General features: G+C 33.3%; 7 protein-coding genes and 1 long non-coding RNA gene across 11 annotated transcripts in view; 6 read left to right on the forward strand and 2 right to left on the reverse strand.

Moving 5' to 3' along the window:
- LOC108839767 (probable DNA primase large subunit) overlaps nt 1-2,932 on the forward strand; it is a 3,279-nt gene extending 347 nt beyond the window's left edge. The window contains exons 2-18 of one of the 2 annotated variants that reach the window (XM_018612543.2): nt 1-2; nt 86-189; nt 269-350; nt 430-489; nt 561-618; nt 840-859; nt 961-1,044; nt 1,150-1,214; nt 1,303-1,351; nt 1,431-1,478; nt 1,557-1,646; nt 1,745-1,804; nt 1,939-1,998; nt 2,114-2,188; nt 2,298-2,383; nt 2,477-2,570; nt 2,681-2,932. The exon at nt 1-2 is cut by the window's left edge and continues 60 nt beyond it. In XM_018612543.2, the coding sequence (XP_018468045.2) occupies nt 1-2; nt 86-189; nt 269-350; nt 430-489; nt 561-618; nt 840-859; nt 961-1,044; nt 1,150-1,214; nt 1,303-1,351; nt 1,431-1,478; nt 1,557-1,646; nt 1,745-1,804; nt 1,939-1,998; nt 2,114-2,188; nt 2,298-2,383; nt 2,477-2,570; nt 2,681-2,809 (1,166 nt within the window). In that variant the 3' untranslated portion in view covers nt 2,810-2,932. Of the gene's footprint in view, nt 8-85; nt 190-268; nt 351-429; nt 490-560; nt 619-839; nt 860-960; nt 1,045-1,149; nt 1,215-1,302; nt 1,352-1,430; nt 1,479-1,556; nt 1,647-1,744; nt 1,805-1,938; nt 1,999-2,113; nt 2,189-2,297; nt 2,384-2,476; nt 2,571-2,680 lie in introns of both variants that reach the window. The other variant, XM_018612544.2, reaches the window with a different exon arrangement.
- A 1,628-nt stretch (nt 2,933-4,560) lies between these two features.
- On the forward strand, nt 4,561-9,099 carry LOC108842719 (calmodulin-binding transcription activator 4). Its single transcript, XM_018615717.2, has 13 exons — nt 4,561-4,766; nt 4,870-4,995; nt 5,069-5,184; nt 5,289-5,377; nt 5,454-5,508; nt 5,594-6,218; nt 6,330-6,418; nt 6,531-6,615; nt 6,693-6,916; nt 7,026-7,651; nt 7,724-8,291; nt 8,362-8,658; nt 8,771-9,099. Exons 1-13 carry the CDS (start codon nt 4,757-4,759, stop codon nt 8,909-8,911), a joined length of 3,051 nt encoding a protein of 1,016 aa, XP_018471219.1. The 5' UTR covers nt 4,561-4,756; the 3' UTR covers nt 8,912-9,099.
- A 4,352-nt stretch (nt 9,100-13,451) lies between these two features.
- LOC108832678 (aldehyde oxidase GLOX1-like) lies at nt 13,452-15,678 on the forward strand. The gene is made up of 2 exons (XM_018606138.2): nt 13,452-13,927; nt 14,292-15,678. The coding sequence occupies exons 1-2, from the start codon at nt 13,481-13,483 to the stop codon at nt 15,621-15,623; spliced, it is 1,779 nt and encodes a 592-aa protein (XP_018461640.1). The 5' UTR covers nt 13,452-13,480; the 3' UTR covers nt 15,624-15,678.
- A 2,380-nt stretch (nt 15,679-18,058) lies between these two features.
- Nucleotides 18,059-19,069, forward strand: LOC108832687 (uncharacterized). The gene has a single exon (XM_018606145.1). It carries the CDS (start codon nt 18,059-18,061, stop codon nt 19,067-19,069), a length of 1,011 nt encoding a protein of 336 aa, XP_018461647.1.
- Nucleotides 19,070-32,426: 13,357 nt separating this feature from the next.
- Nucleotides 32,427-40,691, reverse strand: LOC108842027 (DExH-box ATP-dependent RNA helicase DExH12). 3 transcript variants are annotated; one of them, XM_018614827.2, is made up of 5 exons: nt 40,525-40,691; nt 37,497-40,428; nt 36,252-36,641; nt 32,920-36,140; nt 32,427-32,657 (listed from the first exon to the last, which is right to left on the reverse strand). In XM_018614827.2, the coding sequence occupies exons 2-4, from the start codon at nt 40,416-40,418 to the stop codon at nt 32,937-32,939; spliced, it is 6,516 nt and encodes a 2,171-aa protein (XP_018470329.2). In that variant the 5' UTR covers nt 40,419-40,428; nt 40,525-40,691; the 3' UTR covers nt 32,427-32,657; nt 32,920-32,936. The 3 variants fall into 3 exon arrangements, with proteins under 3 accessions (XP_018470329.2, XP_018470328.2, XP_018470327.2); XM_018614826.2 differs by having other exon boundaries at nt 32,427-32,702; nt 40,520-40,691; XM_018614825.2 differs by having other exon boundaries at nt 40,520-40,690.
- Nucleotides 40,692-41,603: 912 nt separating this feature from the next.
- On the forward strand, nt 41,604-42,836 carry LOC130501771 (uncharacterized). Its single transcript, XR_008939872.1, has 2 exons — nt 41,604-42,048; nt 42,175-42,836. It is a non-coding gene; the product is annotated as an uncharacterized LOC130501771 (long non-coding RNA).
- A 3,825-nt stretch (nt 42,837-46,661) lies between these two features.
- Nucleotides 46,662-48,135, reverse strand: LOC130501764 (uncharacterized). The gene is made up of 2 exons (XM_056996593.1): nt 47,979-48,135; nt 46,662-47,354 (listed from the first exon to the last, which is right to left on the reverse strand). Exon 2 carries the CDS (start codon nt 47,333-47,335, stop codon nt 46,814-46,816), a length of 522 nt encoding a protein of 173 aa, XP_056852573.1. The 5' UTR covers nt 47,336-47,354; nt 47,979-48,135; the 3' UTR covers nt 46,662-46,813.
- Nucleotides 48,136-57,588: 9,453 nt separating this feature from the next.
- Nucleotides 57,589-58,284, forward strand: LOC130498535 (putative lipid-binding protein AIR1). The gene has a single exon (XM_056991979.1). It carries the CDS (start codon nt 57,657-57,659, stop codon nt 57,984-57,986), a length of 330 nt encoding a protein of 109 aa, XP_056847959.1. The 5' UTR covers nt 57,589-57,656; the 3' UTR covers nt 57,987-58,284.
- The last annotated feature ends 2,775 nt before the right edge of the window (nt 58,285-61,059 follow it).

Here is a 61,059-nt window from a genome sequence, read left to right on the forward strand (position 1 = left end):
TCGTAAGGTTCACCATGAAAACTCAATTGCTTCTAGATTGTTTTTTTTAATATCAATCCAATTCGTTTTTTTTTTGGGATTAAAGGTGGACACTTTGTGGAAAGAACATATGAGAGATCCGGATGGGTCTGTGATGTTGAACAAGGACATCATCTCACATTTCGTGTTACGTCTCGTTTATTGCAGATCGTAAGCTCTGTTCTTGTCTCATTGTTTGATTTTTTTTTTGGTTTCCAAAGTTGATTCCTTTGTTTTGTTTTTTTAAAAGGGATGAATTGAAGAAATGGTTTCTTAGTATGGAGACTGCTCTTTTCCGACATAGGTTCCGGCTCCAGAACTTTGAAGCTCAGGTACTCTGTTCCTTCTTTTTGGTTGGTTAGGTTTAGGATGTATCTAGTAATAAAAGCTATTTTATGTTCTTGTTCACAGAGAGCAATTGTGGGAGAGTTTGGATTACCGTATAAGGCAGTTACAGGAGCAGAACTCGAGGTAACTTTTGATGATTGTGGAGTATTTGCTTATTCAGAATCCAAATCATTCATCTTTGACTATTTTGGTAGGGTTTGAAGGAGAGGCTGGGGCAAGTGGTACGTTCACTGGGTCAAATTTCACCTACCGGTAATAATCACATTACTTCTCCTTTTTCACATCAAGTTTCATCTAGTGATGTTATCCTTTAGTATCAGCATAACATAGTAGAGGCGTGCCTGGTGTCAATAACTAGTCATGTATGAACTTAGTTGCGTTTAGATATGAATTTTTTACCTTCTTCTCTGAGCTATTTAGCTGTAACACTTGTAATTTTTCTAACGGAATGTTTATCGTCTTAACCTTTGCAGTTGAAGCAGTGTACTACAAGGTACGCCTGCCTCTTCTTTTTGTTACAATGTTCATATACCAAAAGCTGCGGATTTCACTAATCTGACCCACTATTCATGTGCTTGTTTGTTATGAAAAAAGGTTCCTTTTGAAGAGGTTCCTGACCTTGTAGCTAGCCGGAGAGTACTTATACAGAAAGGGTATGCCTTTGTTGCTGGCAGTCAAGTAAGTCTTTGGTTTCTGTTTACAGTTTCAAAATATAACTTCTCCTCAGTTGATAGTAGTTTCTCCTTTTATCACTCACTTGAATATCTCCATTTCTTCTATCAGTTGGTTTCTCTTGTTGTCACACAATTTCGATCTCATATATCAAAGGCCCTCATTCTGACAAACAGGTTATATGAATACCTCAAAGTTCCTCTTGTACCTGCCATGCTTTAGCTCGGACTTGCTTAAACAGGACTGTGTTTTTCTTGTTTGCAGAAAATGGACTACTACCATCCGAGAGCGAGAGAAAGACAGACTAACTCCAGTAAGCAATTGGACTTGAAATTGACTGCTTTATTCACTGTCTCTTGTTTCCTTAACTTCATTACTGTTAAATAACTCAGGTAGTAGAAGCGCTGTCTACAAGCTACTTGGGTCCTGATTATTCTCAGGTGAGGATCCTCTTTTTGAAGCTTGTTATGTATATTCATAGATATGAAATCACTGAAACTGTCACTTTTCCTCCACAGTCAACTGAGTACGCTGAGATATCACTTAAGGATATTGATCAAGTTGCCAAGAGTTGCTTCCCACTTTGTATGAGGCATCTTTTTGAAAAAGTAAGTTTGCGTCATGTCTTTCAAATCTTCCATTCATCATTGTTTACATATCATATACTCCCAATGCAACTGTAACATGCGAACGTTTACACACACAGGTTCGAGAAGATCATCATCTAAAACATGGAGGAAGAATGCAACTGGGTCTATTTTTGAAGGTATCTCTTTAATCCCTCTCCCTTTTTCTCATATATTCACTTAATGAGCTGAGGCTAGTAAATATGCACCGTTGAGTTGAGGCTCATAATTTTTCTCATATATTCACATAATGAAGTTGTCTGTTGATGTGTAGGGTGTGGGTCTGAAGCTGGATGACGCCCTAGCATTTTGGAGAGCAGAATTCACCAAAAAGGTAACTTGATTCCCAAATGGTTTTTGTCTTCTAAGTTTTTCAAATCTGTGTAGACTTTTATCTGCAGAAGCTTAGTACTACTGAGTTCTTTATCTGTTTCCTTACTTTTTGGTAGGTTGGCTCTGAGAGATTCGATAAAGAGTATGCGTACGCCATTCGCCATAACTACGGGAAGGAAGGCAAGAGAACGGTAAGCTGCTTACGGTTTCATAGAATTTTTTTTTTATGTCAGCGTAAGCTGCAGTGATGAGCTTCATCATATAAGCTTCTGATACCAAATTTTCACATTGCAAATACAGGATTATACCCCTTATGCTTGTCAGAAAATCATTTCATCAGCTCCTGGTGCTGGGGATCATCATGGCTGTCCTTATCGGCATTTCAGGTCAGTTTGCTTTGTAAAAACCTGCTTTCTTTCTGTCAAAGAATTGGGAAAAGCATGATACGTATCTCATGGATTCTGGTGGTAAAATGACAGTGAGGATAACCTGAGAGCAGCGCTTGGTAGAATGGGATTGAGTTCTCGTGCAATGGAAGATGTGATGGATAAAGTGCGGAACAAACATTATCAGGTGATTAATCTTCAACTTATATCTCTCACTAAACCTTGAATCTTTTCTACTGAGCAAAAACTAACTTGGTCTTTTTTATATGCATGTGGGGACTCTGCAAATACTAAAAGCTTGCTTGCACATTCACCTTTGAAGCTGTTTATGGTACATCGTGTGATGCTGGTATCAACCATCCGAATCAATACTTCGAGGAGAGTCAGAAGATTTTGAAATCCAAGACGCCTCCTGCTCCGGTTTAAATAGTGTTTTAATAAATTATGAAATAGTACGATGAGGAATTGTGTTTGAATTAGAATCTGAGTTTTCAGAAATGGAGGAAATTTCAACTCCCAAAAACCATGGCATGCATAAACCTTTCAGCTTTTGCGTACTTCAAAGTCACAAGAATTAGATTAGTACCAATACTCAAACCAAATATGGTCCTCTCATCTCTCACGCAATGTCTTCCTCGCCAGTATTATACCATTGGATTGGGACGACTTAGTCTTATCTTATCAGCTCAGTGGCACCATTAAAGTCTTTGCGTGAGCAACATGTCCTAGAATACTTTTTTTTTTAAAAACATGTCCTAGAATATTAAAATAAGCCACTGACAAAAAAAAAAGAAGCCAAGTTCCCAACTTCAAATCATCTTCCAGTGATGTCAAAAAAAAATTATCTTGCAGTAAACATTTTCATATAATTTATAGACTTCAACTGTTGTGTTGTCAAAATTAAGATTTGAAAGTATTTTGATCATGATATTCTTTGTTTGTTGTCTTCTTAATCAAAATCTTTTGTTTTTGTTATTTTGTTTTTATAGAGTGAGTATCCTAGGGCTGGGAATCATTATTCGTTACTCTCTTTAAACTCGTTACTCGACCCGTATCCGCCTTGAAAATTCAAGTATTCAGTGTTGTCAAGGCAAGTAACAAATCGATAATTTTCATTACTTGTAAGGTCAAGTCAAGTATCATTATTATTTTTATTACTTGACTCGTTCGCCCCGTTATTTGTTCCATTACTTGCTATTTGTTACATGATCTATTAAGTATTTTTTTTTGTATTTGTCTTTTCTTTTATTTACATTTAGGATTGAACATAAATACTCATTACTCTTTTTATACTTGTTACTTATTTTTTATCCATCTTGAGTTTAAAATATTTGTCGTCATTTAGTCAAATATTACATAATAATAAATATTAAAAATTAGTTATATGACTTGTTATCACTTGTTACTTATTTAGAGAAGACATTTTTTATTTGTCTTCTCTATAATATGAACAGATACTTTGTTTAAAGCAATTCACATGTTATTTTAAACAGAATAGGCAAAATATACTTTCATACCATTAGATATATATTTCTAATAGAGTATTATTTAGTAAATAGTTTTAAAATATTTCGAAAAGCTCGTAAATAGTTTATAAGTATTCGAAATATCAAGTACTCGTTTCTAACAAATTAAATACAAGTCGAAAATTTTATTATTCGTATAAGACAAGTTAAGTCGCAAATACATGAAAAATTGCAAGTATTCGTCTTGTGGCCAGGCCTAGAGTATCCTACTAAAAACTGCAGTTATATCAAATCTGTTGATAGAAAAAAAGATCAAAAATAAATTTTGAATAGCACCACAATTTTGGATATTTGCTCTATGTCCACCGGACAAGTGTATCATCCATAGTTTAGTAACGTCGGCCAAAGGATAAAATATTAATGAGAAGAAGTATACCCTGAAAATTTGTCAATGGCAAGTTGAATTATTTTGTCGTCGTGCTCTCCAGTCACTCACTCTAAATTAACTAAACTAAAGTCAAGGGAGATGGCGTTTACGTAATTCCGTCCATAGCTGCGAGGAGGACAGCTTGACAGGGAACAAATGAACAATTAATGAATCTAACTATTACCAACCAATAGTCTCGCTTCGATAGCATGGGCATCGCCACAGAGGATCACGCACGCATTTAACATCCACCTTCGTGGCGATCTGTCGGAAGCGTCCTCTGCTGTTCCCAATAGAAACTTTGGTCAGTCCTTAGTCAATTTTTAACACCTTACTTCTTTTATCGTTAAAGACTCTTTACCGACTCCTCCCTCTCTCTCTTAGTTGCGATCCTTATCTCAAATCAATCATTGCGAACATCCTAGGAACCAAGACCAAACTGATCCTCAAGTTTATGTAGTAGATTTTGATTGATCAACTATGCAATCCGGTGAGTTTCTCAACACAGATTTGACTAAAGGCTGAACCTTTCTTGTGTTTTGTGTCTCCCAATGACTAAAAGGCTAAACCTTTCGTTTGTTTGTGTGTTTCAGAATACGAGATTAGTACTCTCTACCAAGAAGCTCAGACTCGTTGGTTGAAACCCCCTGAAGTGCACTTCATTTTACACAATCATGAACGATATCAGCTAACACATACGCCACCTCAAAATCCCACCAGTAAGTTTGACTTTGCTTTATTGGTTTTGAGATGATACGTTTTTTGATACAAGGCTTGCTGCAACTGTTTCAGGTGGATCTTTGTTTCTTTTCAATAGAAGAGTTCTTAAGTTCTTCCGTAAAGATGGTCATCAGTGGCGGAGAAAGAAGGATGGTAGAGCTATCGCAGAAGCTCACGAACGACTTAAGGTTGCTTTAGTGATACTTATCTTTCTTTTTTTGCAACTTTTGGATATGTTCTTTAATGTTGTTTAATGACTCTTTTGATGTGTGTGTGTGTGTGTTGTGAACAGGTGGGTAACGTAGAGGCTTTGAGTTGTTATTATGTTCATGGGGAGCATGACCCTTCTTTTCAGAGACGTATCTACTGGATGCTAGATCCGTGAGTGATGTCTCTACTCATACTTACTAATTTGTGATGTACTTAAATTTTTTCTTACATGAACTCTTTATATCAGGGAGTACGACCATATTGTCCTTGTTCATTACAGGGATATAAGTGACGGAAAAGAGGTGACTTTCTCCTATAAGCTGTACTTATTTTACCACAAGTTCGGTTTCATTGTGTGACGTTATTGGTTGGCTTTAACTTTTTCAGGGAAGACAAACTAGTGGAACTGTGTTGCAGTTCTCACAGAATGCTTCGGCTCTCTTTTCAAGTCCAAGCTCCATTGGGACTCAGTACAATCACTACATGGGTGACTCTACTGATGTACTTCAGCAGCATTCATCTACTTCTCCCGGCGTTGCAGAGGTTAACTCTGAAGTTGTCTTTAACAGTAACGGAGTTGAGACCCCGGAGGGCAGTGGAAGTTCTTATGAGCTTGAAACTAGGCAGGCTATAAAGAGGCTGGAGGAACAACTGAGTCTCGGTGATGATGTTGTTAGTGATGTGGATCCACTCTACGCTCAAAACGAAAGTTTAGATAGTCTCCAGTTTCTTGGTCAACCAGGGACTGTGTATCAGAGACCAGAGAATAACAAACTAGAAAGATCTTATGGAGGGTACGTTGGAGCCCAATATGGTGTAGATCCACTCTACAGTCAAAACGAAAGTTTGGATAGTCTCTTATCTTTGGACTGTACTGAGGACATCAATCACCTAGCTCAACCAGCAACTGGACATCAGAGACCAGAGAATAACAGACTAGAGAGATCTTACGGAGGGTATATTGGAGCCGACTATCATCCTAACAATCTCACCCTCGTAAAGAATGATTCAGGTACGCCAAAGTTACAAAGCATTCAGACTGTATAGCTTCACCATGCTCTTGTACTCTTGTCATGCTTTTTTCCTTGTTATTAGGAAGAGTAACAAGCCATTCTTCTTACAGGTGGTAATGGAGGGAGTGGCGATCAAGAGTCTGAATCTTGGAAAGATGTGCTGGAGGCATGTGAAGCTTCTATAGCTCTCAACTCTGAGGTATTATTAAATTAAATCTGGGATCAAGCAAGGAAGACTATCTTGTATAGGTTAACAAATTAAGTAAAAAGTTTATAATCTAGGAGTTTATCTGCTGTTTTGTTGAAATAAGGGAAGCACACCAAGTTCGGTGAAAGGATTACTACCTGGAATGCAGGAAGATTCTAACTGGAGTTTCACCAACCAGGCTGACCAAGGTATGTCATCTGCTTTGCTAAAGAATACTGTTAGGATCCAACGTCGTTCACTTCTAATAGCTGTGTTAAAATTTCAGGTGCATTGTTGCTGCCTCAAGAACTTGGTTCTTTCGAACATCCTGCTTGTTATCCTGAGCTAGGAGCTCCTGAGAATAATGCCGAGTACAGCAGAATGATGGATGATGAAGGGATAATCAGGATACCTCTCCAGGAAGAAATGAGACAGACAGTTTCACATAAGCAGGAGTTTACTATCCAGGACGTTTCACCAGAGTGGGGTTACGCCAATGAAACAACAAAGGTAATACTCTTTTTAATATTTAGTTGAGATTCTGTTATAGGATGTTGTTTGCTTGCCTGGTTAGGATAAATGGTAGGTGATTAATTGGATTTTCATCTTGACAATGCAGGTGATAGTCATTGGATCATTTCTCTGTGATCCAACATGGTCTTGCATGTTTGGAAGCGTTGAAGTTCCTTTTGAGATCATCAAGGAAGGTGTTATACGGTGTGAAGCGCCTCCATGTGGCCCTGGGAAAGTGAATTTATTTATTACTTCTGGAGATGGACTCTCTTGTAGTCAAACAAGAGAATTCGAGTATCGTGATAAGCCTGACACATCTTGCTCTAGGTGCAATCCACATGAGCTTTTGTTACTTGTAAAATTTGTGCAAACTCTTCTATCAGATGAACCGGGCGTTGGTAAGTCGAAGAAACTGAAAGCTGGTGATGATGAGGAATGGAGCCATATCATTGACACGATTCTTGAGGGCAGTGCAACACCAACAAGTACGGTTGATTGGCTTCTACAAAAGCTGCTTAAAGATAAACTGGACGCGTGGGTGTCTTCGAGATCCCAAGATGATTATGATCATACTTCTTGTTCTTTGTCAAAGCAAGAACAAGGCATTATTCATACGGTTGCAGGCCTTGGCTTTGACTGGGCACTCCATCCAATTCTTGGTCTTGGAGTCAGTGTGGACTTTCGTGATAGTAATGGATGGAGCGCTCTTCATTGGTCTGCACGATATGGAAGGTAAGCAGCAGCCTATAAAGATTGCTTTCATCTGAATCTAATAACCGTTTACTGTTGTCTTTGGTGTGGCAGAGAAAAAATGGTGGCTGCACTTATCGCATCAGGGGCATCAGCTGGAGCGGTGACTGATCCCAATGCGCAAGATCCAGCTGGTAAAACCGCAGCTTCCATAGCTGCCTCTAACGGCCACAAGGGTCTCGCAGGTTATTTATCCGAGGTGGCGCTAACAAACCATCTCTCCTCGCTCACGCTCGAGGAAACAGAACACTCTCTAGGCTCTGCTCAAGTGGAAGCAGAGATGATGGTGAATTCCATCTCAGGAAGAAGTCCTCCAGGTAACGGTGATGATCCACATTCAAGGGCTGCATTGAGAAACGTTGCTCAAGCAGCTGCGAGAATCCAGGCGGCGTTCCGTGCACATTCTTTCAGGAAGCGGCAGGAGAGAGAAGCAGCTATGGCTGCTTGCTATCAAGAGTACGGGATCTACGCAGATATCGAAGGGATCGCAGCCATGTCGAAGCTAGCGTTTGGAAATGCGAAGAACTACAACTCGGCAGCTTTGTCTATCCAGAAGAAGTACCGTGGCTATAAAGGTCGAAAAGAGTTTCTTGCCAAGCGCCAGAAAGTTGTGAAGATACAGGTATGATTGTAGACTTGTAGTTGTGTCTCCTTGCAGCTGTTTATTATCTTTTTTTTTTTATTCGTGGCAGGCTTATGTTCGAGGTTATCAAGTAAGGAAGCATTACAAGGTAATCTGCTGGGCAGTAGGGATACTAGATAAGGTTGTACTGAGGTGGAGAAGAAAAGGTGTTGGCCTTAAAGGGTTTAGGCAAGATGTAGAGAGTAGAGAGGAGGAGAGTGAAGATGAAGACATTCTCAAAGTGTTCCGCAAGGAGAAAGTAGACGGAGCAGTGAACGAGGCATTCTCTCGTGTTCTGTCGATGACTAATTCTCCGGACGCTCGCCAGCAGTACCAGCGGGTGCTCAAGAGATACTGTCAGACAAAGGTGAGTACAACTAGTTTGCAGTTACATAACTTAGGAGGAAGATATAGTTAACTAATAAGTCAGTGTGGGAATGATGAATGCGTTGCTGAATGAATCTTTTAAATTTTTGAAGGCTGAGCTTGGGAAAACAGAGACATTAGGAACAGATGGTGGTGATGAGGATGATGATGATGCGTTGTTGGACATAGCTGATATGCAATACGAGAACTTGCGTACAGAATTTAGAGGTTTTAATAGTAATAATAGTCTGTAGATTTATGAAGTTTCAAGGGTGAAAGTGGTTTGGTAGAGTGTTGCTTTGAAGAAGAAGAAAACCTGTTATTAGTTGTGAGTGTTTGTAAATGATCTCTCTCCTCTCTCTATTGTGGCTAACTTAAAAAAGCTTAAATGGATTTTTCCTGTAAAAGAAAAAAACAAAGAAGACAAATCATAAGTTTTATATAGGCAAGTCTGAGATAGAGGTGACATGTGCGTATCTCCAAGCCGTCTTTGAGTGAAAAAACAAACAGAGCACATGATATTCCGTCTTGTCTCATTTCTCCCTGATGGAACAATGCGGACGCTAAGCAACCTAATAACCTATGCTTCTCTTCTTCCCGAAGTTTCCTATTTTTCAACAGAGGTATATCAATTAGTGTCCAAAGCACTGATTATGGATCTTACTCTGCTACAAGTTTCAAGCCGCTTGACTTCGTATGTAAATGTTGAGTAGGTATCACCAGCTTTTCTTCATACAGATAAGCTACATTTCTGCACTGAGGGTCTCCAGGGATTCCAGTCATAGCATAACTGGTTGGTAAGAAATTTGTCTTTTTTATTTAAAACCTTTTTTTTTGTCTTTTTGGTAATCTACAGTGCCAGCCCAACATCATATCATGCCTAAAAGCAGAGATTTTTTGGTCCTATGAATATGTATGCAAGATCCTTTAAAAAAAATAGGAGTATGTTGGGTTGGCCAAATGCCAACTAATCCCCTAAGAGAGACAGTACTGACCACTAATCGGACATCAAAATTTCTAAGACCTAATATATATCTCCATTTTCGTCTGGCCAAGAAAAAACAAATTAGTTTTGACATGATTCAAACTAAGGATTGATAGATTTATGCCTTACCCCAAATCTCCTTCTTATTACCAGGCTACTACTGCTTAGTTAAGTTTGCAAGATTTAACTCCAAGCTCTTAGGCACCCTTTTTTTTTTCTTAACAAGCTCTCAGACACCCTTAGGGCAACTTCAACGTCAGACGTTATAACGCCATTTTAGTGTCAAATATTGACTTTTCATCTCCAACAAGACGGCATATGCAACGCTATTATAGTGTTTTGGTGATTTTTCAAACAGTGCCGCACTAAATATAGTGTGGTATTATAGCGACGGGATAACTTTTTTTTTTCTTTTATTGTTTAAATAACTTAACTAATTATATTTACTTTTAAAAAATAGCAAATAAAATTCACTGATATGTAATTATGATATTAAATTTATTTTTAATAAATCTTAATGTGATTTCTAAATTTTAGTTAATATAAATTGTTCATTGATAAAACATTTAAAATAAGATTAAAATACATAAAATTTATTTTAAATACATAAAATTACCAAATAAACACCAACCAAACATAAAAAGCGCACACAAGAAAATAGATTTGCAGAATTAAAAAAAATACATAAATTTGCAAAAACAAACAGGAAAACATTAGATTAACTAACATAATAATCTAATAACCCGGAAATTATTATCAGCTCCATCAAGATAATTATAATATGGGGTATAATCTTTTTGATCATTTGGTGACATTTGATTTTCACCTTGAACTTGTTCTCTATGAGATGGTTTGTATGTTTTTAGTTATTTTAATTTCGTTTGTAGGTTTTTTTTTAATTTCATATGTATTTCTAAAGTATTATTCAATAATTCTAATTATTGTTTTAAAATTTTTAATCTTGTTATTATTAAAAATAGTTACTTTCATATGCTATAAGAATAATGAATATTAAAATATTAAATAGTTAAGAACAACTTTTTTTAATAATATAATATTAGAGAATATTCTTTTTAGTGTGATATTTGGTGTTGTGGTTGGAGATGAAAAGAAATTGTGCTAAAACTACACTAAAATGGTGTAGTTATAACACTAAAATAGTGTAGTGGTTGGAGATGACCTTCGAACAACCTTATCGCAAGGGTTGCAATATGGGGTTCTGTCAGACATAAAACTGATAAATTATTAAGACATCTATTTAAATAAATCAAAATGTTCATAAGATATTAAAGAGGTGCATTCAACTGCGAATTTTAGGTGATTTATATTAAAATGACAAATTCATTGTTATTCAAACATGAATTTTAAAAACTTATTTAAAATCTACTGTTACTGAACTTGATATTTCGTAAAGTACTCTGAAATCCATTGTTATTGAAAATATTAAGTTATGGAGTTTTAAAGTTTCAGGTGATTTTAGGGGGTTTGAGTGGCGTTTCTTAGTTAAAAATAAATAAAATCCAAATCCCATGGTTTTATGTGATATTCTAGAATAATTTAACGAAAATTACCTAAATCTTTGTAACTTATTGAAATCATCTAAAATCCCATTAAAATCAAATCACATCAAATGTTAAATTGAATACATCCTTTAAATTCACTATTAGATTGACATGTAGGTTCTAAGATCAGTTGAAATAAGAACTTTTCTCTTCTCTCTCTCCTATATTTTTCTTATTTTCATATTTTTTTATTTTTCTTTAAATATATAGATACGGAATGAGTATCACCATTGCAGATGTTCTTATTGTTCTATATACTTAAATTTACAATAACAGTAATTTCTCATCTAAAATTCTAATAAAATATCTCTCATATAAAGGGGAAATGGACATTTAAATCCTCAACTATTTGAAATTGGCAAGTTTAATCATGAACTATCACTTGCATGATTTTATTCCACAACTAACATTTGACTTGGCAAATTAGTGACCAAAAAAGTCAACTGTGAAATCATAAACGATTGTCGTTAGTTTTATATCAATTATTTCCGGTATTGAATTTGAAAAATTCGAAATCTTCAAATTCAAATCTTTAACTTTGAGTGAAGACGATTTCTGGTGACGGAAAGCGGTTTCCGGTGAAAAGAGAAAAAAATCCGGTGCAATCACGGAAATAAACATCACCGGAAACCGTCTTTCCGTCACCAGAAATCGTCTTCACTCAAAGTTAAAGATTTGAATTTGAAGATTTTGAGGTTTTCAAGTTCATTGGCGGAGATAATTAATATAAAACTAACGAGAATCGTTTATGACTTTATGGTTGACTTTTTTCGATCACTAATTTGCCAAGTCAACTATTAGTTGAGGAATAAAATCATGCAAGTGATAGTTCGGGATTAAATTTGTTGATTTCAAATAGTTGAGGATTTAAGTGCTCATTTTCCCCTCATATAAACCCGATTATTGACTTAAACTTTAATTGATAAAGAAGTTATAATCAATCACGATAAAAACACTTGGCATGAAAGATTTTAGTGAGTTTCTTAGAATATATAGTTTGAAATATAAGTTCCCTTTATATTTTTTAAATTTTCATTGTTTTCTAAATCTGATACACTCTCTCATATCTTAACGATATAAAAACATCTTTAGTCACTGTACTATATGCTGTTTTGACGAATCGATGCCCGGTATGCTATACTAAAAACATCTTTAGTCATGCTCATCTATATCGCTATGGTATATATTTAGGTTTATTTTCAAGAAATTTTGATTAATTATACAGATGTGTTTTCATTATTTCTCATCTTATCTATTAATTTAGAATCATATTTTAATTTTAAATTTTAACTATTGAATTATATTTTACATTTTGGACCTATTTAAAATATATTTTATCCACTAGCCAAAAATCGGATATCAAACTACTCATAAATCTATCAGGTCGGATGACTCAATAAATCGAACGCATTTGGTTCTACTCTTATAATTTCAGACCTTCCAAACTATATTTAATCTAATCTATTAAAAAATAAATTTTTTGACCCCAGAAATTTATTTTGTATCATACTAATATTTCTGTAAAAAAATTTCAGATTTTGTGAACCACACATATATACTTTGTCACAAAAACATAAACACACAAAAATACTTGTCATAAATCTTTTAAATTAGAACTAGTACAAACAATTTTGATCTCTAGAATAAAAACTAAGATGCATAAATAATAGAACGGAAAAGATACCACAAATTTATCTAAAAGTAAACTCCATATTTCATGAACTTTAAACACTTACAACACATTTTTTAATACAAGTTTAAAGTTTTAAACCAAAATGAAATAAAATTCCGCTAAACGTAGGTCAAATCCTAGTCTATTATTTTAAAATCGGTTTGTCTCTTTCTAACTGTTTTTTAGTGTGTGAAATACCCACTTAAAAACATTGTTTTTTTTTTTTTTTGTAACTGGGCTTCTTAAAAACATTGTTGGAGAAGCTAGATTGTAAAAGTATATCTGCAAAGCCTAGTCAACCATTTGAAAGAAAAATTAGACGAGCATAAACAAATAAAATCGATAGAGAAAAAGGGAACACCATACAAAAGACACCATACGCATGAAAATATATATAGCCTATAACATAAAACCGGTCATTCTATGCTTACGGAACCACCGGTCAAAAGACAAAGTCGAGGAAATAACTTGTTAACCTCTCATTAAAAAAAACGACAAAAATAAACAAACATAAACTTATAAATTCCTGAATATACCAACTTATTCTCCAAAGCAATCATCATTAACCAATTAAACAGGAAACAATAAAAGAAAAGTCAAGAAAATGAGAGCATCAAGAAGCCTCTTATGGAAACTATCTATCATTGTTTTGTTAGCAGTCTTTTCTCAACCATCCTTCTCAGGTGATACTGGTTCATCGGATGAAACGGAGACTGGAATCGGACATGAAGCCGCCGATATGCAACCACAGAGAGCAGGAAACCGTAAGCATAGAGGTGGTGGTGGCGCCATGGCACAATTTCCTGAGATGAATTGGCCCGGCAAATGGGAGTTATTCATGAAGAGCTCCGGCGTATCAGCCATGCACGCTATTCTTCTGCCATTGATCAACAAAGTGCAGTTTTACGACGCAACCATTTGGAGAATTTCACAAATCAAGCTCCCTCCAGGCGTACCTTGCCACGTTTTTGACCACGTGCATAATAAAGTTGATTGTTGGGCTCACTCTGTCCTCATTGATATTGAAAACGGACACACCAGGCCTCTAGCGGTAACAAAATTACTATTTATTAATACTATTATTACTCGTTTAACATATTTTATCCATGTTTATTAAACTTTTTAAGATTATGCATATGAGTTTCAAATATAGTTAATCTTATTAATACTTTAAAAAAATGTCAATTATTTACATATAATAGAACAAACTGAAAAATAGAAATAGTCTTACAAACAAATTAATAAGTTTGTACATTAATAATTGACTACATCATCTAATTTGAAACTGATTTTGGAAGGAGTATGTAATATGGAACCGTGCATGTTAAACAATAATTTTAAATTGTCCTAAACTACACCGATGTTTTTGGTAAAACCTTACACATAGCTAAATACGGAACTTGTCATTATGGCAGCTTACGACGGACACATGGTGTTCGTCAGGAGGTTTAACCATAAACGGGACATTGGTGAGCACTGGAGGATTCCAAGGAGGAGCAAACACAGCCAGATACCTTGCCTCATGCGAAAACTGCAATTGGGTGGAGTATCCCAAGGCATTAGCTGCACAACGATGGTACTCAACACAAGCCACTCTCCCTGATGGCACTTTTATCGTTGTCGGAGGCCGACAAGCTCTCAACTACGAGTACATCCTCCGGGAAGGAGTGGACAACAAGCAACTCTTCGACTCGCATCTTCTTAAAGAAACAACTGATCGAGAAGAAAACAATCTATACCCATTCGTTTGGCTCAACACTGATGGCAACCTCTTCATGTTCGCCAACAACCGTTCCATCCTTCTTGACCCGAAAACGAATAAAGTCATCAAAGAGTTCCCTCAGCTCCCTGGCGGTGCCCGTAACTACCCTGGCTCCGCCTCCTCCGCTCTTCTCCCTATCCGCCTCTACGTCAAGAACCCGCCTGTCATCCCCGCTGATGTCCTTATCTGCGGCGGCTCCAAACAGGATGGATATTTCCGTGCTGACAGGCTGAAGCTTTACGACCCGGCCTTGAATGATTGCGCCAGGATAAGCATCAACAGTAAAAGGGCTGCATGGAAAATAGAGAAGATGCCAATGCCGCGGGTCATGAGCGACGCTGTGGTCCTACCCAATGGCGAAGTTCTCATCGTTAATGGCGCGAAACTTGGAACATCTGGATGGGGCTTAGCCAAAGAACCAAACTTCACACCACTCTTGTACACTCCAAATAAAAAAATAGGCAAACGTTTTAAAGAGCTCGCTGCTTCCGGTATACCCCGCATGTATCATTCCATCGCTCTCGCTCTTCCTGATGGTAAAGTTCTCATCGGTGGTAGCAACACCAACGATGGTTACAGGTACGACGTTGAGTTCCCGACAGAGCTCCGCATAGAGAAGTTCTCACCGCCTTACCTAGACCCGGCTCTTGCCAATATGAGACCAAAGATTGTGCACACGGACACACCGAAACAGATCAAGTATGGACAAATGTTTAACGTGAAGATCGAGCTTAAACAAGCGAATGTGGCAAAAGAGAATGTCATGGTTACAATGTTGGCACCACCTTTTACTACACATGCTGTATCGATGAACATGAGGTTGCTCTTGTTGGGTATTGCTGATGTTAAGAAGGAGCAAGGCGACTTTCATCAGATTCAGGCTGTTGCTCCTCCCAGTGGAAATGTTGCTCCTCCTGGTTATTATCTTCTCTATGCTGTCTTCAATGGTGTCCCGAGCGTTGGAGAATGGATTCAGATCGTGTGAGATTAATTACCAAGTACAATGATGATGTACATATTTTTGTATTTAGCCATTTGTCGCACCCATACCATTTTTGTAAAATAAGACAATTTTTTTTGTAACATAAAACAATATTTTTGTACTAACATAAATATTTATTTTGACTCTTAATATAGTTACTGCATAGTTTATTAAATTATTTTTGAAAAGTTAATTTTTATATTTGAGTTTTTAATTATATTTGTGTTTAATATTAGTTTAAGTTGATAAAATAATCCATTAAATAAATGAAATATCTAGTTGAACATAAAACTTATCAATAAGTCATTTTCATATTTTAATAGAATAGATTATCAGAATTCATGACCATGAGATGAGAAGATCATCTCTAGTGGTCTTTCGTTTTCAGAAAAAAAAACAAAAAAATGAAAAACAAATCCTTTATAATGGTGCACCATTTTAAACAAAAGGTAAGGATATGAATAATATTCATTCAAAAGGAGGAAAGACTATTTACAATCTCATTTTGCTATTAACTTTTTTTATTTACAAAACTGGTCCTTCGAATAATTATATAGTTTTATTTTACATCTAAGAATAATAAATATTTGTGTGTTTATACTTTAAGGAAGTTATACATATTTTCATTAATACAATTATAAGTTTATTAAAGTGAAGCCCTTTTTCAAAAAAAAAAAGAAAAAAGAAAAAGAGTTTATTTAAGTGATTGTATATTCTATTACAAACTTAATTTATCTAAACTATTAAAATAGAAGTACACTTAATATTTAACCCTATATTTTCCCTAATAATTACAATCAAATGTCACTGGCATTAAAACTACTACTTTAAGACATCATCTTCTCTATTAAAAGAGAAGTACCATTTTTATGTACCATAAAATTTCATAATAGGTCCATTTCATCAATTACATAATATGATATATAATATGATATAGTAATCAATAAGAATATTAATAATAAATGAATAGTTACTATAAATTTTAATTTTATTTTTAGTTATAACAAAATCTGTTGGGAAAAATCTAACAAAATCTTACTCAATGTTTTGGATACTTTTTATTAAATAATATATTAATTAAATTTTATTATAAAACAAAAAAGTTCTAAGCTATTTTTAATAAATTTATAATTATAGTCTGTATTACATTAAAATAGAAGTATTGACAGGATTATATTAAATTGGTAAATGAACCTATTTAAAAAATTAAATGCTTTCATTTAAATAAATTATCATTTACCATTAAATGGGTTAACATTTTTTTAACTATGTAATATTTATATATAAAAATAAATTTCTTATATATTTTAAAAATTTTATTTCAACAGCTATATATTTTTCAAAAATCATATATTGAAGAAGATTCTTAATTTGATTATTTCAAAGTATATATTAAAAGTACAAAAATTGAAATTGTAATAACAATTAATAGAAAGGTAAAATACATCAAACAAATCACTATATATTAATAATAATAAGAAACATAAACAATAAAATTTAATAGTTATACAATACATAACACTAAAATATAAATAATATATTCAAAAATTATGATAATATCAAAATTTATAAAATGGGTACGGGTTAAACTCTAGTGTCTATATTATAATACTTGATCTCCCTCTTATAGATGTTATGAGTCCCGTTTATAGGTTTTGTACTCAAAATCTAGGTTAGTTCCTTCTATATCATAAAATAAAATATGAAAATTCTTCTTTTTAATAGAAGTTTTCCGTTGTCAAGAAAAAATTAGAAGTTTTTCATTTTACAAAGAGATAAGAAGAAAACATTATCTGAAGGCAGGAAATAATTTGAATGGGAAAAAGAGACAAACATCCTACTTTAAGAAGAAGGACTTGCTTCATAGATTAATTATTTCCAACATTGCTTTTATTTCATAATTACTACATAAGATGTTACTTTTATCGTATATTGATAGTGATCTTAATGATAACTAGAACTTAATCCGTGCATTCACATGGGTGTTTATTTTAGTAGAATATATCAATTTCTTCACAACACAAGAATTTAATAGATAAAAAAACATGCCTCTATATGAATTTTTGTTTGATTGTAATATATAACATTATGATATATATCAACATATTAACTGTCTTTTGTTGGTTGCTCATATTATGGCGGAATACCAAACCAATCAAAATGATGTGTTTTTATATCATATTCGTCAATTGATATTTTTAACTACATTAACTATTTTCTTATGCACAAATCACTATGTTTGTGTATATTAATACTCTATCTTCATTCTTCCAACCGCCTGTCTGGATGAGATAGAGAGGTTGTGCAGCGGGTTTCTATGGTCAGGGTCTCCTAACCAAGCTCATAAAGCTAAGGTTGCATGGGCAGAATTATGTTATCCTAAGGATGAAGGAGGTTTGGGACTGAGACGACTCCGAGACTCATCAACAGTTTTCTCTATGCAGCTTATCTGGCGTTTGTTTACACTAGCAGGGTCGCTATGGGTTTCTTGGGTCCAGCATTATCTACTCTGGGATAGCTCATTCTGGGATGCAAAGGAGGATGGTAAAGGCTCTTGGATTTGGAGGAAACTACTAAAGCTCAGGGACATTGCTTTTCCTTATATGAAAGCTGTTGTTAACAGTGGTGCTGATGTCTTTTTCTGGTTTGACAACTGGCTCGATCAGGGGAAGCTTATTGATATCACTGGAGCTGCAGGTACTATCCTCTTCGGAGTTCCCCGCAATGCAAGGATCAGTGACATCATGACAGAGGGCAGATGGAACATCAGAGGCTGCCACAATAGAAGCTGGCCAACACTTCATCGTCAGATATTGGACACTCCTGTTCCTTGTCCTGAAGCAGGCTTGGATGTGAGGCTATGGAGACATTCAGACAGTCAGTACAAGGCTACTTTTTCCGCTTCAGAAACTTGGCAGCAGCGTAGACTCAAGCGGGAGACAGTACCCTGGAGCAAGGTCGTGTGGTTCTCTCAGGGGATACCTCGGTACTGCTTCATTACTTGGCTGACTGTAAAGAACCGTCTCTCCACCGGTGACAGAATGCGAAGTTGGGGTGTGCAACAACACTGTCCCCTATGTGGGGAACCAGATGAATCGAGAGATCATCTCTTTTTTGCGTGTCCTTTTAGTTACACGGTTTGGGATAATGTGGCTGGTCGTCTTCTAGGCCAGAGAATGAACCCTGACTGGTCTACGACCCTTTGTGCTCTGCATAGTTCTCGATTTGCTCCTATGGACTGGGTTTTGGTTAGACTGGTCTTTCAGATGACTATCTATCATGTCTGGAAGGAGCGCAATGGAAGAAGGCATCAGAAACCTTGGGCATCAGCAGCTCAAGTTACTCGCTCCATAGACAAGATGATGAGGAACCGAATCTCATCCCGCAGATACGGGGCTAGACACAAGCTGACAGGTCTACTGCGCAGATGGTTCGAAGTAGCTCCTTAAACTTTAGATTTTTTTGCTTCTACTTAGCATAGCATAGCATATTCTTTCCTGTAAATGTTATTCCATAGATCAATAAATATGAAATTTCATCAAAAAAATAATAATACTCTATCTTCCAAAATAAAATATTTATGTCAAATAAATTGTACTTCTGTTTTTGATAAGATAGATATATTTTCAAAATTTTATGTACCAAATAAATTCTACTTCTTATATATTTTTGAGGAATATACTAAATTGTCTTTCTGTTTTATTCATATAATTAAAATATATATGTATGAGTTATTCTAATCATCAAATTTTTAACATATACTTGAAAAGTAACTTTATAAGTTTTGTGTAAAGTATTATGATATTATATATAAAATATCAATATTAAATAAAAGAATATTATAAGTATATTAGTGACATGAATGTACGTGGTTAATAATTATTATAAAAAAATGATTTTTGCAGGGTCATTTTGTTGTTTACATAACAAAAGAAAAGAAGAAAAGATTTTTTTTTTTTGAAAACAACATACATTCAAAGGCCAAAACGTCGTTCTTTGACAGTGATATTGTCAACACTACTACAAGAAAAAATATAACAAAATGCTTTCTGACACTCATATTTTCTGGTAATAAAGCTATTGAAAATATAGTTATTTTTTGCTAACAATATATAGTTGTCTCTTTAAAAACAATATATATATATATATATATATATGTCTTATATAATGTTCTTGTTCTTCAATAGAGCTTTATTTATATGAGGTCTCTTGCCTAATAAAGTTTGAAAATCTTTTTTTTTAATTCTATTATTTTTTTTTGAAATTATTATTATTTTTACCTTTAATAGATCATCTATATTTGCTAATAATAATTATTCAAATATATTTATATTTTACTGTATATTAGCATGATTTAAATCATTATTCCATATTTATTGGCAGTAATTCATGAAACTGTTATTACGTAATTCGAGATTTCCAACAAAGCAATTTTTTTTTTGGTCAAAGCAATTATACATATATTCCACCATACCAATTATAAATAGTTTTTTTTGTGTAACCTACCATACTAACCAAATGCAAAACAATAATGAAGCAAGCCCCATTGTGGAAACATCGGCCTTGACAATCCCTCTGGCACTCATACGCTCCATATCTTCCGTGTGTAGTTGGCCCACATTGGATACCAATACAGTTTTCTGGTTCTACACATATACAAGCCATGTTCTTTTCATTAACGCCCGACTGGCGGCTGCAACAAAGAAAATACAGTGCGAAGGAAGCAAATTGAACGCCACGGAAAACTAAAATTGACGCTAGTGATCTGCCGGGAGTACAAAATCTGAGAAGCCGCTGCCGCTGAAATATTCAGCGTTCCATTTCGTCCTCGCAATCAGCCGCAGCGTCAAGGAAAACAGGCTGGCGTGGTTTCATGATGATGTGATTGCTTGTGTTTCTCCGTGGTGATACGTTTAATTTTCAGTCGCAGCCGCTGGCGGTGGCATTGACTAAAAGAACATGGCTACAATCAAACATAAGTATTACTATGATTTTATTTTTTTGGTGTAAAGTATTATGATATTGTATAATATATCATACAACATATCAATAAATATATAGATAAATATAAATATATCAATATATATATATATCAATAATTTAAAAAATTATTATAAGTATATATATAAGTATATATATAAATATATCAATATTTTAAAAAAAATATTATAAGTATATTATAGACATGAATGTATGTGGTTAATAATTATTATCAATTAGAAATGATATTTGCAGGATCATTTGGCTGTTTACATAACAAAAAGAAAAAGAAAAAAAAAAAGATTTATTTTTAAAGAACAAACATACGTTCAAAGGCCAAAACTTAGTTCTTTGACAGTGATATTGCCAAAATTACTACAAGAAAAAATGTAACAAAATGCTTTCTGGCACTCATATTTTCTAGTAATAAAGCTATTGAAAATATAGTTTTTATTTTATTTTTGCTAACAATATATTATTGTCTCTTTAAAAACGATATATATAATTGTCTTATATAATGTTTTTGTTCTTCAATAGAGCTCTATTTACATGAGGTATCTTGCCTAGTAAAGTTTGAAAATCTTTTTTTAAATAGATCATCTATATTTGCTAATAATCTTTTATTCAAAGATACTCATATTTTATTGTAAATTAGCAAGACTTAAATCATTATTCCATATTTATTGGCAGTAAGTCAAGGAACTGTTATTACAATCAAAGGTAAATCGAGATTTGCAACAAATCAATTATACATATATTCCACCATACAAATTATTATTAGATTTTTTTTTGTCTAACCTACCATACTAACCAAATGCAAAACAATAGTCAGTCTTTGTTGATGTTGAATAATTAGATTATGAAGTTTGGCTAAAACTGATTATATAATAACAAACTATATTTAAATAAATTTAGAGAAAATTTTGTTTATCACTAATTTATCGTTTTATTATTAAAATAAATTATATTTTCTTTCAATTATTGATTTTTGATGTATTTTGTATTCCTATATCTTCTGTTATCAGAAATATATTTCATATAAAAGTTCGAAGAATGTTTTACAACCCAAAATATTAAGTTGTCCTACGGTAAGACCTATTTCATCAATTAAATGAAAGAAACAAACTCTTACAATAGATTTATTTTATTCCACAAATTTAGTCAAATTTCATACTCTTAATAAGATTTCTCAAATAAATATTATTTTCTAAATCAAAATAAATATGTCACAATATATATATATATATATATATATACATATATATATATATATATATGTATATATATATATATATATTGTGACATATTTATTTTGATTTAGAAAATAATAATGATTTGATTTCAAATTATTTTATTTTTATTACAAATTTATTTAATTTGATAGACCTACTAGTTTTATGCAAATTTATTTCTTTTATAAAATAATAATATTTAACTGTGGTAGATTTTATAGTTTTCCAAAAGTTTGTTTCATTTTCTACCTTGATTGACAAACTTAACTATAGCTTGACTGATTTGTTTCCTTTTACCTGTATGTGTTTTTTTATCACAAACTAGGGTTAAACACACCATATGGGCGAATATGCAAATAAACAAAAGAATATAAACATAACTTAAATTTTGATGAAATTTTAATAAATATTTACAATTTCGTATTTTTCAAATAAATATAACATTAAATTTCAATTATTTATGTTACAACTTTTACTATTTATTTTATTAACATTTTTTGAAATTATATATTTGTCTTACTACCAAGTTATTTATGAAAATTTAATAATTTTTTTGTTATCAGTATTTATCCTACTTTGACTTTCATAGTAAATAAAGCCTTTTTCTTTTGAAAAGTAAATATAGTTTTTTTTTTTGAAAAATGGTAGTCGATTGTGTTCAACACCAAAAAAACTCAATGAGTACATATCATAAATTTCTTAAAATGGTTTCATATAATATGAAACGTCTTAAATAATATAATATAAAGATAATTTAAGGTTGTTTATTGTTATATCTTATTGAGCTTTATTTTGTGACATAAATTTATGTAGGTCAATATATTATATATAAGTTTATTGTTAATATAACATGGAAAATGTTTATGAGATATTGCTCATATTTTTATAGATCCAATAAGTTTATGTAGCTTTGACAAAAATGTTTATAAGATATTTTTCAATAAGTAAAATTTTACTTAGGAGTTTGGCAGGAAAACATCCATTTCATATCTAACATATTCCTATATGTTCAATTCATACTCGATTTATAGGTCCGTGCCAAAACATACATGAACTTATATGGCCGCACAAAAACACACATGTCTTATAATGTTTTGGTGAAATCATACACCAGCCGCCACATCAACTGCCATGTCATCTATTTTTATTCGCGTGGATGCAATGTCAGGTAATTTTGCTGACGAATATGCCATGTGTATAACTTTTTTTGAAAAACTAAATAGTCTTTTTAAAAAGAAGGTAAAAACAACATCTCTGCTAGCGCAGATGAAACTATAATTCATTATAAGATGTAACTTTATCGTATATTGATAGTGATCTTAATGATAAATAGAGCTTGATCCGTGTATCCACACGGGTGCTTATTTTAATAGAATAAGTATATCAAATTTTCTACAACACATAAATTTAATGGATAAATAATCTATATGAGTGTTTGTTTGATCTGATATATCAATATTTTAATTATCTTTTGTTGGCTGCTCATATTGTGGTTGGATATTAAACCAATCAAAATGATATATTTTTATATCATATTCTTCAATTAATAATTTTAACTACTTTAACCATTTCCGTATGTACCAATTACTTTGTTTATGTATATTAAAATTCTATCTTTCCAAAATAATATATTTATGTCAAATAAAATGTACTTCTGTTTTTAATAGGATATAATATTTCTCGCTAAATTTTTATGTACCAAATAAATTATACTTCTTTATTTATTTTTGAGGAATATATTAGATTGAAAGTTTTTGTTTGATTCTTATAACTCAAATATATATGTGTGAATTATACTAAACTATTCAATATTTATTTTAAAAGTAACTTTATATGTTTTAATAAAACTTTTATATTTTATATTTTATATTTTGTATGTCAAATGAAATAACAATCTTCATGAATAATAACATTAAAAATTTGTATGTTTGAATATGTCGCATTTTAAATAGATCTGTTTAATTTTACTGTAAAATATTTTGTTAGAGAATAATTCAACGAGAGAATAATCATAAATTTGGTTAGAGAATAAATAGTTTATATATTATACAACAATTGTTAAAATTTTATTGACCTCAATCTACCCCTAACATGATTTTTTGTTAGTTTACCATGATACTAGTAAAAAAAAATATTGAACAGATTTTCAACTGAATCAAATCAGCGGTATGAAAAGTAGTTTATATTTATTAGAATCATTTATGAAGAACTATTAAAAGTTACAATAAGATATTCATCTTTTAACGTAAAAATGCATTCAGCATGGAAAATTCAAATCATTAGGGGATTGACTTTTTTTTTAGCAACAGGTGATTGACTATTTTACCACTTATTGCAACAACATTGAGCATTATGTGGAGTCTCAGAAACAATGAAGCAAGCCCCATTGTGGAAACCTCGGCCCTGACAATCCCTCTGGCACTCATACGCTCCATACCTTCCGTGTGCAGTTGGCCCACATGTGATACCAAGACAGTTTTCTGGTTCTACACATATACAATCAAACATAAGTATTACTATTATTTTATTTTTTTGGTGTAAAGTATTATGATATTATATTATATATATATATATATATCAATATTTTTTTTATTATAAGTATATTATAGACATGAATGTACGTGGTTAATAATTATAACCAATTAGAAATGATATTTGCAGGATCATTTTGTTGTTTACATAACAGAAAAAAAAATATTTATTTTTGTAAAAAAACAACATACGTTCAGCCAAAACGTCGTTCTTTGACAGTGATATTGCCAACATTACTACAAGAAAAAATGTAACAAAATGCTTTCTGGCACTCATATTTTCTAATAATAAAGCTATTTGAAATATAGTTTTTTTTTAATTTTTCTCACAATATATTATTGTCTCTTTGAAAACAATATATATAATTTTCTTATATAATGTTCTTGTTCTTCAATAGAGCTCTATTTATATGAGGTCTCTTGCCTGGTAAAGTTTGAAAAGATCATCTATATTTGCTAATAATCTTTTCTTTAAAGATATTCATATTTTATTGTATACTAGCAAGATTTAAATCATTATTCTATATTTATTGGCACTAATTCATGGAACTGTTCTTACAATCAAAGGTAATTCGAGATTTACAACAAATCAATTATACATATATTCCACCATACCAGTCATAGATAGATTTTTTTTGTCTAACCTACCATACTAACCAAATGCAAAACAATAGTCAGTCTTTGTTGAAGTTGAATAATTAGATTATGAAGTTTGGCTAAAACTGAATATATAATAACAAACTATATTTGAATAAAATTAGAGAAATGTTTGTTTATCACTAATTTATCGTTTTATTACTAAAATAAATTTTATTTTCTTTCAATTATTGATTTTTGATGTATTTTTTATTCCTAATCTTCTGTTACCAGAAATATAATTCATATAAAAGTTCTAAGAATGTTTTACAACTCAATATATTAAGTTGTCCTACGGTAAGACCTATTTCATCAATTAAATGAAGGAAACAAACTCTTACAATAGATTTATTTTATTCTAAAAATTTAGTCAAAGTTCATACTCTTAATAAGATTTCTCAAATAATAAATATATATACATATATATATTGTGACATATTTATTTTGATTCAGAAAATAATAATGATTTGATTTCAAATTATTTTGTTTTTATTACAAATTTATTTAATTTGAAAGACCTACTAGTTTTATGCAAATTTATTTCTTTTATAAAACAATAATATTTACCTGTGGTAGATTTTATAGTTTTCCAAAAGTTTGTTTCATTTTCCACCTTGATTGACAAACTTAACTATAGCTTGACTGATTTGTTTCCTTTTGACTGTATATGTGTTTTTTTATCACAAACTAGGGTTAAACCCACCATACGGGCGAATTTGCAAATAAACAAAAGAATATAAACATAACTTAAATTTTAATGAAATTTTAATAAATATTTACAATTTCGTAGTTTTTTCAAATAAATATAACATTAAATTTCAATTATTTATGTTACAACTTTTACAATTTATTTTATTAACATTTTTTGAAATTATATATTTATCTTACCGCCAAGTTATTTATGAAAATTTAATAATTTTTTTGTTATCGGTATTTATCCTACTTTGACTTTCATAGTAAATAAAGCTTTTTTGTTTTGAAAAAGTAAATATAGTTTTTTTTTTTGAAAAATGGTAGTCGATTGTGTTGAACACCAAAAAAACTCGAGGATTACATATTATAAATTTTTTTAAAATGGTTTCATATATTATGGAACGTCTTAAATAATATAATATACAGATAATTTAAGGTTGTTTATTGTTATATCTTATTGAGCTTTATTTTGTGACATAAATTTATGTAGGTCAATATATTATATATAAGTTTATCGTTAATATAACATGGAAAATGTTTATGAGATATTGTTCATATTTTAATAGATCCAATAAGTTTATGTAGCTTTGACAAAAATGTTTATAAGATATTCTTCAATAAGTAAAATTTTACTTAGGAGTTTGGCAGGAAAATATCCATTTCATATCTAACATATTCCTATATGTTCAATTCATATTCGATTTATAGGCCCGTGCCAAAACATACCTGAACTTATATGGCCGCACAAAAACATACATGTCTTATAATGTTTTGGTGAAATCATACACCAGCCGCCACATCAACTGCCATGTCATCTATTTTTGTTCGCGTGGATGCAATGTCAGGTAATTTTACTGACGAATATGCCATGTGTATAACTTTTTTTGAAAAACTAAATAGTCTTTTTTAAAAGAAGGTAAAAATAACATCTCTGCTAGCGCAGATGAAACTCTAATTCATTATAAGATGTAACTTTATCGTATATTGATAGTGATCTTAATGATAAATAAAGCTTGATCCGTGTATCCACACGGGTGCTTATTTTAATAGAATAAGTATATCAAATTTTCCACAACACATAAATTTAATGGATAAATAATCTATTTGAGTGTTTGTTTGATCTATAATATATAACATTTATGATATATCAATATTTTAATTATCTTTTGTTGGCTGGTCATATTGTGGTTGGATATTAAACCAATCAAAATGATATATGTTTATATTATATTTTTCAATTAATAATTTTAACTACTTTAACCATTTCCGTATGTACCAGTTACTTTGTTTATGTATATTAAAATTCTATCTTTCCAAAATAATATATTTATATCAAATAAAATGTACTTCTGTTTTTAATAGGATATAATATTTCTCGCTAAATTTTTATGTACCAAATAAATTCTACTCCTTTATTTATTTTGAGGAATATATTAGATTGAAAGTTTTTGTTTTATTCTTATAACTCAAATATATATGTGGAATTATACTAAACTATTTAATATTTATTTGAAAAGTAACTTTATATGTTTTAATAAAACTTTTATATTTTATACTTTATATTTTGTATGTCAAATGAAATAATAATATTCATGAATAATAACATTAAAATTTTGTATGTTTGAATGTGTCGCATTTTAAATAGATCTGTTTAATTTTACTGTTAAATATTTTGTTAGAGAATAACTCAACGAGAGAATAATCTTAAATTTGGTTAGAGAATAAATATTTTATATATTATACAACAATTGTTAATTTTTATTGACCTCAATCTACCCCTAACATGATACTAGTTAAAAATATACTGAACAGATTTTCAACTGAATCAAATCAGCGGTATGAAAAGTAGTTTATATTTATTAGAATCACTTATGAAGAACTACTAAAAGTTACAATAAGATATTCATCTTTTAAAGTAAAATGCATTTAGCATGGAAAATTCAAATCATTAGGGGATTGACTTTTTTTTAGCAACAGGTGATTGACTATTTTACCACTTATTGCAACAACATTGAGCATTATGTGGAGTCTCAGAAACAATGAAGCAAGCCCCATTGTGGAAACCTCGGCCTTGACAATCCCTCTGGCACTCATACGCTCCATACCTTCCGTGTGCAGTTGGCCCACATGTGATACCAAGACAGTTTTCTGGTTCTACACATATACAATCAAACATAAGTATTATTATGATTTTATTTTTTTGGTGTAAAGTATTATGATATAATATAATATATAGATATATATATATTAAATTTTTTTTATAAGTATGAATGTACGTGGTTAATAATTATAATCAATTAGAAATTATATTTGCAGTGTCATTTTGTTGTTTACATAACAAAAAAAGAAAAAATATATTTATTTTTGTAAAAAACAACATATGTTCAGCCAAAACGTCGTTCTTTGACAGTGATATTGCCAACAATACTACAAGAAAAAATGTAACAAAATGCTTTCTGGCACTCATATTTTCTACTAATAAAGCTATTGGAAATATAGTTTTTTTAATTTTTTCTCACAATATATTATTGTCTCTTTGAAAACAATATATATAATTTTCTTATATAATGTTCTTATTCTTCTATAGAGCTCTATTTATATGAGGTCTCTTGCCTGGTAAAGTTTGAAAAGATCATCTATATTTGCTAATAATCTTTTATTCAAAGATATTCATATTTTATTGTATACTAGCAAGATTTAAATCATTATTCTATATTTATTGGCACTAATTCATGGAACTGTTGTTACAATAAAAGGTAATTCGAGATTTACAACAAATCAATTATACATATATTCCACCATACCAGTCATAGATAGAATTTTTTTTTGTCTAACCTACCATACTAACCAAATGCAAAACAATAGTCAGTCTTTGTTGACGTTGAATAATTAGATTATGAAGTTTGGCTAAAACTGATTATAAAATAACAAACTATAATTGAATAAAATTAGGGAAATGTTTGTTTATCACTAATTTATCGTTAATAAATTTTAGCTTCTTTCACAAATTTCGTTAAATTTGATACTCTTAATCAGATTTCTCAAATAATCAATATATATATATATAGTGACATATATTTTGATTTAGAAAATAATAATGATTTGATTTCAAATTATTTTATTTAATTACAAATGTATTTAATTTGATAGACCTACTAGTTTTATGCAAATTTATTTCTTTTATAAAACAATAATATTTAACTGTGGTAGATTTTACAGTTTTCCACAAGTTTGTTTCATTTTCCACCTTGATTGACAAACTTAACTACAGCTTGACTGATTTGTTTCCTTTTGACCGTATATGTGTTTCTGTTTTTATCACAAACTAGGGTTAAACCCGTCCTACGAGCGAATATGCCAATAAACAAAACAATATAAACATAACTTAAATTTTGATAAAATTTTAATAAATATTTTCAATTTCGTAGTTTTTTCAACTAAATATAACATTAAATTTCAATTTTTTATGTTACAACTTTTACTATTTATTTTATTAAAACTTTTTGAAATTATATATTTATTTACCACCAAAATATTTATGAAAATTAATAACTTTTTTTGTTATCGTTATTTATCCTACTTTGACTTTCATAGTCAATAAAGTTTTTTGGAAAAAGTAAATATAGTTATTATGTTTTTGAAAAATTGTAGTCGGTTGTGTTCAACACAAAAAACTCGAGGATTATATATTATAAATTTCTTAAAAATAGTTTCATATAATATGAAACATCTTAAATAATATAATATAAAGATTATTTAAGGTTGTTTATTGTTATATATATTATTGAGCTTTATTTTGTGATATAAATTTATGTAGGTCGATATATTATATATAAGTTTACTGTTAATATAACATGAAAAATGTTTATGAGATATTGCTCATATATTTATAGATCCAATATGTTTATGTAGCTTTGACAAAAAAATTATAAGATATTTTCAATAAGTAAAATTTTACTTAAGAGTTTGGCGGGAAAACAGTCATTTCATACCCAACATATCGCTATATGTTCAATTTATATCCGATTTATATGCCATGCCAAAACATACCTGAACTTATATGGTCGTGCAAAATATACCCGTCTTATAATGTTTTGGCGAAATTATACACCAGTTGCCACATCAGCTGCCATGTCATATATTCTTGTTCCGTGGATGGAATGTCAACTAATTTTGCTCACGAAGATGCCATGTGTATAATTTTTTGTTGCATTAATTTCGCCAAAAAATTATAAGTCGTGTATGTTTTTGCACTGTCATATACGTTTAGGTATATTTTGGTACAACTATATAAGTCAGGTATGAATTGATCATATCGCGATATAATAGGTATGAAATAGTTGTTTTCCTAGAGTTTGGCTGGTTAACTATATTATATACAATTTTTTGTCAACATATACAATTTTTTTAGTATGCATCTTTAGTGTAACATATCCTCTTATATACTAAATGAAAAGTCACTTTATTGACTTATGCTGGCATGTCACTCATATATGCAGTCTGAGAAAAATCTTTATAATTTCATTGGTCGATGATTTTCAATTTTTATTTATTTTAATCAAATGTATAAAAATAAATCATAGAATCAATTAATGTTAGTTGCCAAACTATTTACATATTTTACGCATAATCATTTATAATATCAAATGGTATCAAATATGTAAATTCTATATAATACTTCATCATTCCGTTTTTTATTAATAGTCTATTTATAAATATATGAAGTATGTTGTTAAAAAGTTATTAGTAAAACTAATATACGAGCTTTATTTTTCTATTATAAACAATCGTAAAAACTTTATTTTTTATATAAGTCATAATATACATATATAAAACATATAATTTTAATAAAAAATATTATAATAACTATTTATGCATCATATAACGAGTTCATTAATTATTTAAAATAGTTTTAAATCATTTTTTGATGATTAATATATATATATTTTAAAAAAACTTAAAGTCACTTATATTGATTCATTAGTAATGATTTATACCAGATATATAATAGTATATAATTATATAAATATTTGGTAATAATTGCTTTTTAATAATTTTTGTGTATTTATACTTTAATTGCAAGTGTGGGTCTATTTGTCATATTAGTTGATGTTTTGGATTTTAATAATTTTTATGGACAAAAATTTGGTCTACAAACCAATTATATATATATATATATATATATATATATATATATATATGTTTAACTAAATACTACATAAATCCTATTTAAAAATTTAAAAAGTATTAATAAATAAAATATGTTTAAAATTAGCTACCAAAAATCCACTTTCGGCTTTAAAATATTAAAATATATTATCGCAGGTCGAAAACACAAAATATTATGTTATATCAAAATTTGTACCCGCAAATTTGCGGGCAACCACCTAGTTTTAAGTAATCTTTTAGATAATTTTTGATCAATTTCATTTTTTCATAAAAAAATTATTTTAAAAAATTTGACATTGATTTATTTGTGTCAAATTAAGTAAGAAGCTTCATAATTGTATTGGATAGTTTCTTCCCGAATATATGTGTTACTTCGAGAAGATATATTTAGCTATGGCCATTATTTTATCCCTAGAAATTGATATAACAAAAAAAACTAGTTTGTGAACAAAAGCTTTGAAAATCTGATATTCAAGTAAATAACAGAATTCACTTAAGCACCAAAACACAGTCAACGCAGCTGCCTAGCTTCTTATGGCGCACACATTATGGTAACCGAGAGTTTGTATTAGAATTGGAGCAGGAGAAGCCTTAACTGGATACCTGAAAAATAAACAAAAACCAGGATGCCCTTTAGAGAAAAGGATCGGGATTCGGGACACATAAAAAACGGTTAGTCAGGGCTTATGGAGCCACATGAAGCATAGCAGAAGGACAAATGAATTGTGAGATACCATTTCGTTTGATATCTATCAGTTTATCACTCTGGTTTGGTTGGTTTTAAGTTCGATGTGGTTTAGTCTTGAGATATTGCTAAGATACAAGTTTCACTTTTGTTTTGTCCTGATAGCAACTTTACACACATTTGTTTTGCGTTTAAGTTTTTTTTTCTCATATGAAATGTGTGTAGTAGACAGGGAATTAATGCAAGGAGGTGGTAGAGACCCTTTCAACTTTGGAGGAAGAGTTCCGTTCGATTACCCTTTTTTTCACTCAAGCCTTTTGGTGGAGGCATGTTTTAGTCCGTGGATCCTTTTGCAGCAATTCATCCTCCTTTCATCCAAGACCACAAGGACAGAAAGTGATGGGGTGAGTTGTGCGTGTGTAAAGAAGACTCGTTTATGTTGTAACCATTAATGACATAGGAAGCATACGTGCTAATGGAAACATTGAGATTAAGATAAGAAAAGATTTTAAGTACTCTGTTTCAATCATATACACACAGTGACAGAGAAGTTGAAAAAGCAATAAAACATCGTCTTTAAAAATTATAAAACACCGAAAAAACTGACAAAATCAGGAAAAAAAACCAAACGATATGAGAAACGGATTATACACTTGAGATTTTGATTATTAGGATTCGTTTCTCTTCGAAGAGTGCAATGAAATATAGGAAGAAATAAACACAGAAGAAGGGTTCTCTTGCTGACCAAAACTTATGATTGGTAATTGGAGATTTCTGCAATTTGGCGTGTTCTGGTTTGATTTAATGTTTAATTCTGGTTTGGTTCAATTTCGGTTTTGAAACTAAACGGATGATGAGGGGTTAACTGAACCACTGAAACTACATAAAATGAGTACTCTTATAAGAGAAAAATGGTTTATATGAGCACTCACTGGACTTGAACCATATATCATTCCAACAACGTAGACAAAGGGGATGGGATTAAAAGAAAAGAAAGACCATAACAACCACTACACCTTTAATACTACTCTATATTATCGGTAAGTTGAGACTGCAACGCCAGAGCAAGACACAGCTTTACTCACTCTCCAGAATCCAATCCAGTAAACGTCTGCAAACAAGAAGGAAACATCATGCGTCATTCTCTGGCTTTCAACTAAAACCCGAGAGTTTTATCAGCCATGCACTTAAAACACAAAAACTAAGCTGAAACACAAGATTCATTCTTCCATGTGATATCACAGTTTTACCACTCTCTAGAATCCAGTAACGCCCCCAAAATAAAAAGAAAATAAATGCATCATTCTCTGACTTTCAAATTAACTACAATCCGCGAGTTTTATCACACATGCACTCAAACGCAAAATACTAACCTGAAACACAAGAATCATCATTCTTCCATTGATTCTTTAACATCAACAGAGAAGGAGTACTCCTGGTCACAACCCAAGTAGGAGTCGCACATGAAGTAGAGCGTGTATAGCTTCTCCCCTGCTTCACTCGGTACTTGGAAATCCAGCTTCACCTTGGCTTTCTTCTGCAACGAGACTCGCTTGACGGCCACCAACTGGTTAGTCTTTGTGTCCCCAACAACCAGCCACCACCCTTCTTCTTTGGTCTTGGGATACCTGGGTGCTTCCACTGCTCCCACTTCTGTCCTCCCCTCCATGTCTCTCTCAAGCGTCACCTGCAGTGTCACCTCTTTCCCTGGTGTCACATCTTCGCTGCCCACAATCTCGTAAGTCAGGTCAATGTTTGGGAAGTGGTTGCAGAATCTGGCAACGTCTAAAAGCTCAGTCTCATTCATCTTGAGAAGCTCTTGGCGTTCTTCATCCTCCATCTCCACAAGATCGAATACAGTTTCAATGTTATTCTCCTGGCATCTCTTTGCCAAGTCCTTTGTGAAGTGAGGGAGCTGTAAAAGCATCGAGTCTCGCTCCCACATGCCTTGAGTCACCATCTGGCTTGCTTCCATTGCTAACAGAGCAAGATCCAGCCAGCCATTGCTGGATATCACATCAACCATTGCTTGAAGAAGTCTGGTTGCTGATACAAGGACCTCACGCTGATCCATTTCTAAGTCCGTGATAATGTCCTGCCTCGAGAAATGAGCCTGGAGAAGAGCGTTTGCTTTCACGTGAGGATCTGTGCAGTTTGGGTTTTCAAACAAGAACCTCTGATGATTGATGAGCCTCTGAACTCTGCCCTCTTCACCTGGCCGTATAGGGATCATGTCATACTCCGAAGCCGATGATAAGATCTCAAGAAGTCCCTTCATCTTAGTCTTAGAAGACAAAAGAGAACTGAAACGCTCGATGGTGGTGTAACTGATGTAATAATAGGATGCAATCATACCAAGGTTGAGAGCAGAGAGGTCCATCTCATCCTCTATCGCAATGCATTTACTGGCTTCAAGATCAGAAAAGATGTTCTCAACCAGCTCTGATAGGTGATCAGACAAATGCCTGTGGCTAACTCCTTGAAGATTGTAGTAGTTAGGATTCTTGGAAAGCCTCCTGTACATAAAAGTCCATGTAAGATAATCCACAGCATCTTGCTTGTTCTCTATAACCCCAGCAACCACTTCTGCGTTGAAATTATTATGCAGGAAATGCTGGAGATGACTTTCCACAGGAAAGGCTTCATAAAGAAACTTCTTGTAATACTCTTTACGAGGTGCATGACAGTATATCACACACTTACCAGCATTGTCAAGTAAAGGTCGGCTAGCACGCCCCACCATCTGAAGCAAATCAGAGACCGCATAATCTGAAGTTGAATTTTCCCTTCCATCAAAGTACTGTGTCCCCATTACCACCACCAGATGTGCAGTTAATGGAGTGCCCCAACACAATGAACTGCTCATCACACATACCTGAATCCGTCCAGCTTCAAAGAGTTGCGTCACAATCTCCTTATCCAGACTGCATAAACCCTCGTGCAAGTACCCAACACCGTGGCCCAGTGTCTCCTTCAATGATTCCTCGCTGATTTTATTAACAAAAGACTCAAGTTCTTCTAGCTTACCTAACAGGAAATCAGGGGTCTGTGGGTTGTCCATATGAGAGTAAGCCATCAGATCCACAGCAGTCAAGCAGACATGATTACGGGTTGGAACAAAAACAATAGCCGGCTTCTTGTTCTTGGCATGCTGGACTATGGCAGCGTAGGTTGGCTTGGTCATTGCCAGCATTCTAGCTTCGAAACTGGACATATCTACTCCTTGAATGTGGATCTCCAGTGGAACAGGACGGACTCCAGGAGGAAAGTTGAAAAGGCCGTGGGAACTGGCCCCAATCCACTCCCCAAGATCTTTCGCATTAGCAAGAGAAGTGGAAAGCGCAACAATCCTGATCTTATTATCTCCCTGACTAGAAACATATCTCATTCTAGAGACTATTACCTCCAACACAGTACCACCTTGACCTTCGCCAACAAGATGAAGCTCGTCCACAATGAACAGACTAACATGTTGAATGAATTTTCTCTGTTTCCACCTGCGGGAAAGAGCATCCCATTTCTCAGGGGTACTTATAATTATCTGACTTTTCTCAAGCAGCTTAAGATCAAACGCTGTCTCCCCAGTCAGCTCAACAACCCTTAAACCAAGACCCTTCCCAAACTTCCTCTCCCAGATGCGAAACTGCTCTTTAGCAACAGCCTCCGACGGTGCAATATAGACAACACGCATTGTAGTATCAGATCCACTTTGCCTTTTAGTATCATCTTCCTGCCTTAGGAGTACTTCTTGATGATTCTTCAGTATAGCAAACTCTGCACATATAGTCTTCCCACTTCCTGTTGGAGCAGCAACCAACACATTGTCATTAGTCTTATACAAAACCGTAAAGACCTGAGTCTGCACCGGATTGAAGTGCTTGAAATCTTGATAGAGTCTCTCATAATTCGGATTCCTAAGGGCCGTGACTGGGAAGAGCTGCAAGTCCAGTAGCTCAGTAGGTGGTGGGTACTTTTCTGGAAGTATAAGATGTTTAAAAGATACAGGCAACAGAGTCTGAGAGCCAAGCCACTTGTCTGAAACCACTCGGACAAAATACTGATGTGGAAGCGGTTCAAAGATTGGGACAGTGAAGTTTAAAGTGTGATCCTCACTGATATACTGCTTCTTCAATAGAAAATACTCCTGATGAAGGATCTTCTCACAATCATTGTCTTCAACAATGACCCAAAACGGCTCAACATACTTATGAACTTTTTCGTCCCACTGGAAGTCTGGTGTAATTGTGAGCTCCACCCGCAGAACAGTTCGAGTAATAGGCTGAACTTGTGCCGCAAGAACCAATTTCGGGAACTGGTGGATGAACTTGTGGAGCGGTCTGCCCATCTTAGGACTACGGATAAGCTCTCCTAGTTCCTGTGATGTCAGATCATAGTAACTCTCCCACACCAAATCCTTCTTCTCCAACTTCATCAAAATATCATTCGGAATTCCATGAAACTGACGAAGAGGTGTCTGGACACTCCACATCCTCTTCCCAACCATTTTAGACAAGTTCAGAGCTTTCTTCGCCAGTTGAGCCCATCCCCGCTTCACTACAATTTCATAGAGAGCTCGTGCAAGACGTCCAGCGCTCTGAAAATGATAGAAGAAAAAAGAGACGTAAGCATCATATAACAGATACAGCAATTCAATAATGTAACTAGGAGAGATGAGAAGAAAACAGAGTGAGAACAAGGAACAAACCTGAGTTATATAAACCATGTCCGATGTCAAAGAAAGGCCCTCGAGCTTTAGCTGTGAAATGTATGCCTGTAGCAGAACATTGATCTTTGCACTGGGCTCCTCCAGAGTTTCCTTGATTGGTATTGGGACACGATCCATAAGTTTGGCCAGTTCCATCTTCTCATCTTGCCGAACAGACACATACTTGAACTCCTCACTCAGAGAGAACAGTCGATAAAGATCTATATCACCCATCGTTGGCTTCAGATGCTCATTGTATGTAGCTATGGTCCCATGACTTATATAGTAGTAGCTAGCAATCCGTCCCAAATCAGTAACTTGGAAATACCCACTTTTCCTGTCGTACTTAACCAAGTTATTTTTGTCCAAAATAGTAGCAGCTGTATGTATCTGCAACAAAAACAATTCAACATATTAGACAGATGGAAGCTTTAAAATTAATTTTGGAGTAATGATATAGTAAATGTTAAATCTGTGATCCACTTGAAAGAAACAAGACATCCAGAAGTTCATCATCGATTGCTTGTAAGTTGTAACATACAATGAGAAAGCTACTGATACTAGGAACAGCATTACTGGAAAAGAAAGCAAACAAATGGCAATGGCATTCACAATCAATGTGATAAGCACAAGAGATCAAACCAGTTCATCAAGGGCATATACTGGACAGAGGTAAAGCTATGCATGTTAGGCCCGAGAGTTATGGCCAATGATACTAAATAAAAAAACTAGGGCTTGGAGAAAAGAGAGCTCATTAAGAATATTAAACATATGTAAAGCAATTTCAGGGAACTGACATCAAATCATCAGATGCAAACTTCTTATTCAGGTTTTCAAAGAGTATGAATACTAATTTGTAATCAATTTGAAGGATAAAAAGTATGCTAAGTTTTACAGACACAAGGCATACAAAGCAAATATGTTTTACAGTACCTAGCACGAATGCAGGCTAAAAGCAGATGAAAGTACAGTGGGAAAGCAAGCGTCAGATACAAGGCATACATAGCAGATAAATTAAGCAGTAGATAGCATGAATGCATGTTAAAGCAGATGAAAGTGCAGCGGGAAAGCAAGAGTCAGATACAAGGCATACATAGCAAATAAATTAAACAGTAGATAGCAAGAATGCAGGTCAGATGAAACGCACATAGAAGACAGTGGGAAAGCTTCAGATACAAGGCATACATAGCAAATAAATATAACAGTAGAATAGCAAGAATGCAGGTTAAAGCAGAAAGTACGTACCAGGTCAACTCTTCTTTCCTCCAAGACTACGTCTTTTACAAGAGCATCAGGCGCTAAACCATACAGTGTTGGATTACGAACCATACGGACATAGAGATACGTATAGCCAAGCCAGTGGCAAGCCTCTTTAGCATTCTGGACAGTTCCAAGAACAATTTCAGCGTTAAGCTGATCAGCAAGTTTGGAGATAAACTGGCTTTCAATAGGCAACTGCTCATTCATCAAAGACAGATAATACTGCAGCTCGCTGTGGCCAGTGATAATTATACCCTCCCCATACTCATCATACTGAGGTCTTCCAGCACGACCAAGCATCTGCATCACATCCAGGGGACTGAGTGCCATCCACGCCCCTTTCTCAGGATTATAGACCTGTGTTCCTTTGATTATAACAGTATGAGCAGGTAAATTCACACCCCATGCAAGAGTTGCTGTGGAAACCAAGACTTGCACATGCCCTTCACCAAAAAGCGCCTCAACTATCTCACGATCGCCCCTTGTTAGCCCAGCATGATGAATAGCAAATCCGTAAGGCAGAAGTCTTTTCAGATCACCATTCTTAATAAGCCCAATCTGACTCCGAAGAACTTCACGACTTGCACTGTCTTCTTTCAAGAAATTGCTGATGGTATTGTTCGCCATTGCGGTGTCCACTATTGCATGAGCAGTTTTTGCTGTTTCCTTCCTCGAATGAACAAAAATAAGAACCTGCTGCGTTCCAGCACGAGCCACTACTTTCTGATAACAGAGTTCATTCATCAGATGGAACCTCTGCAAAGGTTTTCTCACACTGATCCCTATATACTGCTGATCAAGAGGCACCGGTCTGTAGCTGCTGTCAAATTTAAACAAACCTTTCTTCAGATCAACCCGCAAAAATAACGCAACATCTTCGTAATTTGGCAGTGTAGCTGACAAACCCACCAAGCGAATATTCTCCTTCGTGGTTTCAATCTGCCTAAGAGTCCTAGCGACAATGCTTTCAAGCACAGGCCCTCGATTATCATGAAGAAGATGGATTTCATCGATTATAAGAAGTCTCACAAGCTGGGTATAAGTACGATCACCAGACTTCCTCGTGATGATATCCCACTTCTCTGGTGTGGTGACAATTATCTGGGTCTCCTCAATTTCTTTCCCACTAAGGGACTGATCTCCACTGAGTTCCCTTACAGTGACTCCATAATCCTTCAGCCGATTAGACAGGTTACTGACAACCTCAGCCACAAGCGCTTTCATGGGTGCAACATATACAACTTTGTAATTTCCATCACCGTTCTTACTGACCTCAATTTGGCGCAGTATGGTGAGCATGGCGACATTGGTTTTCCCAGCACCAGTTGGAGCACAAATAAGCATGTTATCTGCCTCAAATAGCGCTGTCTCATACACTTTGCTCTGAACCCTGTTCAACTGATGCATTCCCATAAAAGCCGGTTGAGCCCAAGCTGGCATCTCAGCGATCTTCACAAGCTTCTCACTGATATCCACCTCTTTAGCAACCCATGGCACATGAACTTCTTCATATCCCTTGCCATGAACTCTGTGGGAGCCAGCTGGAAGGTCACACTTCTTATTCGCCATCAGGAGACCACCTTGGTCAAAAGCCAAACTCTCCAGATCCAGCATCTGACGATGGCCCTTCAACCAACCACTCTCTAAATCTCTATCAGCAACATCTCTCCTGCCTCGACCTCCATCTCCAACAGTACCGTCCTTCAAACGTCCGGCTTCTTCATTAATAATTTTCTGCACCTTCTCCTCCCTCTCTTTCGCTGTTGCTCTTGTTGCATGTAACTGCTCCACAATTGCTGCCAACTCCAATCCCAAACCTCTCATCTCCTCTTCAATTCTGTTCCTCTCTTCCTGGTCTTTTGCCCTAGCCAAACGGGTGCACCACACAATCTTAAAGCGGTTCCGCAGTAGAAACTTAACGAGACTGAACTTTTCATACTCAAGATGCCTAACCAGCTTGTTCTCAACATCCATATTATCCCCTTCTGCTAGTATCTTAAGCAGGTCTTCAGCGAGTACTTGGCACTGTTGTGGATCAATCTGCTGTTCATAAGCTTCAGATATCTTTCCCTGCAGCCAGTATGCACCAATCTCCTGAACGTTCAGACTCGTGCCCTCTCCTGCATCCTCTTTATTTATCCCTGCATCCACCTGCACACCTCCAGTTTTCTGAGGTTCTTCATCCTCTTCGTCTTCTTCCACTGGTACCACATCAGCATCACTCTCCTCGTCATCTTCTTCACTATCCCCAATCTCAACAGTCACATCATTAACCCCCTCACCCTCATTTGCATTACCATAAACAGAATCACCGCCCTCTTGAAAGTCAGTGATCAACTTCCCAACGGAAACAAGCTGATCAAAAACCTGATTAATCTGATCATGTTCAGTTCTCAGCAGCTTCTTAATCTCAACCTTCTTTTCAACGTTCCTCAATGCATCGTTCTTGAGAAGAGCCAATATCTCATCTGCGAAACCACCAGCAATACTCAGAGGCAACCCACCAAGCTGCTTCTGAATAACACTAAGAAAAGCCTCATAAGCAGCCCTTGTCTCCTTAGTCTTGGGCTGATAAACCACACCATCCCCATCCGTATCCGTGAGCACACTCTCCTCCCTCCTGAGCCGACGCCTCTTGCTCCAACGAGAAGAAGCAGTATCATCCCCAACATCACGCTCCTTCTTCTTAGACTTCTTAAGCCTATCCTCCAGCTCCTGAGGCCTCCTTCCCTTTGCAACTCGATCTCCAAAAGACTTGGGATCCATCTTTCCCCACAGAGTTTCAGGCTCTCCCGTGGGCTCTCGAGGAGGAGGATTCTCACTGGTTAGAACCAAGCTGGAGTTGGCTCTGTACTCATACTGCTTGGACCTAGCATGCCCTTCCGCACCGCCTCCCAACTTCTCCATCACCAAAACCCTAAATATTCAAAATCAATCAGATGAAACCTTAAAGCTAGAAAAGAAAAGAGGTTATAAATAGAATAACCCTAAGCGTGAGAGAGAAGAACCTCACGGAAACAGCTACGGAATCTGTTGTCGAGCTTGAATCCTCTTTGCAGAGAGTGAATCTTGAAGAAGGAACCTTCGTGTAGATTTAGGGTTCTCTGTTCCCGCGTCCTCTATCTCCTACGGCTACGGATCGATCGCAATTGAGAGACAACTCGAGACCGTGAAACCTTAAAGCTAGAAAAGAAAAGAGGTTATAAATAGAATAACGACGTCGGTTCACTGAATGACGGTTTTGATTATGGGCTTTAGATATAACTTGGGCTTATAACATGTTGTGCAACTGGGGCCTGTATGTTCTCTGTTCTATATAAGCTATAATGTATGTGTAGTTGTAATAATGAAAACCTAGATTTTGCGGGTGTATTTTTTATAAAATATATTGTTTTTCCATGTCAATATTAGAGTTGGGTAAAGAACCTGAATCCAAAAAATCGAACCAAAAAAAAATACGAAACCCAAACCGAAATTGATTAAATATCAAACTTATTCAAAATTTTGGCATTTAGAGAACTAAAACCAAGTCCGATTCCAACCAAATTATTTCGGATATCTGAATGTATTTGAAATAGATTAATATACTTATATATATTATTTTAAAGAGTTAATGTATATAAAAACATTCATAATATATATAGTACTTTTAAGTTGGTTCAAACAATTGAAAATATATATATATATATAGTCAAATGTAAATATCTAAAATAATTAAGTATACTCAAAACACCAAAAATACTTAAAAATTATTAATTCTCTATCCAAATATTTAAATCAAACTAATTTATATATTAAGTTTAGATATTCTGACATATGTTATTCAAATTTATATGTAATATGTTAATTTGTTTATATATTTTTAGAAATTTAAAGTACATAATGAATCTTAAAAATAATTTAAATGGGTTAACAGAACCTAAACGAATTCGTAAAGATCCGAATCGAATCTAAACTAAAATTTAGAAATATCTAAATGAGACTGAAATCTTTGACCGCAGAAACCCGAAAATCAAACAGACCCAAACTGAACCTGAATGGGTATATGAACATCCACCCCTAATGAAAGAATTACGGTGTGGGTCACTTTTACACATACTAATATCATTCTAAGTCACTTCTCTCGAGACACTTTCCTACTCTTTTACCCTGTTGAAATTTCAATCTTATCCTTATACAAACTAAAGCTTAACTATTTTCTCTCTCATTTACCGTGGTCTTTGCAATTCTGTATCAGATCTATTTTTCTCTCTCCTCAGTTCCTCCCTTGCAGCCATCTTCGTTCTGTGACGGTGAAAAGTCCCCTGGTGCTACTCTCATCTCGACATCGATATCGAGATTGGGTTTCCCACAGTGTCAAAAGACAATACCCTAAAAGGTCAAGGATCCAAACATTTGTCCCCATGGGCGACAGTCAATTGGAGTATAAGCTCAAGCAGAGCAAAGAAAAGGTCATTGACATCGCTAGAAATATGGTTAAGTTCATAAGAAACTTGGGTTGCCAGAATGCCCAATTTAGTCCATAAGATGCAAGAAGGTACTATTTTTTTTATTTTTTTAATTAATTCTAATTTTGATTGAGAAGCTAAAAAGATGGTGAAAAGTGTTTTGCTTTCACCTACCTTTGAAATTCATTCTCTGCATCTTTTTTATGTTTGACCAGATGGAGACAGAGTTCATGTACGAAGAGGTCAGTGTTTCATTCATTTCCCGTTGGTCTGAGACTGCATATTTTTCCATTCATATCAAAGCAAATGTTTCTGGGTTCTGAAGAACAGCGAGTGTAATACAACTGAGGAAGACTCGATGTATGTCCCCATCCTTAGTTTGTCCACTCTTTTGTATGTCTACTCTTCTAGCTCAGAGATGTTCCAAAACAAGAAGAAAGTTGCTCTGTCAGATCCAAAACATCTTCAATCAACCTGCTATGTTTCCAGCTCATCAGAATTGGTACTTGAGAACCAGTAACATGTTGCAGGTTGTAAAGGCCATATCTCTTAGCTGGGTTGTTCAAGAGTGCAATTTGGTGGCGTGGGAGATTGCAGTAAGCGTAACAAGGGACCATATAGAACCCAATCATACGTTCAAGACGTCTTTGGTTTCTTTTTTGCTCGTTATGAGAGCAAGTTACGGGATGCTCCTATTGGATGCATTTTATTTTCTTTCTTTTTCTTCTTGTTTGGTTACATGCCTTTCAGGCCCAGAGCACTTATATTTGAATTTCAATGACAAAAAAAAAAAAGCTCATGTGAATTGTAACTTACCTATATCTGTTTTTCTTCTTTAAACAAAAGGTGTACATGTGGATAACATCATTCTGATGTACATGTGGATCATGAAAAACATGTACAAACAGGTGTACATGTACAAATATGTGTACATGTGGATCATGAAAAAAATGTATAAATAGGTGTACAATGGAAACTATTTTGCTATCCACAATGGTCAAACGTGCAAATATGTATGTACACAAATCTAAAAACTGCTTGTGTAATAAACTTGGATTATATATGATAACAAGTACAATGTTTCGTGATAGACATGATTATATTCTTGTACACAGTGAAGTTGGTATACATGGACATCAAGTAGACATATACTAAAAAAAATAAGAAGTGGCTTTGCAAAAAGTTATGTATCATCACCATTGTTCACAGATTTGTGCCTCCACATCTTAATTCCAAAATCTCGCCTGCACAACAAGCTCAAACAATCAAGAAGACAGAAAGATGTATTATTTGACATTCAGCCATAAAGGAAACCACGTACATTTTTAGTCATGTACATGTTACTTAAGTGAATTTTTAACACTAGTGCCAACAAGAACTTTAAGGTGTATAGCATATCCAACGTTTTTCTCCTTCTGGATTTCTTATCCAAATTCTCTAACTGAATCCAGAGACTTGAAAGTTGTGAGATGAACACTCAAGACACTGTCAAACTAAATCCATCTAAATCAGACACAAGCCCCACAAACATAAAGTCACTTCTTTGTAATCAAAGGTAAATACTTAGCTACTTAATATTTTTTTCTTAGTCGTTACTTCAAGAGCTCAACAACCCAATCACCAACACAATTCATATATGTTCTTATGGAAGGAGATCAATCTAGAAATACATAAGCACATTTTGTTTCATCAGAAAGAATCTGAAAACAATTTAATTAGTAGCCAGGTTGTAAAATCAAATCAGTAGGAGTTTCTAAGTGCTATAATATAAAATCAAGAAAAATAAATAACAACTTATCAATACTAGAAACAACAACAAAAATAAAGCGAGGAACTTACGATTTCTACGCCTTGGAAGTTGGAAGCCCTAGAGAGCAAGAGTTTTGGGTGACTTCCCACCAGCTCCAACCATAAGCACTTCCGCCTGCATTCTAAAACCCAAAATAAGCCTTGGATTAAAACACTTCCTGACTTCCAAAACAGAAGAGTAGCTTTCGAAGCTTACTTCAATGGTGGCTTGTTGTTGCTGTTAGGTATCCATGGGAGGAAAAGTGACGAGATGGAGCAATACGCTAAGCGGCAGTTCAGAGCAGAAGACGGAGAAGAGAGGAATTAATTAAAAAACAGCTTTTTCGTATTGAAATTGAAAGGGCAGGACTCCAATCCAGATCTCGATTTGGAAGGATTCGACTCTGATACATATGCAACGAAGTGTCTTTTTGGGTTCTTGGTTTCGTTGTAAGCGGAATGATGATGGGATTCATGAGATTGTCTTCTTTCTCAGACGAAGAATCATTGAATATATGTTCTTTAGCTGCTAACTCTTTTTCTCTCTGCACAGAGCCTCTGTTTCATCTTCGTTGCTTGAAGATGATGTTGGTAAATTTTCTAAAGGGTTAAGCTTCTTCTTCGCACTTCGTCGCATGTGTCTGTATTTTTTAAAGTGTTTTTGGAATGAAGGAGAAAAAGCTTTAGATCTGAACCGGAACTCAAAGAATGAATGTTGGCTTTTCAGATTGACATAAGGAAGGGTAGTATGGGTTTTTGATGCGTTGAAACCTGTGATAAGTGTCTAAGGAGCCGAAACTGACTTAGAATGATATAAAATGTATAAAATTGACCCTAAGTGTAAATCTCTCCACCCCTAATTTATAATCTAGTTTTTCCTTTAACAATAGAGTAAACATATAATTAATAGTATTTTATACGTACTATCATATAAATAATCACATATATCATATTTTAAATTTTAATGTGAAATATAAAATCATAATTTAAGTTGGTATATGAAATTTGACTTTCTATTGAAACATTTTTTAATAATGGTTATTGGAAAATATATAAGTAAAAGTAAAATTTTGAATATATGTATATTTTGAATCAATTTTTGATATAAATCAAATTTAAATTATTATTTTTATTTGAAAATATATAAAGTTTAAATTTTATTTTATGATTATTTTAAATAAATGATATTTTTAGATAATTATATTAGCTCATTTTTCATATATACTAAAATTGGCCCAAATAGATAGTTTTCATAATATAATAGATTTCTAATTTTTCTTAATAACATAAATTCATTTTTTTCCTAATATACTGATATTTATGTTTCCAAACAATATTATATCCTTTTTATATTGTTATTCATGTTTCCAAATAACTTTATTTTTCAAACTGATATTTATGTTTCCAAACAAACATATTTTAAAAAAATGCTATCCAAGTTTCCAAACAAACCTATTTTTAAAAAAATGCTATCCAAGTTTCCAAACAAACAATTTTAAAAAATTGTCATCCATTTTTCCAAATAAACCTAATTTGTACTTCGGTTTTAGTTTTAATAATATAGATGTACAACGCATTATGCAGAAATTAAATGATTAAACCGAGTTATGCTTGATTTGAGAGAACTCAAATATTAAACCCGAGTTATGATTGGTTTTGGTTTGAGGGAAATCAGATAATTATTTGATATGGTAATTATATTGGGCTGGTTATGGCATCACGTGAGGGCATCCGCATCAGTGATCTTGGGGAGAGGATCATAAATTTAATTTTTTATTTTTTTATTTTATTTTTTTCGTTTGATTACTAAAAAAAAAAATAATAATAATATGTGGACTAATCGCGGGCCGCCACGCGGCGTGGGGCCCGCCGATACAGTGCTGAACCGGTTCGTCCAGAAGGGGCGCAGGGAGACGGGATCACTCAAATTCATTATTATAATATTTTTTTTTTTGGGAAGCGTGAGACCTCCCCTCCTGAACCCTTAATGCGTCTGCCCTGAAGGCCTGTTAATGATGTATTAAAGCCAAAGGAAAAGTTTTACTGTCAGTGGCATGAATAGTAATATTAATGAAAATTTATGGGTTATTTTTAAAGTGTACTTCAGTTTTAATAGAATAGATAAATTTAAAGGAATAGATCATACAATCTGCTTGTTCTTGAGCAAAAGAAAATCTTTCTTTGAATAGTGATGTACCAATATTGTTTTCTTGTATAAGAATATAGTATGATCTTATAAAACAACACATAACTGATAAAATAAAAAACAACTTTTAACATAAAAAATTACACAAATCTTGGTTTATCCAATAGAACCCAAAAAAGATTTTGTACCAAACATGATCTCAATTCCCAATATGTATCCAAAATACACTAAGATATATGAACATCTAAAATAATTATCTATTATATGAAGGTTGGTGGTTCTATTACATGAAAGTTGATGGTTGAAGTTTGAAGTTTTTAAATTATAGTTTTTTCGTTAGAATTTAGTAGAATTTAATAAAACAACATAAATAACAAAAATAAATATTAAAATTTCTTAAATAAAATGAAATAATATCTATATATTTTTTAAATATAATATATGAGTTTTATATTTGACATAAATTAACAGAAATTTGAGAAAACAAAATAACATATATATATATATATATATATATATATATATATATATATATATATATATATAAGTTTTATAGAAAGATGATAATATTTGACACTGTAAATATAATGTTATCAAATAATTAAAAGTAACATGTTATTTTTATAATTTTATTAGTTAGGTTTTAATTTAGTTTCCTATTTTAGAAAACCAAATATTATTTAAAATATTAGGACGAGTTAAAAATAATATTTTTGTTGAATATATTTTCCATTAATGTTTACTTTATACATCATTTAAGTTATTAAATTAGATGCAATTTTTAATAAATATTATAAATTATAAAAACAAAATATTCATTGGTACATTGTATTTAATTATGTTATTTTGTTTCATTGTTTTATTTATAGAATTTAGATTTTTGGATTCTTATCTCATGTTTTTTCGAATCTTTGTTGTCTCTACGTTTGCTTAGAACTCACTTGCTGTCTGAACAGGCGCGCGCAATCCTGGAATCTCATAACCAGACCGCTACATTTCAAAGGGTTGCCAACATTCTCCTCGTAGCATTTCTTCCACGCTTCGTGATCCGAAGAGCAAGGCATTGGTTTCGGTTCCGGGATCTTAAACTCTTTCTCCCTCAGATCATTGGCTCTCTCGGCCACTTCATGAACAATGCTCCTTTCTTGTCTCTCCACTTTCTCAAGAACCTTCTCACCCTCTTTCAAAACGGACTTTATCAATTCCAGCTCCGTGTTTGCTGCTGCTTGTTGCGGTACTGGGAAGAAGAATGGTGGTGACTGCGTCGGTGGTTCTGCCATTGGCTTTGGTTTCTCTGCATGGTGGTGTGTTTTCGCTTGGTCTGCCTTGCTCTGAGGTGACACTTTGGGTTTGGTTTTCTTCGCCTTCCTCTTTGGTTGATTGTCGCCTTCAGCTAACTGATTGATCAGCCTTGAACTTATCTGAATTGTGTAATCGCCCATTTTAATGAGTTTGAACAACCTGGAAGATGAAATTCACATCAAGAAACACATCACACTAACTTAGTAATAAACAGTATATCTTCAGAATCTAATGCTAAGTGAAGATGTAAACAATGAGACTTAGTCAATAACAGTTTCAACTCCTAGTATTTATAGCAATTCAAGATCTTGAAATCGATGAACACACAAAACATAGAAAGCCGAAAGCAAACAGATATGAAAGTTTCTGCATTGGTCCGTTTAGTTAAATAATATAAATACTCAAAACTTTAGACTATGTAAAGCTTAGTTTCATCATTTCTGGTACTGTTTCAAATTCAAATAAGAGGAACATTGAGATAAAGAGGTAAGAAAGCTAAATGATTTTCGCATACAAAGACACTTCCAGATACATTGCCAAGAAATGAGCTATACATATGTTGATTCGATAATCTCTTCAAGTGTTACAGAAAATTGCAATTCACTTCGTAGCTACCACCTATCGAGATTCCTAAAATGGAAGGTAACAACTTCTCGGCGCCGAAACAAAAACGGATAATATGTAATCATAAAAGGGGGCAAAGAACCCTAGAATCTTTACACCAAGCATCAAAAATTGATGCGAGAAAACAAAGATCATGCGTGTGTGGACGGAGACGATAACCTGATAGGAGGAAAAGATCGAGAAGGATTAGGCGAACGGCGACGGCGACGGCGATGGCGATCCTCTCCTCTCGAAAAAGCTGTGAAAAGGAACGAACTGCGTGCGATACGACAAAAAAAAATTGAACCCAACTTATTCTAGTGGGCTTATAAGGCCCTAATGCTATTTTTTGGGTTAACTGTAAACAGAAATTACAATAAGGCCTTGATTGGTAGATCATTACCATTAGCATTATGCTCTACATTATCCAATCAACATTTGTTATAAAAGCATTTAGAAAAGCATTTACTAAATGTTAATGTTTTCCAAATGCTCTCTGGCAAATGCTCTCATATGAAGCTTTTGGAAGAGTATTTGCATTTATAATTTATAAATTTAAGAAAAAATAAATAATTAGTACATTTATTTGATTTAATAATATCATAAAATTATTTTTATATGCAGAAAATGAAATTTTGATTTCTAAAATAAATCTAAAATATAAATATTTTTAAAAATAGTATTTCACATTTAATATATAATTTAATTATATAAATTATATTATATTTTAAATGCGAAATATTATTTTAAAAATAGATATTTTAATTGTAAATTTTATTTTTATATAAATATAATTTTTGAAATTAGTAAATAAAATAAATTAATTATATCTCTTTTATATATTAATATATATATATATATAATAATAATTTATTTATTTAGTTAATAATATTCAAAATTTTTATATCCAAAATTAATTTTTATTTTATTTATTTTATTTAATAATATTCAAAATTATTTTATATCCAAAAATAAATTTATATTTTAAATAAATTTTACATTTATTTTGTAAATAATAATATTTCAGATTTAAAATTTAGTTTATGTTATTAATTAAGATTCATTATTTTTAATAACAAATATATTATTAATATTAATATGTTAAATATATATATATATTATAATTAATATATATATATATATATTATAATTATATATATATAGTTAATATATATATTTTAAAATAAATATATTATATAATAACTTTTATAAAAAAATTAAAATTGTATACTGCTACTGCTCTACCAATCATCTTATTAAAAGTTTTAATGAGAGCATACAGCTTCTGCAGCATACTGCTTCTTTAGCATACTGCTACTGCTTCTATAGCATACTATTTTGATATAAAATAGGAAAAATTGGTAAATTGTATTCTAATCCTAGTGTTCTTGCTTGGAACAAATCGAACTAGAGAGAGAGAAAGAGAGAGAGAGAGAGAGAGAGAGAGAGAGAGAGAGAGAGAGAGAGAGAGAGAGAGAGAGAGAGAGAGAGAGAGAGAGAGACGCATAGGCTTTGTTTGTGAAAGGAGTGATTGTGTTATTCAATATCAAAGACAAAAGGCTCCTTATATATGGAGCTTATGCCGTCTATTACAAGTCTCATAAGCAATGTGAGACTCTCTTAAACATTAAGAGAATCGGCCATGTCTTAGAAATAAACTAAAGGCCCATCCATTAATATATGATTGTTTAATATAATCTCGGTTAAATATAACCTCGATCATCTGGTTATGAGCAGTCCCATCTGGTTTACAACACTCCCCCTGAATGCCATAACCGTCTAGGGCTTGTAATGCGTTTGGTATACTGTGATATACCATGGATTTTACCCGTTTTTAACCATGGTATACTAGTATTTTATTATATATTTAATCTGTTTTCTAACCTGTTAGGTATGTTTTCAGGTTCATGAGCATTTCGTGAGAAAGTGATGTTTTGGAGCATTTGGAGAACAAGAGATGATATACCCGAGTTGACCAATTAAGACCAAGTCGGAAGTCAACATTGCGATTATAATCGATCGATACTCATCCAGAGTTGTCGATCAATGTAACTGAGAAGATCCGCGTACTAGAAGATTATAATCGATCGATACACATCAGTGTTGTCGATCGATATCGAGGACGAAATGGTTTAGCCGACTACTTCACCAAGACTTCACCAAATTACGAGATTGCCCCTGACGAGTTTTTAACCTAATGGAAATGCTTAAATATTCCTGCTAAGGGTTTTTTGACGGCAACCTTCGAAAGAAGCAAGCTTTTGACAACTCAAGAGAAAAGCAGAGAGTGTGAGAGAGAGACTAGAGTTTTATATTGTTTTGAGAGATTGGAGAGATTTCTCATCTCCTTTTGTATTTCTACTTATTTCTATCTATGCAATTCTTTCATCTATCTATGCAATTCTTTCATCTATCTATGCAATTCTTTCATCTATCTATGCCATTCTTTCATCTATCCATTGTCATGAATTGCTTAGCTATGTCTGAGTAGTCTACTTGTTAGATCTAGGGTTTAAATAGGTTTGTGGGAGTAGCCCCAAACTATAATTGCTAATTTGTGGTGCTCATCAAATGGATTGCACCCTATGCTTGTTCTAGATTAGCTAACTAGAATATAGATCACTAGGATCTTTGATTATCTTGAATTATCCATTTGAGCTAGCTTGTCTAGCGTTGAGAAGAGCGACAGCTCCTCCTTGAGACCTAGTGTTCACTATCAGCTTGCGCCTAGGCATATCTAGAAGCCGTCGATCGATATCCCGACAGGTGAATCGATCGGCGCTGCGAAAGGTGTATCGATCGATATCTCAAAAGGATATCGATCGACTCTTTTTCTGTGTCAACATTACGACAGTTGAGACCAGAGATCTAGATTATTTAACCAGTGATACATCACTTGAGTTAAGCGGCTGAGATCTATAATATCATACAAACAACTTATTAAAGCATTTATAGAAGTTATAATCTCCATTCCTGAATAAAAGCCCTATGTCTAGCACTCTTTATCACATTTAAACAACCTATCATATTGTTAGTTAGAGCAACTACCTTGCTCATTTTAGGAATTGTTACTTTTATTTCCATCATATAAACCAATTTCACCTATGATTGATTAGTAGATTTTATTTAATTGGTTCCCTAACTCCTCGTGATTTGATCCCTAAGTACTACAGCTGTACTTCTTATTTGAGAGAGTAAGCTCTACTGGGTAATTTGAGCACTATCAAATTTGGCGCCGTTGCCGGGGAGCTTTGATCGCCATTATATTTAATCTTATTAATCTTAGGTTTTTTCTTTTTACCCCCTTTCTGATTAAAATTTTTTCTTGTCTTTTCAGGTACATGCCCAGCAGTACCAGAAGCAACAGGGGAAATCAACTATTATTCTCAGAAGATCCTGCACACTTGGAACGCTCAATCCGCAAAGACCTACGCTCCGCATCGATCGACAAAACCGCAGTACCGTCGACTGATACTCACGTTCAACCGTCGACCGACACTCAGACAGCACCGTTGACCAATACCGTTCGCCGATCCACATCGTTCGATACTACTCATTGCACATCGATCGACACTACTCCGCGAAGCATGGTCGCGATTGTTATCCTCACGCAGGGCGAGAATGGAAACCTGTATGACCAAAATGGTAATCTGCGTAATGCAACAGGTCAGAAGCTAGATGCACAGGGAAACATAATCCCTGAGCCTGAAGCTGAGGCTACAGAATAAGCTCAAACACGATCGTTGGCAGACTACAATCGTCCAGACGAGTACTACACCAACATATCAGCTATTAGACTTCCAGAGATTCAGAAGCCGAACTTCGAGCTCAAGCCTCAGTAATACTCTCTCGTGTCTCGGATACCTGGAGAGGTTCGAGGATCTTATCGCTGCTATTCGTATGGATGGAGTCCCTGAGGACTACCTGCTCTGCAAGCTCTTCAAATATTCACTGATTGGAGAAGCTTCGCACTGGCTCAAGCAGCTACCTATAGGATCACTAACATCCTGGGCCGACATCAAAAACGCCTTCCTGCGCAATTTTTTTGATGATGCACGCGCTGAAGACTTAAGGAGCAAAATCGCCACTTTCGCGCAAAAGCCTAGTGAGACTTTTAAATACGCGTGGATCAGATTTAAGTTCTTCCAGCGAGACTGTCCACACCATAGATTCAATGAAGTGCAGCTGCTAAGCACTTTCTACAGAGGTATCGCCTTGAGGTATCAGATTGCTCTTGATACTGCTAGCGAGGGGAACTTCAACACTTGGAATCCAATAGAGGCTGTGAGACTTATTGAGAACCTAGCCAACAGCAGCAGCACCAAGAACACTGACTCTGACAAGAAGAAATCGGTTGCAGCCATCGGAGAAGACCAGATGAATGAAGTCAGAGCCAAGATAGATGCTTTACATGCATTTCTGGGGCAGCCAGTCTGCTCAGCTGAAGAAGGAGAGGCTAGAGAAGATGATACAGAGGAAGATGTGAACTACATTGAAGGTACTGGATTTCAGAGATATGGAAACCAGAGTGGAAACAAAAACTTTTTTGGCACTGGTCAGAAGAGTAACTACAACTAGAGTTCACAGTATCAGAAACCCTTCACCAACACAAGGAACTACGGCAACTCAGCTTACCAAAACCCACCAGCACCCACCCAGGAGAGTAAGTTTGATGCCATGATTGATAGAGTTCTAGAAGGTCAGCAGAAGCTTACAGTAGACTTCAATGGGAAGATTGACTCTGTCTTCAACAATCTGACCACAAGGATAGATACCATTTGCACTCAAGTTAAGAAACTTGAGACACAGATTGTCCAGACTGAAGACTCTATCAGGAGGATTAGAACTTCTAAGGAAGTAGGGGAAGGAAATAGGAAGCACCATGTGAATGCCATTATAAATGATGATTTCTGGCAAGTAGTGAAACAGGAGAAGCTACAAGAAGGAGACTTCGAAGTGAAAAGTTCACTAAGCTTCGGTGGATCACAATGGTGTCGATCGACACCAATTAGTCCACATCGATCGACATCAACTATGCAATTTCCGGATACGACTGCAGATTGCAACGCGGTTAGGATATTGACACATGCTGAATTCACGGCTTCTCATCCATACCCACCCACCCACACCTACGAAGATATCGACCGACGAGACGAGCCACTCATCGATCGACACAAAGACGAGAAACGTATCGATCGACCCTTTTCTCCACCTATCGATCGACACGCACCTCTCACATACCGAGTGCAACTACCATCGATAGACATCAACCGAATCAATGCACTCAGACCCACACCGAGACCACAAGCTAACCCTACAGAGATTACTGGTAACCCTTCAGACACTACACCTACATCAGAGGGAACTGAAGGAAGAAGGTTAAGGAGTAGGAAGGAGAAGATTCCTAAGAACCTTAAGAGGGAAGCTAATGAAAAAGAGATTGATGGTTTTACTAAGAGAGTTATCAGAATCCCACCAGAAAAACCTTTTGAGGAGGTTTACTTCACAAGCAGATTGTGGATATTCTTCAAAGAAACAAGGGAGACTGAAAATGACATTAGAAGAAGGTTTGACAATGTCAGAGAAGATATGAGGAAAAGGATTACTTTGCAGAAGAAGAGTGATCCTGGGAAGTTTGCAATACCCTGTGTAGTACAAGGGATTGAATTTCCTCATGCACTATGTGACACTGGTTCATCAGTCAGCATCTTACCAAAGGTCATGGCAGACCATCTGGGCCTGCAAGTAGAGCCTTCACCAGAGATTTTTACATTTGTGGATTACACTCAGAAAAACTCTGGAGGCTTCATCAGAGACCTGGAAGTACATATTGGTAATGCTATCGTCCCTGTGGATTTTCATGTCCTAGACATCAAGCTAAATTGGAACTCTTCCCTCTTACTTGGAAGAGCATTTATAGCTACAGTAGGAGCCGTATGTGACATGAACACCAACATGATGTGCTTGACTCTGATAGATCCAGATGTCCACTATGACCCTGTCAAGCTTGGGAAACCACCAGCCAAATCAGTGGTAAAAGATGATGATCCTGGTATTATTGCAGTTTGTCATTGTGAAGTCGAGTACGAGACAGAGTACTCGGGATCGATCGACAGCATGTTAACATCATCGATCGACACCCGCCAGTCAGAGGAGATCGGCAACAAATATCGATCATCGATCGACAGAGACCCACCAGATGATGAACTCGATCTACCAGATCATTGCTACCCAAATTTTGCCATCCCACCCAGCCGAAAGGAAGATGATTACTCAGTAAAGAGTTGGGCAGATAGCGGATTTCATGAGAGTTTTGCAGTAGACATAGCCACCTCTTCCCACAGTGGAGACCACAATGAAGAACATCGTGCAAAATACTGGGAAGAGAGAGCTTGGGAAAATTACTTGGAGAATGACAGATTTGCAAATCGACTCCCACAATCGATCGACATCAAGCGCCCACCATCGATCGATTATCTACTTCATCCAGCAAAACGACATCGTCCATCGATTGACATAGCCAGTATCACATCGATCGATATTAACCTGGACGACTTAAAGGACAAAATCGGAATTTCACCGATTAGGACAACACATGGGTATAAAAGGTTGACAACTACAAACACGAAAATTCAAACCTTTTCACCTTCTACCCAGCAGCTTCCAGCATTCAGAAACTTATCAATGGAGGACTGCAACAACATGAACAATCGATCCAACCATGCAGCTAGACGTGCACCATCAATCGCCACCACGACATCACCATCGATCGATGCCTTCAACAGAGCTCAATCTCGATTTCATGAACCTTATGATATCAGGAACGTTTCACTAACACCTGATGAATTTGGAATTTTCAGGGACACAAATGGCTATGCAAGAGCAATGGATGGAAAAGTTTTGCAACCTTCAAAAATTCTTTTTTTGTTTATTCCATTTGTTTCATCAACCAGTTCTTAAACCCTAAAACTTAATATTAAAGAATGTTTGCATTAATGATGGTGTTGCATTATTACTCTCGATGCAAATTACTAATATATTATTGACAACATACATAACTAATCTAATTAGTCCATCAGTACGGTGGCAATATTTTAGTTACAAAAAATGCGGCATGAATACATGCTAAATGAAGCAATTAACTTGTCGTTAGATTAATCACTATTATTAAAAGAAAAGCATCCATATAAAATTCTCCTTATATTTCAAAATTATTTTGAGGATGAAATGAGAGTGGCTGATAATAGTGGAAATTGAACTGGGGAAAGGGAAGAGTTTGGGTCGGGAGGGTCTTGAGGGGCAGGAGAAAGGAAGAGAGCATCACAGGAGGTTGGCGAAGGCAGTTTTAGGTTGGACAGAAATCGCCCAACGGTTCTGCATCGGGAAACAGGTCAGAGAGAACCTGACTTTTTTTAAAGAAATAACAAACTTTATTATTAAAAAATTAAGGATTGATTAGTGAAAAGTAAATGAGACATAGCAGAACACTAATATATGAAGTCAATTTGTAACGATAATAAATATATAAATAGTATAGTTTTGTAGATCCTATGTTTATTCAAATTAATTAAATAAAATATAATTTGAAAAATAAGTAACATGATAATTTTTTTGTTATAACACCTTAATATATAATATGATTTGTTCTGACAACCTCTAATAAACTATATCAATGATCATCATGAACAACTTCTTATAAACTATATCAGTCATCATGAACATGCATATTTGACTTTTTACAACTTTCGTTTTTTTAATTAATATTATTTCTGAAAGAAGTTTTAGATGGCCGTACCAGTATTCAGAAAAATTAAATCCTTGAAAACGGAGATATTAAAACTAATTTATTACTATCAAATTTAAATTTGATTTCAAATGTATAAAGATAAAATCTATTACTATAAGAAAATCCTCGCACTTAGACGACTCAGGAAACTCAAAGGTGTTTTTTTATTCCAATTTTTTAATCTACAAGTTCTTAACCCTAAAACTTATTATTAAAGAATGTTTTGTGTTAGAACTGTCGTTGCATTATAACTCTCGATGAAATATACAATATATTATTGACAACATGCAGAACTAGTATAATTAGTCCATCAATACGGCATGAACATTTTAGTTACAAAAAGAGCAGCACCAACTTTTGCTAAATGAAGCCATTAACTTGTCCTCATGGGAGATTATACAGATTTAATAGTCTTTTATAACAATAATGATAACCACTAAAGGTTTCCAAACATGCAGAGTATTACTTTAATGACTATACTGTTTTAAACAAACTGGCGGCTGTGCTCTTTCCTTCACAACTCCCTTGCTTGACTTTTTAACACCTTTTGCCTTCTAGTCCATCAAGCTTGAACGAGTTGTAGATCAATTCTATCCAAGGATGACATGGTCCATGTGATATACGATCTTTTCCGAAACCGTTCGAAGAAAAAGGATAATAAATTGAAATTATTATAATAATGAAAGTGAATTAAATATTTTAATGCAAACTCTATAACCAGTTTATTGATATTTTCCCGCATCAACGTGTTTGAATCAGAAGATCCATCTTCATATTTCCAAACCTGAGTAAATAAGATCTCGGCTTGTGACTGGGATCTGAACGATTTCGGTGATGATCGTTTCCTGAACCAGATCCGTTTTTCGTATTGGTGTAAGTATTCAACATAAAAGCAAAATAATTTGATAGAATACCACCGTTTTGTTGCATATATAAAACAGTATATTAAATATAAAAAAAAAATCAGTATATATATACAAAAAAAAAATTGTAGTTCATTATCTCGAAAAAGAAAGCTGACGTACCACGAGTTGGTTGCTATGACGGTTACCCAAATTGGTGTGGAAGTACGTAGCTTGACTATATATTTTGTTTAAACGTAGAAATTGGGAATTGTGACTAACAAACTCATAGTTATTTAGTCTAGGGCAGGGATGAGCATTTTATCCTTTAAATTTGATTCGATTCATTATCCGTTGCTATTTGATCCGAAAATTGAGGATATCCGTAAGCTTTTGAAGCAAAATAAATATTAAAATTCAATATCCGTTAAAATCAAAACAAATCACAAATACTAAAATTTTGAGAAGAGAATATCCGATATGATCCATCAATATATAAATACATGTATTTTTTTATTATATTTAAAGTTGTAAATGTATAAACTATATAATTATTACTCTAACATATGATTTGACAGTTTATATTCACATTATTACTTAGATAAAAGTATTATATAAAAGGAAGAGAAAACATTTATGAAAATTATTGATTTTTTCTTAAGTTTTGTATTATTATAATTGTTAACTAAGTTTAAAAATTTATCTTTTATATCATGCAAAATATATATTTTACAAAAATAATTGCACCAAATTTTTAAGATTATTTGTATAAATAAAAACAAATGAGATATCCGTAAGTGGTCACAAATATCTGCAAATATCTATTTATTTTTCGGATATTCATTTTTTTAAATATTTGTATTTTTCCGAAGCAAAAAAAAATCAGAAAATTAGATATCAGTAACATTCGAAGCAAATAACAAATACCTTAAAAAACTCGGATATCCAATTCGTGCCCAAACCTAGTCTAGGGTATCAATTTCTACCGCCAAATGGTGTAGGGGTGTCCAATGTCTTGCTAACTAAATAATTATTTTTTTTCTTTTATTGCCAAACAAATAGTCGACCCATAGTTAATAAATATGAAAAACTAATATAATAATTTCTCACCTAAAGAAAATTCTATAAATACCCACTAAACCCTCAATATATCTTCACCCTTCTCAACAAATATAAACACACTACTACTTCCTCAGCTTTTGATTTAAAGATTTCCCGGTACACAAACAAATGGCTCCAAGAATCGCTCTTGCACTCTTCCTTTCTCTGAACTTCCTCTTCTTCACTCACACTTCTGCTCTGGGCACTTGTCCAAGAGATACCCTGCAGATTGGTCTTTGCGCTAATGCTCTCAATGTAGTTAACATAATATTGGGATACTCACCTGTAAAGCCATGCTGCTCATTAATTGATGGCTTGGTTGACCTTGAGGCTGCAGCCTGTCTCTGTACCGCACTCAAGGTTAACATTCTTGGCATCAAGCTTAACCTTCCCATCTATGTCAACGCACTCCTCAATAATTGTGGCCATATAACTCCGACATTATACCCATGCGTCTAAGTTGTATACTTATGACATATATATTAAGAGATGCCTAAACCACAAACAGATCGTATGGTTTCAAATGCTTGAACTTATTGTCTTGTTTTCTTGTTTCTTTTAATAAGTAATTGCTTTTGTGTTTGTAATTTTCTTGGATTTAAAATAAATGATGAACGTCACGTTCTCATGCAACAAGGGATTATGGATTTGTGTGTGTAATCGGCAAGTTCGTCCCCTTTTGCTTCACTGTTCCTTCTTATCTTCGTTGTAACGTTTCTTTTGAATTTGATTAATAAAACTATCAATCGGTGTTGTCTATATCAGGCTTATTTGTGTGTATAAAAAGACAAGGTAAAATGATCATTGAAAACATCATATTTTAGTGATTTCGTAGTAATCATTAATTAATGGCATGTTGTTAAGATTCAGTCCTCTTAAATTGTGAAATCAACCCTAAATTTGAATCTCTCCAATAATATTGTATTATTGAAATTTAGAAACGTTTACAGCTATTAACTGCCACAAGAAGATATCGGATACACTCTCTGGTGAATTTTCCAATCTAACTTCTCGAATCAATCCCATCACCAGAACGGCCACAAGAATCAACATTTCAATTCAAGTTTCAATTTGTAAAAGCTTAAGCGATAACAGAGAACAATAGAAAACTATGTAAACCTCCAATCATAAACTTCCGATCGTCTCTCTAACTGAAAACCCTTCAATTGATTCAAAGAATGTATATTAATTAGATAACAATATATATATATATATATATAAACCTCCCATATATATATATACTAGGTGTTTTCTTGCACCATGTGCAGTAAAAGAATTTAAAATATTTTTTAAAAGATAAATATAAATTATATTTATTTTTTATAAATATTATAAATTTTCTTTTTTCTTATCAATATTTTAATATAAATTTGATTTAACTGAACATTAAAATTAAGATAAAACCAATTTTGTTTATTTTGAATTATATTTAAGAATGTTCATGTATATATTTAAAATTATAATCTTAGGTAGATTTTTCTATCTATTTATTTTAATTAAATATATTAAATAAATATGTAAAATTTCAGAATTGTCAAAAATTAAAATTAAACAATATTTATAAAATCTGTAAATATATATAATAAACTAATGATTTTACGATTTAATTTGATTTTATGATTTAATTTTATAATTTTCTAAAAATATGTATATATTTTTGAAATATTTTTAATTTAAATGATATTTCAAAATTTGACTTGAATATATTTATTTTAATGATGATTTATGCGTTATTGCTATATTTTTAAAAAGTCCAAAAATATAAATCGATAATAAATATAATATATGAGTTCTTACCATATTTTAAAATTTTTATCAAAAATATAAATTAACACTAAATATAATTATCCATGTCATATTAATCTATAAGACATGTCATCAATTTTAGTAGCTATGTCACAATTATTAATCTAGGTGTTTTCATGCACCATGTGTAGTGATGAATTTTTTAGAAGTTAAATTTTATATTTTAAAATGTAATTTATTAATATTATATATTTTATTATTTTGACTAATAATTAATATAAATATCATTAATCAAGCATAAAATTAAGAGAAAATATTTTTTATTTTAAATTATATTTAAGAATATATATGTATATATATAAAGTTAAAATCTTAGATAAAAAATTATTTATTTCATTTGGTTAAATTATTAAATCAACTTGTACAAAATTACTAAAAATCATATAAAATTGTATAGTTATCAAAATTTAAAACTAAATAATATTTATATAATTTGTAGATATCTAAAAGAAACTAATGATATTACAATTTTTTTTATTTTTTTAGTTCAGAAAATTTAGAAAATTTTAGATAATAAAAATTTTATTATTATAAAAGTAAATTTATATAATATTTTGAAATTCAAAATATCATATTTGAATATATTTATTTTAGTGATGATTTATGAGTTATCACCATATTCTACAAAGTTTACCAAAAATATAAATCAATATTAAATGTAATATATGAGTTATTGCCATATTCTAAAAAGATTTCCAAAAATATATATTAGCATTAAATGTAATTGTCCATGTCATATTTAACCATATGACATGTCATCAATCTTAATAGCCACGTCACAATTTTTTGTGTGAAAACGATTGTAGAGAAGACATGTGGCAAATTACTTCTCAAATATAGACTAGGGGATATATGTTAGGTGAATATTTATGAATATGATAATATACTTTTGACGGTTGTATTAATATCCTTTTATTTAGTATAATTAAAATTTATTTCATGTAAACTATTTGAATTTTAATAATATATAATGCAATATATATGGGTACAATTTATGTATTTTATATGAAAGATGGCGGCCCTTCAGAAATCGTGCTAGTTATTCAGAGTAAACTTTTCCAGATATGGAGTAACCATACTTTTGTCATGTTTACTGATTATATTGGAATGCTTCTTTTCTCTTTCTGCTTATATGTTCCAGAAATCCTAAAAATCTACCAAAATGTCATATATTAGTTATGCCAAATTACTTAGAAATGACTTAGAAATGTTATCTTGAATGCGAGGAATACTTTTTCCAAATGAAATTGCTGACTTTGTATAGTTTATTTCTTCTCTCCAGAAACTCTTTCGTGGATGTTGAGCAGGTGAGAAAGATTATATCCTTATTTTTATGTTGTCTAACTAAATACTGAGGAATCATAATGAAAAATAAATGAAACATAGCATAACACTAATACATGATGTCTAATCGTGAAAAGGATAAAAAATAATAATATTAAAATAGAATGGTTTTATAGATCCCATGCCTATTCAAATTAATTACAGAAATTATAATTTTGAAAGATATGTAACATCGATAATTTCGTTGTTATAACACCTTAATATAGAGTAGAATTCGATCTTACAACCTCTAATAAATTTTACCAATCCTATTTAAGATATTTGTCTATCTTTTTAAAACTTGCGTTCGATAAAATTAATATTATTTCTAAAAGAAAGTGTAGTTTGTTGTACCAGTATTCAGAAAATATATGAAATTGTTGAGAACAGTGACAATTTAAAA

This window comes from Raphanus sativus, chromosome 2, assembly GCF_000801105.2.
Source record: "Raphanus sativus cultivar WK10039 chromosome 2, ASM80110v3, whole genome shotgun sequence".
NCBI lineage: Eukaryota > Viridiplantae > Streptophyta > Magnoliopsida > Brassicales > Brassicaceae > Raphanus > Raphanus sativus.

Bases quoted from the DNA above. Each gene is read 5' to 3' on its own strand.
- LOC130501764 (XM_056996593.1), bottom strand. From the start codon at position 47,335: ATGGGCGATTACACAATTCAGATAAGTTCAAGGCTGATCAATCAGTTA.
- LOC108842719 (XM_018615717.2), top strand. The intron at 4,996-5,068 runs GTAAGTTTGACT...CAACTGTTTCAG, and splicing joins GCCACCTCAAAATCCCACCA to GTGGATCTTTGTTTCTTTTC. The intron at 5,509-5,593 runs GTGACTTTCTCC...TAACTTTTTCAG, and splicing joins ATATAAGTGACGGAAAAGAG to GGAAGACAAACTAGTGGAAC.
- LOC108832687 (XM_018606145.1), top strand. From the start codon at position 18,059: ATGCAGCTTATCTGGCGTTTGTTTACACTAGCAGGGTCGCTATGGGTT.
- LOC130498535 (XM_056991979.1), top strand. From the start codon at position 57,657: ATGGCTCCAAGAATCGCTCTTGCACTCTTCCTTTCTCTGAACTTCCTC.
- LOC108842027 (XM_018614827.2), bottom strand. From the start codon at position 40,418: ATGGAGAAGTTGGGAGGCGGTGCGGAAGGGCATGCTAGGTCCAAGCAG. The intron at 36,642-37,496 runs GTACGTACTTTC...TTTTTGTTGCAG, and splicing joins AGGAAAGAAGAGTTGACCTG to ATACATACAGCTGCTACTAT. The intron at 36,141-36,251 runs GTTTGTTCCTTG...TATCATTTTCAG, and splicing joins ACATGGTTTATATAACTCAG to AGCGCTGGACGTCTTGCACG.
- LOC108832678 (XM_018606138.2), top strand. From the start codon at position 13,481: ATGAGAGCATCAAGAAGCCTCTTATGGAAACTATCTATCATTGTTTTG. The intron at 13,928-14,291 runs GTAACAAAATTA...TCATTATGGCAG, and splicing joins GACACACCAGGCCTCTAGCG to CTTACGACGGACACATGGTG.